Here is a 72,089-nt window from a genome sequence, read left to right on the forward strand (position 1 = left end):
CACACTGCCTTCATGCACGGAACCGTTACAGTTCCCAAACAAAGTATATGATAATAGAGATGATTTTGCTGGCAGAATGTGTTTTAGAACAGTTGATTTTATTAAAAGTAGTTGATAATTTGTTTGATGAGAATCAAACATTGAGAGTTGAATTGCAAGTCAGTTCTTTAATTTTTTTGAGAAGGAAAAACACAGCAATTCTTGTGATGCGTGGATGTTGTTTTTCATTCGTCGTCCATGTCTTAAGTTTGCTCCAATCCTCTTATGGCTTCAACATTAATGCTGATGGCATCACAGAGCACCTGTTTGTTCAAGCTACTCCAGAAACAACACCTACTACGTTTAGAAACAGAAAAGACGAGACCTTTTTTGGATATAAAATTTTCTTGGAGCTGATCAACAATGGAATAGAGAATACCATACAGTAAGTTAATGTGGAGTAAGTACGTGAGTTTTTAGGTGTCGCTCTACAGCAGAGGTTCTCAATCTGGGGCAGGGGGTACTTTATGAGGGGCATAACTTACGCGTGTGTCTGACTAATACCACTCTTTTATTGAGAAACTTTTTTACAACAAACAGGCACAGCCTTCACACTAACGTTCAGTATACACAGCTGAAATAAGCATAGTTATACTGTAATGTGCTAGGTACATTCGTGATCCTGCTGTGTAAATCATTGAATCATCAAATCATACGTCAATGTCCTTTGCGTTATCATTTGTTATGAGGTTGTCAATATATTGCCACTTTATTTGATGTCAGGGTGTTAAGAGTTCGGGCTTATTTTTTCACTACCTGGGGATACTTAATGAGAAAATGGTCGAAAACCTCTGCTCTACAATAACAAAGTTGTTCGTTTTAGCTGCATTTTGCCTTTCAATGTTGCATCATATTTACGACGTGAACCCATTATTACCTCACAACGAATGGTACTTTGTAGTTTTGGTATTGACCAGACTGGGAATCGAACATGCATCCATCATAGTTCGCCATAACCTCGTGCGTACAGTAGCTGCACAGTTGTTGTAATGTGCAAGGAATGAGATCACCTTCTCGTTCTTTCAGTTAATGTTGATCAAACGCAAGCACTTCCTGTATAGTTGAATGCTTTGCCTAACCAACAGAATTCCCCTTTTTACATTCAACGTCAACCTTTGTAAACGTTAAATCAGCGTAAAAGACGGATATACTACCTGAGTGATTGATAATAGGATTTTAAATGCAAATTAACGTTAAAACTTTAAGCAATTCTTCGATTAAGTGATAAACATAATGAAAAATACCTGCTTTGAAAAGCATTAAGGAAACCAAGTGGAAGCAATGTTTTGGAACATTCTCTTTGCTATGATTCTATGACTAGTTTAATTGTGAAAAACAAACAGACAGACGGAAAACAAATTACACTAGGAAAAGGTAACTACGTAACTACAAAAGAATTTGCACCACAGGGGACGCGATACATCAAGTAAATGTTGAGGAGATTAAACAAACATATATTTGCTGGAGGCGCGTCCATTTCCTGAACATTTACTAGATGTATCACGTACCCTGTGGTGCAAATTTTTTTGTAGTTATGTAGTTGCCTTTTCCTAATGTAATTTGTTTTCCCTCTGTTAGTCTAATTGATTCACAAATGTTACTGCCATAGTCGAAGGTTTTAAAAACAATCTTAGCTTTTTTTAACCACCTTTTAGATTGGCGGTAAGTGCTCCGTCGGAGCTAGTTCAAGTGTACACAGATAGCAGCCAAGAACAAGGAGGTATAATAAAAGAGCCCAATCCTAAATCCAGAGCTGCTGTTTCAGCCACTAAAGCAACAGGATCAACGTATTATTGCCGTAAGTAAATTAGTTGTGGGTGCACAACTGCACATCTCAGATAAAGTGATTGATGCACTACATCCATATTGCTGAAATCAACTAAACATACAAAGTAAAATTTCAACTTCAAACAAAAAATATCGTGCGAAAAACTTTGAAACTAGAAAAAAGGGGTTTAAATGTTAACGATCAACAAGAAACTTAAAAAACAGCCCAGCACTTTCTTCACTGTGTGTTTGTGTTTTGTCATGCTGGACAGGTAGTCACTGCCTGGTCTAGCCGCCCGAAGAAGTCAGTCGTGTCTGATTGACAAAACGTCGGAATAAAAAATAAAACTGCTGAAATCAACATGGTTCAGAATATATAATAAACATGCTGAAATCAAAATGGTCCTGTGTTTTGCCATGCTAGACAGGTAGTCACTACCAGGTCTAGCCCCCTGAAAAAGTCAGTGGTGTCTGAGTGACGAAACGTCGGAATAAAAGCAGATTGTCACTTTATACATCTTGTGATAGTTTAGCTTAATTTACACCAGTAAATAAAAAAAGTAGTTGCAATTGAGTTAACATAACCAGTGGCGTAAGTAGGGAAGGGGGGCATTGGGCTATGCCACCGTTTTAAATAAATGTTTCCGTAACGTAACGAAGTAGAGTACGAAATTTGATATGTTTTGGATAGAAGCGTCGTCGTCGTCGTCGTCGTCGTCGTCGTGTGAGCATCTGGGGCCGAGGGTCTATCTTTTTACCACACCAGATTCACGATGTTATAGTGATAGAAGTGATAGTCATCGTGATAATCATCGTGATAATGAAGTGATAATCATCGTGATAGAAGCGTCAAAGCAAATGACTGTGTTGTTCTAAACTAAACTAAGCAAAAACTGAATCCATGACTCAATGTCACCACCATGCGTACACCACTGAACATAACAGAGAAATTATCGTTTCCGATCAACTTTTTTTTATATCTTTTGACAGAAATCACTCAAAATCAGTTTCTGAACCGCAGTGCCGAGAAAGTTCATGACTGCTCTCAACGAGCATACATAGACAGGGACTTGAGTGGATACGAAATCGGTGACCACGACAGCTTGGGAATGTCCCTCTCAACTTCACCTCTGCCGGAAGATGGCACTACAGTAACACAAAAGAATACATTAGTGGTAAAGTATTGCAGTGAAATTCAGCAACTCCATTTTGGTATGGTTGGTTGGTTTGGTATGTTTATACTCGGACTGACAAAGCCTTGATTGGTTGTTCCTGGTAGTTTCGCATACTTGTATAGAGGCTCTTGACGCAGTCCGGTCACTGAGATTGACCAAATGAAGGTTTCCGATTGTTGAAGTCTTGTTGACGGATATCATTGATATTGCCTGCAAGTACAATATTAAACAGTAATACGTAGTAATGCGGTGGGATGTCGCAGCGGGTAAGGCGCTCGCTTTCTAATCATGCAATCCTGGTTCGACTCCCGGCTTAAGCTGGTTGTTGACAAACACCGCTCACCTCTACCCAGGGTGTAATAAATTTGGTGGGCGTAGTTGCTGAAGGAAAGATGGCCGAGAGAAAGGAACTGGCCACCCTACTCTCGTTAGTGCTGTAGTCTTAGTATAATGAGAACTTTATCTTCTCATCCCCCGATGCTTGGATCAAGTATGGAACTCAACTTTACCTTTACGTATAGTAAGTTGTTGTTATTCCCAGATGTAGCTTATACTTATAACAATGTATAGATATACCATGTCTGCCTAGAGCAGGAAGCCATCTACCAACTCGCGCTGTTGTATTTGATACTTTTCTGACTGTCTTCGATGTTTTTTTATTCAATGTGGTTCCTTGATTGTGACGTCATAATAACAGTATAAATCAATGACAATAAAATGTACCACTAATAATAACCATTATAACAATGATAATAGCATCAGTACACTAATAGTAGTAATAATAATACCACAGGTTTGTGCTCCCTTACACCTGCACGATTGCAACACCAATTACAAAGCAGAAGGAGCTTGTTACATTTCTGAAGTTGCACCAGGGCGTGGTGATTCCCAGAAAACCGTTAGGTGGCACAAAAGAATACCTTGTAGAGACAGTGAGTGGTTATTTAGCTTTGATTGGTTTGAATCTTTATCGTCGGACAGACAAAGCCTCTGATAGGTTATATTTGGCAGTTTTGCATTCTAGTAGAGGCAACACTGACGCAGGGCCGGAAGATTGACAGTAAAATTTTCGCTTGTTATTGTATGCAAATTATTTGCGAACAAACACCACATAATGAATGACCGTCTGCTCGTAATTGCTAGAAATATAATTATTCACAGTTTAAATTTTAGCAATTTTTTTTTGGAGGGAGACATGGCTCATTTGACCCCCCACTGGGACTTGAGTGGATGCGAAATTGTCACATGGAGGTAGTTGGATTTCTTGGTTTTGCGCATTATTACAAGAAGAGAGACGTGTTTGTTCAAACAATAAAATGTTTAGTTATGAAACGCAATATTATGTTTGCTTTGCTGGAAAGCGTCTGTCACACAACCAGATCAATCATCACTTGTCTCTGCCCGACTTCAATTAAATTTTCATTTCGTGTTTGAAATCCATTAGTTTAACGATTCATTTGCTAAATATAACTTGATAGCGCAGACGTGAATTATTGCCTTGATTGGCCAGTGGTCTAATGGCCTTAAATGTTTTGCTGCTTGTAAGTGTAAAGGGTATATGCCACTACTATTGCGAACTAAATCAAATAGTCACTTTGCTGGTGAGTCGAATGACATACTGAGTACTGAGTTATGTATGTTATGAGTTATATTCCATATCTCAAATCGCAAAATATATGCAAACTTCAGTAGTTGCTAACGTTATGACTGATCGATTCCTACTCTGAAAATTAATTTTGACCAACTACCATTCTCTCAAGGCTGGTAGCCTAAACGATATAAACCATTGACCCTTGCAATAGTAAAGAAACTGACTTCAACACCATTCGTCACAGCACATGACTAGGGAACTCTGTTCCTAAAGCTGATCCAATTCGCTAGTACCACAGCGCACTCGCAGCATCACGCTAAAACAGATCGTTAGTATCTACATTGTGAAGTAAGCAACGATAGAATACATACATATTACATTACATATTACATACAATACATCATACATAGAAGAGTAGTCCACATTTTGTACACTAATTACAAACGATTTTAAACATGCAAATTTGGTTTGACTACCGGTTAAAGTGTATTCCTAAGCTAAACGTATAAAAGCAGCTGTTTTACTATTTTTTACGTTTCGTAGATAATTTCTATAAAAACTTAATTTCCAAAGATTTCGGTAAGATGGAATGAATGCATGTTTCTTGTAGTGGTGTCATTGGAATTGGAAAAGTTTTCTGCAGTAATTCCATTGCTTGCGCTTGCTGCTGCCTTACACCGACTTGTATATCGTTTTCCATGATTTAAATACTCTTCACGTATACAGTAGGCTATGTGGTATCTCACATGTCATCTGTTTGTGGTACAGTACAATACATGTTAATTTATAAATGCATGAAATTTAGTGTCAAAAGAATTTAATCATCTTGACCGACTTTGGGTGACTTTGTGAATCCTTGTAGCCGTTCATCTTTCTTCGTTGAATCTTTGCTTAGTTTGCAACATAGTTTCTAATTCAATATGACACATTATTCTCCGTTGTCACGTCACAAACGCAATATTATTATCATAAATAACTATTGTATGTAGTATAAACATCCCTTTGTTATGAATAAACAAAAGTAAGCAAGGTATCATGACGTAAAACTAAAGGAAATATTGTTTTAGGTTTGCAAAACGAAATTATAAAGTAACACGAAAGCATAGTAGTCTAAAAACGTTCGCTAGTTTTTCTATTCATTTTACGCTTTTATCAACAATTAGCGCTATATGTCAAAATTAATTAATGTTTTTTGACAGAGTGGTGTAAATTTCGGTATGAACAATTTTTCAGGTTGTTTTGAGAGAAATATTGATTTGATGTTTGTTCTGGATGGCTCCTTCTCTGTCGGCAACGAAAGCTTCAAAACCGTCAAAGAATGGGTCAAGGAAGTCAGCAACGGTTTTGATATCAAGGAGCAAGTCCAAATCGGAGTGGTAGGCCTACCATGCAATTTTTGCTATTCAGTGGCGCTGGGCGCAGCTAGGATTTCATCGATTTTTTAGACAATGACACTTTTTGCACCCACTCAAATGTTTGCTTGAATTATAAGAAATCAAATTTTCATATTGTCGAAAATCAAAACTTGCCTATTTTGTCACGCTTTTGCAGGTTCAATATTCGTACTTCTACCCAAACAAGAAAGATCAACAGTACATGAAAACGGAAATAAATCTTGGACAATTCAAAGACAAGAAACTATTTGACGAAGCCGTAGACAAAATAAAGGTTTGAAAAACCTTATGATTTTGGTGTCGGTTAAATAACCGAGTGGTGAGACGCTGTTACGACATTCGAAAGGGCGCCGGTTCGACACCGCTGAAGAGCATGCAACTGTGCGTTTGGCAGGACACTTAAATGCATGTTTCAAGAGGGACAAGAAAATTGGCTTCCTGGCCTTTCCATCAACTTCATCTAAACCTTCCACCAACGGGCGTGGATTCGACAAATTTATGCATGTGCTAATTGTGTCCTTACACGGCTTAGTTCAAACCATCTATCATGCAAATCACTGAGAGTGAAACCTACCTGCAATGGATGCAGCGTGATGGAAAATAGATATTGGTTACTTTAAAACCAACAACGCTCGAATGCGATTAAAAGCTGTAGGCTGCATTAATTAAAGAAAGTATAGGTCATGTGCTCAATTGTAATGCCACTTTTACGAATAATTACTGTGCACTAAAGTTGGAAATGTGTTGTGTTTGACAGTATCATGGGTATAGTACTTATACGGCTCACGCTATAAACAAGACAGTGAAGGAAGATTTTATGGGACAGGCCAACAGATACCCGGATGCAAGACGAGTGATGATTTTACTCACCGATGGAATTGCGGATGATTCGTAGTAAGCTTGTGTACAAGTAAAAATAAAAAAGTCAAAAAATCAGCTACTTCTAAAGAAATACCTTTTGCAGTTATTAATGCTTCCTGGTTAGAAGTCTTTTATCTTGATTGATTGAATCTTTGTCTTCAGACTGGGAAAGCTTCCTTGAGAGCATAATCTTGGCAGCTCCGCATACTTGCAGAGTCTTTGAATTACTGACGCAGGCCCAGCCACCGACTTTATAAAGTGAAGTTTCCGATTGTTGAAGTCTTGTTGCCGGGGAATTATTCCATTCACTAGGTGCCGCTGAATGGAGAGCAGTCCTTAACGTGCATTGCTCAAGCGCACACGCCGACAGTCGAACCAGCGCCACTTAAACTTAATGGTTCTTCAAGGTCACGCGCTAGCCAACTGAGCTATTTGATCGAGGCTAAATTTAACAATTGATCTAAAGTATGTTTTCGGTATGCGTGGAAGACCTTTATATGTCATAAAAAATTGCTAATTTTTGTTTTCACTGGTTGCCTTATGCAAATCAGCTTGCAACCTTTTCGGATTGTTTCTTGCATCACGGTCTATCCAACAGATGTCACCAGGCACAACCAATCTTTTTCTTACATTTAGTAAGATTATGTAGTTGATCTATTCTTTTTAAGTTGAATAAACTCTTCAAGTCATTAAGCTGTCGACGCCAAGTAAACTTGTGAATTTGCATTGATGTTATTGATGTTGCATCTCAAGACAGGAAGAGACCTTATAACCTGAGATGGTATCTTACTCACACCCTCAACTCGGAAGAAAATAATTTCTTTCGAACATTGGTATGATCTACAGTACAATAAATCTCCATTTGATCTTTCAATCGTTTTTCAAGGTTGGATCAACATTCAATTGAGTTCTACTGCTGCATTATTGACAACTCATTTTTCTTGCTAGTGATCTTGCTGGAGCTACACGTTTCGCTCTATCTTCTGGCGTGGAATCGTATGCTGTTGGTGTAAGCAATTACGAACCTGAACAGCTGGAGTTGATAGCTGGTTCTAAAGACCGAGTGATCACAGTGGAAGACTTTGATGACCTCAGCAACGTTGTTTCACAACTTCAAAGAGGAATTCAAATTATAGAAGGTTGTGATGATGATAGAAATAATTTTGTATAGAGCTGAATTCACCGCGGATGGATATTGTTTTTGGAACTTTATGAAAAAGATCACCCTGTTTTATTGTTTGAAGTTGTGCTGAAATTTATTTCTTGTAATGGTAGGTTTTAGCAATGGCTCAGCACGACCTATTCTACTGTATGGCTTTGCTTTACAACTTACTCCAGTGCAATTGGGGAAGGACCTTTACCTTGTGTTAGATTATCAACAACAACTTAATTAAATTGTAGTGTAACCCAGAGTTAATATCAGCTCGATTCCAATTCGAAAGTGATTGCCTGAACTTTCAAATTTGTATTAGTTGTTATCAGAGATGCTACAATACTTGTTTCGGAACGTTTACATCAAGCCGGTTAATTGCAGTACCAATAACACTCTGCAACTGCTTTACATTTTGATCACAAAAGGTTGTGAATCTAGTTGAATAAAAAGTTATACGTTTAGAATTGGACGTAGATTACAAACAGCCGACCATCGACCGATTAAGTCGCATAATCCACTGATTATTTTTTTCTTTGTGCACCAATTAGAACCGTCGATCACTGATTCATCGAAAAACTTTGTACAAATTGATTTTCGATTACCAAATCAGAATTAATTCGATTAACTATTGTAACTACAATTTTGGTGGAGAGGTGACTTTCTTTAACCATAGACAGATAAAACCAAGCAACCACACGGCATTTAACATCATATATTAGAGTGAACAAAAACCATAAAACTACGAACGTTTTCGGCCATACTCAAGTTAGCCCTTATCAAGTAAGGAAAATAAATGTTTTCGTTACTTGATAAGGGCTAACTTGAGTATGGCCGAAAACGTTCGTAGTTTTATGGTTTATGTTCACTCTAATGTATGATGTTAAATGCCGTGTGGTTGCTTGGTTTTATCTGTCTATGGCTACTGTAACCAATTGATTAAATCTGCCACTTAACATGTTTGCTTTCGGTTCAAGGAGCACAGTTTGCAGTTGTGTCGACAGTCTGCTATTATCAATGTGTCTGAAACTTAAACGAAGATTTCTTTCAATTATATTAAAAGATTTTTATTAAAAAAAAGTAAATTGAAATTAACGAACTCTTTAGGTAATTATAATTTCAATAAATTCTAATTCTTCATAGGTGGTGGGCAACCTAACGCAAGCAATGAACTGACGCAATGCCAGGCCGGAATTTCCGCCAAATTTGATAAGGTTGGCTATTGATGGTGACATCACAGTAGTAGCTATGTATCTCCAACGCTTGTTTCATGTGATGTTTGTGACGTGTTGTTGCAACTTACACCCACGACTCTTCTTTGTCCTCGTTTGAGGCTCACAAGTCACAATTAAGAGATTTCACTGCAAGCGAGGCTGATGCAATTTCTAAGCGTCCAACAGCGCTTTTCAAGCTGCCAACAATTAAAATTCTAGACACTCGAGCCTGTCACGATTCTCTGAAAGCTTAATCAATAATGATTGTTCGTGGACAAAAAACACTGTTCGCAAACAAAGAACACGGGCGTTCAGTTTTAGAGGTTTTGGGTGCGGTGTGGTAACAGCTTTCTTGAGACCAAAGGAATAAAATCAAAGTCAACAAACTGGATTGAGAAAGCAAGATCATACAAATGCTATCACTAAGTAAGTCTAACAATTATTTTACAATTTTAAAAATTCACTCATTTTTGATGTGGTATTAAATACTATATTAAGAATTATTGTTTTATTTGTTACAGTATATGAATTAGTGTTGTAGCCTATTTTGTTAAAGACTTTAAATTGAACACATTGTGAGCACTTTCATGTTGTAACTAGTAAATATGTCACATTTAACAAAAGTTTGAAATAATAACTTTAAGTAAGATGTGGATCATAAACGCAATAAGCTGTCCTTAAGTTGTAACAGGATAGTAGTCTAGGCCCTAGATTAACTTCGTACAACACAAATTATGGAAGATCCGTTTATTTTTGAAGTCCGTTGTAAGACACTCCATAGGATAGTCTCTTTTTTTTTTATCAAATGTTAATGAATGTTTTAAGTTTGTCCGATTAAAGTTTGAAACGCAAATACAAATTTGTGTTTTGATTGTTTGTGTTACATTTGGTACATTTTCTAAACTGTTGTTGATTTCGTAGTGAAGATAAACAAAGCCAGGCATGTGAAACGAAATAAAGTAACAAAAACTATGTACAGTTTATGACACAATTAATGTAATAGAACGTTTGAGGCGCACTTGCCTTTACTGATTAGTCTTTAAGGTCGAAACAGTGACTTCTTGTGTGCAGTTATACTGTATATCATATAGCTCATATTTAGCTTTTCCTACTCGATTTATCTCATATACATATAAAAAGCATACCCACCAAAATGCACATGTGTCAAACTATGCAGATCTTCCTTATTGATATGCATTTTATATAAAGTGACACGACGGTTAGTCAAATCGTTTGCGACGAACATGATGACGTAATATCAATTTAGCTGTAGCGGAACTAACCCCACAGAATTGTTTTATTGCGTTGTAACATAAGATTACGTGTTTTTGTAAGATACGACATAATGACTAATGCCGAATAACATATAATAGAAAATACTGTCACAAAAATATGAAAAGTTTAAAGTTTTTGTCGATTTTTCTAAACATAGTTTTGATAGACAGTAAATTGCATGTGTACAAAAAATCCAGTTTTATAGTTTTGGTATGCGAATAAACTCACTGTTTTAAGAGAAGTGTTTCTTCGAACTTTCCTCCATTCACGGCACTAGCTTCTCATTTAACAAAAGCTCTTCACATCCGTCAATCGTCATGCATTGATACGTCATGCATTGATACGTCATAATGGACATAAATCAAATTCGTCTCTTTAATGGTGACAGAATTATTTTTGTTTGAAATCTGTATCTTTTGGCATTTTATTACGTTACTTAAACACAACCACTTACAAACCTACGGGCGGATTTCGACACCTTTTTTGACACGATGGTGAAATCTTTTGACGTGCTAGAGTATGACGTAGAGCTATTGAAAAGCTGATTTTAGCTCACGACAGGCTGGCGCGACAGAAGCGTCTTTCTGACGTATCTCTTTCAAAACGTTGCAGATATTTCTATATAAAGCCTGGAAATTGCGCTTAATGTCCTGGAAAGGATTTGTTCATGTGATGTATGCGCTTTCGGTAACTTATCAAAAATAAATATTGCAACCAACGGCACCGTTTTGTAAACGCTATCTTGTCAAACACTACAGTGATATTATATTTTTCAAGGAAATTTTGCAATAATCTATTAAAACAATTTTGTCAATGAGTAAGTTTGAAGTGGTTCAGTTTTTAAAATACTTTATAAAAAAAAAACACAAAACTGCGCAGGTTTGGAACCTGAACTGTTTGGAGTAAAACAGAAATGTTTTAAAATATATGAATGCTTGGTTCATTAGAATGCCAATAAGTTATAAAAGCACTATCCAAGTAGAGACCAAAGTCTAATGCTTAGTTTGTGCCTTTTGTTTCAGGAACTCGAAGAAGCTGCAAAATGTTTCATTCAGACTGCGGGCCCAATGCAATGGTGGCATTGATTTGCTGTCTAAGTATGTTTACGTTGTTTTAACAAATTAGTATTATAACTATGTATACTGTATTCCAGACATTTTATATGATAATTTAAAACTGACAGGCCTTGTAGAAGCTACCGTGATTTTACTTTAGGTTAAGATTTAACTTTGTTTTGTTCAGTTGTATGTTTCAGAAAATCACCAACCCCCTGAGGAAGCTTTGATGAAGAACAGAAGCTCACGGGAGATACTTTGTTCACTTTTATATCTTGTTCTCTTTGACTACCCCTGCTTTCTTTTGCCCTTTTTATTTTTTACCTTTTCTTATACCTTTTTATATCCTTTTCTATTTTCTACACCTTTTTCATTTCTTAAACCCTTAAATTGTTCAATTTTCAAACCGTTTCACTTTTTTACTCCCAATATTCCGCAACATCTTTTTATTTTCCAAACCGTGTATTTTGTTTTTGCGCACTTTAAAAAAAATAAACTGAATTTGTTCGAGTGTGGCGTTTCTAGGGACTCGCATTCCGACTAGGGTTTTATGTTGGCCCCGATTTGGCTATTTATGTGTTATATGTTTGTCTTTGTGATTTTTGCATGCAATGTGTTCATCTCAGCACTTCATGTTTTATTATGTTTGACGTTAACTTACATAAGATTTTGATAAAAGCAACATCTTTGACAAACGTCTTCATATGCAAAGTTTAAAATTTCCGGTTTGTGTTTCCAGACGGGGGCGTTGTATTTGGGGGCGGTTGGGGCATACGACTGGAGCGGCACCATTGTCAAGTACGACTCTGCCGGAGATCAGGTTCCAGATATTCCCGACTTCACTCAAGTACAGAAGGTGTTGAAGGACTGGACCAAGGAGTCTTATCTTGGTAAGGCTTTGGTGTTAAAACTTAACAAGTTCTTGGAGCTTGGTGTTAAGCTTTAAAAATAAAAAGTGACTTGTGCTTCATAAAAGGACCGAGTTTAAATCAGCTACATTTTGTATCGCGCGTTCTTTGATTACCCATAAATTAATCACTCTTTCAAAGCGTTTAAAAAGAGTTTGGAAAAAGCGTTTAAATGTATGCCACTTTAAGAATGATGAAAAGAAAAAACGGTTTTTGTTGCGTTGGTTCTAACGTTGCATGGCTGCGTAGTCGAGTAATGAGAGCCCTGGTACAAAACTCGAAAGGGCGCCGGTTTGACGCCGCTCAGGAGCCTGAGGCTGAGTCTTTGGCAGGACACGTAAGGCGTAAGTTTGGGTGAGAAAAAAACTTTGTTTCTAAGAAGTTTTTTTTATTTTAAAGTTGTGTATTTTATAGGTTACTCAATAACAAGCGGCTTCTTCAATGGAGGGTCAATCAATGAATTCGTAGCCATCGGGGCACCTCGCTACCAATTAAAAGGAGCTGTAAGTATTTGTGTTCATTATATTTTGATGTTGTGACGCAATTTTTTAGTATTTATCGCTGCTTAAATTAACACACATGCCACATGAAGATACATATGTTCCGTTTGCTACAGAGTTGACAGAGGGCCCAGGGGGTACTTTGAATCCGGGCCCGGAATAAATTCAAGGGCCCATAACATTTCCAAAGGGCGGAGAGTTTGAACTAATCACTGTATATTCTTTTGACATGATGCGTTTTTCCTAAAAGTGTTTTTATTTGGGGACAGACAACCTCATAAGTACGGGCCCAAATTTTTCTCTCAACGGACCGTCTTCGATGTACTGGGTTAAAATCACTTAAACAATCTTGCAAAGCCTGAAAAAGTTTATAAAATACCAAAACAATTTAAACAAATTTTCATATCAAAAAGCAGCGAGCATAAACCAATAATACAGGGAAGACAAAGATAGGCAAATTGAGGGACTTTTTGTGCCATGTTTTGCAATAATCATAAATCTATACAAGGAAGTAAATTAAGCGATTACGCAAAACTTGAAAGTTAAAGGGAAGAAAAACTTGGCTATACTCCACTTGGCTGTAATGATTAAACAACGAATATTAAAGAGCCTTAAAATAAAAAGCAATGTCAAAAAACTGTTCCTACCAAGCGATCAATTAACGTTGTATCGAATTTACCCTTTTTCGGTGTGACAAACTTTGCAAAGAACCCAATGTCACCTATATTAACTAAAACTAATGAAATGCTTGCAGTAGGCTGGGCCAGCAAAATAACTATATATCCTTTATTACATACTGTGGAGTACTGTAGTAATATGGTTACTGTAAGCTTGAATTTTTGTGGCAATGGCATTTGTGACTCCACAGTGGCTGATAATAGCTATGTAGAGTAACTACTCTAATATGCATGTGCAAGTTTTAGTCATGAAGTAAAATTCTTTAGGTGGTGATATATCGACCAATACCTGGCAACGCCACTTTCACAAACGCCCGAACCATTTACCCGAACGACAAGAACAGCCAGTTGGGAAGTTATTTTGGTGGAACTCTGCTCTCGCTCGATTTGAACAACGACGGGAGAGATGATCTACTTGTTGGAGCGCCTTTGTTCATCGATGGAAGTTACGATGACGGAAGAGTATATGTCTACATAGCACCACCAACTGGTGTAAGCCACGTATTGTGGGTGAGTAGCACAATTATGTTTCCAAGGTTAAAAGTTAAGAGATTATTTAAAATTCATAAACGTGCAATCAAATACATTTTACAGTACATTGCCCTGCACCTGAATTAAACACTCTCAAAAAGATTGTTTTAGAATTTCTCTAGCTTTTGTCATACGCAGGATTGAAAAATATATCGTATCTACTCTATATAAGTTATATATCTACTGTGTATAGTGACTTATACAAAGTTAAAACCCAGGATTTCGTATCTACTGTGTATATCTTTTGGAGAGAAGTGATTTTACAATAACATAAACAAATGGCTTTTTTGTACATGTAGCCTATTAGGTATTTCCTGATAAGGGCAAACAGTTCTTGGCGAAAACATTTGAATTTATTATGTTATTTTTTAGTGTGTTGTATATTTGCTTTTGTTTCTGTCACAATTTCTTTCTGTCTCTTACCAGGAAAGAGACTTGGAAAGGTTCAATGACGTAGTTTAATGGGTTATAACCGAAAAGCAGTCAATTAAATGTCGAGTAGTTCTACTATTGAAATGATATATGAAAACGCTTGAAGGACTTTAACGAACGGCTTCTCAAATAACTCTAGTTTCGAACACAATTTATATCAGCACCAATTCTCATCTACTTGTATTCAATTACTTCAAATCTCAATCAACAATAATTTCTGCACCTTTTACCAATCCACAAGTCATAACACAACTCTCATAATACAACTCTCATAATAATAATGAAATCATCTCATAATTCACACCATTATTTATAGAAGGTTGCTCGGTCCAGTAACTTCGAGAAGGTTACGTAATATTATATCATAAAGACTCATTGTCTTGTCACGTTGCACTAAACGTAAACAAGCAAGCTTAAGAAGTTTCTAGATTGTCCCGTAGGAGTACAAGGTTCTAGAAAACACGTTACATAATAAAGATTTCGCAATCACAGATCTACTGGTAAACATCCTTATGACGTCATGACAAACTTCACTCGGCAATTGTGAAAAACAACAGAACATTCCAGATTTGTTCTGAATGAATGTCCCGAATGCTTTGGAAACACATTACATAATAGAGATCTCGCAATCAAAGGTTACTACCGGACAATGACCGATGATAACCTATAGCATAAGAATTTTACAATCAAAACAGCACGCTCGATCAAGATACAAAGCAGCCCGTCGCGAGACCTCGCACATTGATTGTGATAGTTTCGAATACTTCTATTCAATCCTATTACTTTGTATTTTCGGTTAGCGTTAAAAATTTACACTTTTTAGTCTAAAAATCCGTCAGAACAATACTTCAAAATCTTGTCCGGAGGCACAAGCGCTCAGGGGAGCAGGTTCGGAACCGCCATGGCATCAGCTGGCGATCTCAACGCTGATGGTTACAATGACGTCATAGTGGGTGCGCCATACGCCAACGACAATAAAGGAGCCGTGTTCGTATTCCATGGAAGTGCAGATGGTATCGACACTGCTGTTAGACAGGTCTGTTGCTCATGGTTATCGACTTTTCGACATTTAGATTATTATCATTAATCAATATTATCATTGATGATTCACTTTAAGTGACGTTTAACAAACGAACCAGTTATAAAGAAAAGACCAGTTGCCAAAATTGATTCTGAGCTGCCTTAAATCAATTGATATTGGTAAAAGTAGGCGATTCCTCACTGCTCTCATTGAGCTAATATGTTGGAAACCTGTTTGATCCACGCTCAGCGGTTGGGTTTGGGGTTTTCATATGATAACAATGTTAGCACCTTTTGTACACCATCAGGTCATAAGAGCTTCTGACTTGCCAAACTCCAATCTTCGGTACTTTGGCTTGTCCTTGCAAGGAGGAGAAGATTTGGACAATAACGGGTATCCTGATATTGCTGTTGGTGCCCCTAAAAGTGACACTGTGGTGATATTCAGGTGGGTCAAGCAAGATACCACTTTGTGTAAAAAACACGTCTCAGCATATTTTTTTTCAAGTAATAAGCAATTCTACAATAGTGCACTTACAACTTGCCTCATCCTTTTGTAAGATTATTGCTTGAGTTATCAGGTTCAAGCAATAGAAGTCTAAAGCTCTAAATAATTACAATAAAATCAAGAATACGTGAGTCCAATAGTGAATAATCGTAAGATTAACATCTTTCGATCAAACACTAAGAATTTTTAGTTTTTCCAACTTATGGCAATATTTTATTCTTATAACCACAAAAATTATGTTCAATATCTTTATGATACTGCTACATGTTACCTTCAAGTTGGTCATTTTCATTTTGGACATGGGATATTCTTTCAGTTTCCAATAAATTTCTACTTCATTTCACTAAAGTTGTTATCAACGATCGCGTTTTGTCGCTTCTACCTTTTTGTAGACCACTGCTATGTCTGGCATGTAATGTTTTTCGTTGTGATAGTCAAAAACCTAACTAAACTGATGCTTTTGAAACTCTTTCAGATCGCGGCCCATAGCAAAATTTACAGGAAGTTTAGATTTTGATTTACAAAGACTCGATGTTTTCGATTGTTTTGCAACTTCCGATCGCGATTGTCTTCGTCTGACAGCTTGTCTAACAATCGACGGAAACAATGTGGAGCCCTCTATCAGTAAGATTGCTTCTACATTTTATATGATGCAATCAGCACACATTAAAATTTGAATTTAGGAAATTCTTCAAATATCAATCTGTTTTCAATATCAGCGGTAAATCAATATTGTAACATTGAGGTTGGAAACAGTTCAGTTTGCAAAACGTGGTAAATCGTCAGTTTAGTTTTAACTCGGCTACTTTTCCGACCAAGTGTCTTATAAAATTAATAGTGTTTTTGTGAGAAGTTGGGTTAAAGCAGTAAGGAAACCGAAATAACCGGACAAACTGAGAACAAATAAGCGTAATGGGATAATGGGAGCAACAATGGTCTTCTACGTAGATGTGGACGTTCGATTGGATCTTGACAATGGCGTGAGTGGCGCTGATAACAAACGAGTCGAATTTCGCCAAGATGCATCCGGGATAGGATCTTACATTATCAGAGACAACATGAACTTCACCAAAGGCAGGAGGCAATGTTGGAACAACACGGTATACGTGAAGGTACGAATATGTCGTTTGCATAGCCGAGTGATAAAAGCTATGGTTCGATGTTCAATAGAGCGCCAATAGGCTCAATTTCAAAATTCGGAAAAAGCGTTTACTGTATGATCAAATTTATTCTCTCCCTCTAACAAACATGAATTTGTTTCATTAGCAAATTGTGTCCGACTATTCCGCTGAAATCGAAGCCGTTTTGACGTATCATCTCTCGGACAAACATCAAAGCGTATCCTTGTCTTCCGTGCGTGATCCGTAAGTGGAGATTTTTTTAAAACTTCAAGTAATACCGTTATTTTCATTGCAAAAAAAAAGTAACAAAAATGTTTCTATGTAAAAGTTTCAAAGCAAGAAGGAGGAACGATAATTGTCAAGGCTGGTACCTAAACTGCTAACACTGGGAATAAACAACAGTTTTCATAACATCACAGTTAGAATACATTCTTTTTTACACATTGAGCTTTTTTGAAGCGTGAAATTATTTATTAAAGCTTTCCGCTTTTCTAACTTCAAATGTTTTATAAATTGCATCATCAACATCAATTTACTCTAATTATGAGTAATAATGCAACAAAGCTTGCATTGACCAGTAATCGAAACATAGTTGTTTTAAACTGTTTTTACCAACTGATTTTATTGCACAGAACTATCTCTAATCAGAAGAAAGCGACAACGGTGTTTGCAAGAGATTGTGGCGGTGACAAAACTTGCAACTATGATCTGGCCATCGATGCCAGCATGCAGCTACCCAATTCTAACCTGTAAGTTAATCATCTAAAATTTAATTTCGTTTTCATGAAGATGAACAAGGAGTTGGTTTCGTTGTTTCTATTCTATCAACTTAAACTACCATCTAGGCATAACTCTTAGATGCGAAGACATTTTGTTGTTTGATGATCGCCTCATAAAGAACTCAATTTAAGTCAAGTCAGTTTTAATAATTCAGGAAAAAAGACAAGTATGAAAATCTGTAGCTAGTTCCGAAAAAAGGGTTCATCAGATTTGTTTGTTGTTGTTGTTTTTCATATATTTATCCTGCATTGCGGGAAAGCGGACTTGAGCGCTATGCATCGTTGTACGCCTTCCGACGTACACCTGACCCACGCTGCAGCCGACGGCAATGTCTGTTTCCGGTTATCTACTCTACTTATGACTTAAATTTTGTACTACCCATTACTCGAAATCGATCACTGGATAGAGGCAATTATCGTAAAGTTTCTTGCCCAGAGAAACAACAGAAAGTGCGGGTGGCTGGAGTCGAACATGCAGGCTCTCGACTGCGAGCCCAACGCGCTAACCACTCGGCCACTGTACAGTCCAAAAGCACTTCACGATCAATATTTATTTTTATATTTCAGTGTGGATATGTTTGATTTTTCGTACTATGAGTTGTTTTTGCCACACTTATAATTGTTATTATCAGGAGTATTCAAGAGCTCAGAGGTGGAGACGTTCTTATTGTATCGCAACAAACGTCCCTCACCCCCATAATTGTTCGAGTTAACCTGACCAATAAAGGAGAGAACGCGTTCGATGTGAAAGTCTTCGTGAACTACACGTCGCAGCTTAGCTGGAACAATGTAAGTGCGGAGTTTCAACAGACAAGGCACAATTTTTCACAGTCACATAAAAATTAATTTTTTGTTTTGTTTCAGGCTAAGTTTTTTTTCTCCCTTTTCAGTATTACATTTGGCAGTGAAGAATTTTGATTAATTTAAATGCAATTCGTTTCAAATGCCCAATCAATTAGGCAAAGTTTTAAATGCACTCGATTTTGGCTGCTTGCAACCGTATATTGGAAGCGTAATTCTAAAGCTGACAACAATAAAAAGTTGAGGTTTGCATTTATGAATTAATTTGATAAAAAAATTAGAAATATAACAATTTCAAACATGTGTATTAATTTGCATTTATAGAACACCAAACAAAATAAAATATGACATTGGAATTACCAGTAGCCTAACTAGTTGTGAATCACCAAAAAAAATTCTCCCAGAAAAACTAAAGTTGCTTTCGTGTTGCTCAATATCGTTTTTGTTTAAATGATATCTTCAATATTTGGCTAAGGACATCTTTTGGTCAACTAGCTGACTAGGTCACAAGAATTCTCAAAACTCACAAATAGCAAATCTATTCTCAGCAACTAAAAACACGTTAATGTATGGTTGGTGGTGTAACTACTAATGATCGGACAAAGTTTTTGTTCAAGATAAATGGAGCTTAAAGAGCGCTAACATTGATGTCACAAATCACATTTCAACGGTTTGTTTCTCTAGCTGGAGCAAAAGAAATGTAAACTCGACGCGTTCAATGGTTTGTTTGTTTTTATCCAGTTGCAAAACATCAAAAGTTCTAACAAACGGTCAAGTCTTCCTTGCATTGATGACTCACAAAGGGACTCAAGCACTCCGACAAAGAAGATGAAGATTCTGAATTACCGATACGACCGGAACCAGGGAAACATTCTTCCTGAGGAGAATTGGGTACGTACGTTCAATCAGAATGCAGGTAAAAATCCATACGGAAAGTGTTCTGAATGAAAAATATCCTACTTTTTAAGAAAAGGGATATTTTCCAGGTGGATATTTTCTGTATGAACTTTAACCAATTAATGTTCAATCACCAGTGGGCTACAGTAACTCTAAATTGTTTGCATTTTTTGCATCTTATGGCCTTAAATAAGTTTATATTTACTGTAGGTTACATATATTAAGCATGCAGAATTTAATTTTTTGCTTAACAAGTGTAATAAACAAATAGTTTTATATTCCCGATGAGGGCTTAGGCTAAGCCGAAAACGTTCGAATGTAATTTAAAACTAATAAAGTAACTAAAATTATTACTTGGACATTATATTTTTCTCAAACATTTTTGTTCGCATAGGAAATAAATGTTATTAAAGTTTTCTTGAACTCAACAAGATTCCATGAAGCAATGAATGTAGTACAGTAATTACGTTGATGCAGTGTTGCCAATTTGTTTTCACAAATGTTTTTACACTTGTATTTTTAGTGCTACTTTGAAATCGGCCTATCTTCCAGTAGTTTGCGTACAAGTGGAAGTATTCCTGAGATATTGGTGGAAGTGTCTGCTGGAACTGGGTAAGATAGAAAGAAATGCTTTTTCAAGTAAACGTTTCATATTAATTTGAAGTAAAACGGTTAAACCTAATGTACCAAAAAGAAAATGGTGGACTGCAATGAAAAGAATATTACTAATAAAATAGACAAACTGCGTCCGCTGCATTGCCGAGTACTGAGAGCCCTGGTTCTACATTGCATAGGACGCCGGTTCGACACCGCATAAGAGCACGTGACTGTGTCTTTGATAAGACACTAAAAAGCATGCCGTCGATTGCGGAGTAGCTTCCTTCGATCATAGCCCTTGATTTCTCTTGGTTATGAACAGTAGGCTACGCTGCACTACAAAGTCTTACGGCATATAGAGCTATGGGCTGGATGAAATAAACGAAGTCTATTGTTCATAATCACGAAAATCAATGGAACTTATAATGAAATAAATATGTATTTTTTTTTTACAAAACGTTAATCTTGCCATTTACCCTCATAGCAGCTTTTCCTACTGATCCAAACTCAGGCAGCAAAGTGGATTGCTGGATATTTTCTTCGGAAACTTAGTAGTAGGAGAGGCCCCAGCAAGTAGCCTTAAAGGGAAGGAGGGGGCAATTTCAACAAAACACAATAATGTGTAGTTTTACATTAACCGACCTTGCAAACCCATCGTGAAAGTTACTTTTTTGTTTTAAGAGTGGCGATCGCCCCATTCACCACCCCCGCCCCCAATAGATTTGCCACTGGTTGCTAGTTTACCATTTTGTTTGTAGAAGTAAGACGAAGATAACTAAAAAATTGTGCAACTTGGCAGATCGCTTGGAGGAAACGAAGACGACACGGACACAAGCAACAACAAATGGTCTGATACAGCTCCAGTGCTCTACATCTCTGACGCGACAGTTCAAGAGTAAGAGATGTTACTGTTGCCTCAAAAAAGTGTAAAAAAAACTTGCAATTCATTAAAGAAAAATGTAATGATTTATTGCGAAACAAAGCAGATGCCATGACCAAGCCATCTCACTGCATGGTAATGAAATATTTTGTAGGTATTACTTACCCTTGTAAAGAAAACTGAATATAACCACTACAACTAAAGAAACTTTAAGAAAAGAGAGTACCACACTAAAAATAAGTTTATTTAACAGCGGTCACCACACAAATTTGGCTTTGTATATCTACATGTATGCAACCAACAAATCAAATAACCAAATAACGAGATACAAAACTGTCTGTCTTCAGGAGAAGCCTTGATACACCGGTTCCATTTAACTTCACAGAAGATAACGGAACTATCAATACCGTGCAAGGGATTGGTACCAACACCTCCGACATTCAGTTTGTCTACTTGGTGAGTCAATCAACAATGCAGATTGCGAAGGAATTCATACGTCACAAGACGAACAATGTCAAACAACAATGTTATAAAAAATGAAAAAACTTGAATGCTTTGTAACAACAATTAATGGTGGGTGAAAAGTTCATTTTTGAAGAATGCCTTTGATGCTTGATCGTGACAACTTGACACACTTGTAGAGGCTTTGAACCACTGACTAGCCCGGTTGCCGAGGTTAACAACATAAACCCTCTGCTGGTTGAAGTTTGTTCATATTTTTTAACAATTTAGTTTACGACGTTTTTATGTCTCAGGTGAATGGACGAGGCCATTCTAACATCCCCAGTTCGACAATCAACTTATCTTTCCCTTACCGGCTACCAGGCACCACTAATAGCGATATGATGCACCTCCTTTATCTCACAAAGTACTCTTGCATGTCGACAGAGGTAAACAAACTTACATTTGCACTAGTTTGAGTTTCGTTTTTAGCAGCATAATCGTTGCTTACTTCACAATGTAGATTAGCCATGCCCATAACGCATGACTAGGGAAAACTGTGTTCGAAAGCTAGTGCAAACCGCTATTACCACAGCGCACTCGCAGTATCAGGCTAAAACAGGTCGTTTGTATCTACAATTGTGAAGTAACAGGCATGTGGTAGCCTACTCGAAGAAGGCTTATGCTTCGTACATAAATATTTATATATTAGTGGACGAAATAGAAGTTAATCTTTGTGTCCAACATCAAACATGTCTTACCAAGCACGGTTGCATGCAGTGGCGTAGCCAGAAATTTTTTTTGGGGGGGGCCAAATATTTGATGAATTGAAGAGAACGACAAAATGTTTGTTTTAAGACATCGCCACCTGATGTGCAGTGGCGCATCCTGGTGGGTTAAGCAAGGGAAGCAATAAAGCTGGTGGGGGTTAGAGCGTGCCGAAGGCACGCGTATTCTAGGGGGGTCCGGGGGCATGCTCCCCTAGAAAATTTTTGCAAAATTACACTTAAATAATGGATTATAACGCTTTCTGGAAACACTTTCAGGGTAATATTTGTATGAAACTTATTAGCAGATAAACAGCTATTAACTTATTAAAGGTAGCTCTTATCTACACACAAACGGGCAAAAACTGCGGCTAAAATTAGAGAACACAAAAAACTCAGCTACACAAAAACCCTACAGCAGCGTTTCTTAACCTTTTCTGATTTTAGCACCCCTGTAAACAGGCCCGACCAGTCTAGCACCCCCTAACTATTATTGACATTAGACTACTACAGTACCGACCAAAAGTTTAGTACAGGCCGAAATTTTAACATGCCTTCAGATCGCTGGAGATATATTTTGTAATGAAGTCTCTTGTTGTTTAACAAACTGAGCAGTTGTTTTAACGAAGTTGATTCAGGATTTGGTGTTTGGCTTTCATTCACCAACAGAAATTCAATTATAACCATATGTAGGTGAATCAACTCTCTTAAAACAACAGCACCGTTTGTTAGGCGACAAAAATATACAAAATATACCGCCAGTGATCAAATAGCATGTCAAAATTTCGACGCCGCCATTAAACTTTGGCCTGCACTATTGAAAGGAAAGCGAAGTACAAATTGATCATTTTGTTTATTCTTCAAAACTACTGTCGTCATTGGTGATAAAAGAAATAGGAAAACCCGAGAATAGTAAAAGAACATGGACAAACTTAAGCATATTTAAGTTACCCAGCTGGGTATCTAGTTACACATGTATAAATGTGATTTCTGTTGTTGCTTATGTGTGACCAATTTCTCTATTCGAGGCTTCGTGTTTGTCAAAGCCACTCTCATATCGTGGAGCAACCCATGTTGAAGGCGGCTCCGGCCAATTGTTTTCATTTGGAGCATGGTGCAGAACGCCTTTTCACACAGGTAGTTAGTCGGAAATGGGACGATCAATTCCATTGCTGCTCGTGCCAATGCAGGATGTGCTGTCAACTGGTCACACCAGAAATCAGCAAGCGGAAGGACGAAAGTTTGTCCCACAACTCGGATTCACCTGCATGTCAATCATAGCTCCTCCTTTAGTCTATTAGCCTATGATCACTCATGTCTGCCAAGATGGCTGCTGTATCCACTCTGGATACTTTGCCATGGTGGTTTCTAGAAGCGAGAGGTGAGCAACAATATTACAACAAAACACCCACCAGATAAGTTCGCACAATCTACTCAGGATCAATTTGAGTATTTGACTGGGAGATGACTACAATGACAGCAAATCATGTAGGCTACTTCGAAACAGCAATCATTGATATGACAACTGCTGATACTGGCAGAATAACAAAAAAATGCAGAAAATTAAAATGGCATTTTTTGATATTATACTGCATGCATTTAGCACCCCTTACAGTCTATTCCAGCACCCCCAAGGGGTGCTAGCACCCCCGGTTAAGAAACGCTGCCCTACAGAGTAAGCCATTCTGAAATTGCTTCCACAGATTTGCGCGATTTACGATTTGCAAAATTTATTGGTGTCTTTCTGTGTGTCTAAAACAAGTCCTGGGGGGTGTTAATAGCCAGATGTCTTGGAAAACAATATAAATTTATACAAATTATATTATATTTTCAACAAAGGGTTCAACTTCGGAATCCAAACTTTGAAAATTTGGGGGGGGCCATGGCCCCGTTCGCCCCCCCCTGGCTACGCCTATGGTTGCATGCTTTTGATAAGATCACGATAAGAGACAATATCTTGTTCTGAATGATGAGTTCATCGTCATCAACAGAACTTCGTTTGCGTGATCTTTAGTTAGTAGTCACAAACGAGAGCCCTTTTGAGCATCGTATACAAAGGTTCTCATTATTTGGCAACAGAGGGACTGTCCTGATCATACCACAACTGGATAAAGATTAATTTTAATGTTTTTCTTCAGGGTGAGGCTGATTGTGTCTGCGATGAATCAGTGGTGAATCCATACAACTTGCTGCTCACGTTCCCCACAGACAACGACACAGATTTGAACAACGTCATGCTCAAGCCTAATCCCAATACGATTAATGAATCGACTTTATTTGTAAGATAACTAAGTTACAGTATGTTTTAACACTAAAAATAATTTGATTTAATGATATCGTGATTTCCATGATAGTGTTGATATAAATAAAATAGTTGATTGACGAGAAACATTGTTAACGTTTAGTTTTGATTTCTCACTTGCAAAGTTTCAAAAACCTCGTGTTGCAATAAGCTATGCTATAAAGTAAATCTTATCGTTTGCAAAATAGAGTTTTATGACAATGATAGCAGGCAATTATTTTATCGAAATAAAACGTTGTGGTCCTAAAATCTGTAAAGTTAATCCTTTATACATCCCAGCTCTGTATTGTGATGATTGACAAGTGTTACAATTTTGCTCACAAATATCTAACTAAATTTTATCACTTGCAATTTTCTATTGTGTAATTAGGTGTAACGTGGTATGATTTATTTTACTGACAAACATTGGTATTTTTCTGTTAAACATGTTTCCATTTTGTTTGTCTTTTGATCAATAGGATTGTTCTGGAGACGAATCATCTGGAAACAAGGAATTCTGCGAAACACTTCGATGCACTGTCTCCGATCTGGCATTCACAGACACAATTACATTCAAAGCTACGTTTCGTCTTTGGACGCCATCTTTAAGGCTTGAGGTAAGTATCTTTTGAAATTTTAGGCTATGCTTAATTTAAAGGATTTCTTTAAAATGTCGTTTTGTATCCAACATGACATTGCAAACAGCTACGTATGAATAAAATAAATCTGCTAACAATTGGCACAGCTGAATGGATATTTTTAAGTAAAGTTGTGAAATTTGTTTTTTGCAAACGTACCAGCTACAAACTTTCGATTTATTAATAAAGCATGTCTATGTTTTACATAGATTAATACATCACCTACCTTTTTACATACATCAACTGTTTTAGATAGATTAATACATCACCTATCTTTTCAGAACGATACCCTAGTCACGCTGAGAACAGGATTTCGCTTCAGTGCAGAAGCTTCCCCTCTTATAGTCAACGAAAGAGGTGATCAAATCGTGATAGAGGAACAAGTAAGTATTCAAATCATTTTAATTATTTAAAAGAAAATACCCTTGTGCTGTCACATGCAAGATCAAATTACCTGATATTAACCTCTAGAAGTTATAGGCCTACTCACATCTGATTGACTAAACGTCTGAGTAAATGTAGATTTTATCACTTAGCCAATTGAACCAAACGAGGTAACCTAATTAACAGCGATGAATTGGCCGTTTTCAAATTAGATGCCCGAAGAGCAATCTTTATTTCTAATTTACTTAGCCTACTATGCGCTATAGTAAAACTACAACGTTTGGTTTGTCACAACAAGATTTAGTTCAAACTGAAAACTCAAATCTGCCCCAACCATTTCAGTACAACTTTTACTTGTATTATTATAATTATTGTCATATGTCATTATACCATCATAGATTGACTCTATTGCGAGATGGTACGTGGCCCCACTTCAAATTGACTCGGCTAATACATTATGGATCTATATCGTAGCTGCTATTGGAGGACTGCTTCTTCTTGCAATCATTGTGATCATTATGTGGAGGGTAAGTTGGATCATAAATCATGGGAGGAATAAGCAATTGTAGGACGAACAAAGACCCATTGTCTATCGCTGTCAATTCTTGCTACAAATCGGCTGCCGAGAAAGACCCATTGTGTTGATCACATTGCAACGTCATCTGCTGTAGCCAGACTGACAAGCGGAAGATTACCTTAGACACCTACATAAAAAAGCAAAACTGAATAATGATACCCTGTTAAGCAGGGTTAGAATTGGTTCGGTTTACACCGATTCTTAGAACCAGCAACGATGACGGGGGCCTGGAAGGTAGATTTGGACGCGGGCCCGAGATGATTTTATAGGCCCCGTAAAGAAACCGCCCCGTTTCAATTGAATAGTGCGTTTCTTAGCATTGTCTAGATTTAGGGATTTCATTACCATTGGGCCAAATTATCCTCAACAGCCTTGCTTAGAGCATTAGACTTGTATGCATTTACTGACGTCATAGAACCGGTTTGTTAACTGGCTGGATCCATTACTAGCTTAAAGGTGTTGAACACTGGATCAAACTCACTTGATAATTGTTTCATGCATTCAGTCACCAAACAATAGTAATTTTAGTTAAACTGAACCGTATTACAAACGAACTAGTGTTGCATTAACTGTTCCCATCCTGTACTCCAGTCTATTCCCTTGTGATCTATGCAGCCCCCAAACTTTGGAATATGCAACTGGTTGAAATCTTGTCTTAATGTTTGCAGAATTTTACAAAAAGGTTGACTTAGATTGTGCCATTTAGTACATTATTTTGTTGCAGGTTGGCTTCTTCAAAAGCAAGTATGCCGACAAGAAAGAGCAACTGGAATGGAACGAAGCCCACGACAACGCGGGAATGAACGGATCCTGATTCAACGAGATATTTAAATTATTGCACGACTCGTGCTTAAAAACTCTTGAACCAGGTATCTCTCCAGACCTCATCTGGTGAAGATCTGCGTCAAACGCCGCACTAATGATTCTCAGTGGTTGTCTAAGACTAACAATTACTAATGCTGTACCATCGTGATCTTACACACTATTTCCGTAAAATACTCCTTTAAATTTTATAACGTTTATTATATAACTGTAAAAGCACATTTATTATTCTGCAGTAGAAGGGTTTGTAAATTCCACAATCTCTTCAGGTCAAGCTATTAAATTGCTGCACTACCAACGTTTGCAAATATACGCTTCGCTACGATTAACATACAGGTACCACTAATAAAGACACAAATACAAGCAATAAGTTAAAAAGCTAGAAAAATATCGCAGCACCCGAACACACACTGCTGGAGCGTCCAACTGTGTTCTCATCACTCAGCATCAGTCAGAAGTTTCGCGTCCTTTTTCAGTTGTCTGCAATAAAATGAATTGTGACGCGATGTTCTAGAAATTTGCATCATAAGATTTCCAACAAACAGATCAAGTATGTTTAGTTGTTTACTCCTCTACAGTGCAAATGTCAACTTACTCTCGCAAGGCTGTTCTGGCCGCTTTTTGAAGAGATCTGGTATGTCCAGTGGAAAGGAATCTGGAGATTCTGCCAATAGAAACGTGTATTAGTGGTGCTGGTGCTTTGAATTCAGTACCAAGTCTGATTTGGTGTACAGCGCAGTGTGCCAACTATGCAGGCTAAAGTTTCGAAACTTGGATTTCAACTGAAACAGTGCGAAGCACGTTGACTTTCTGCCAATGGTATAGTTTTTATCAATTCAAATATTTGACCCACCTATGCAAGCCGATATCTCCATGTCTCTGACCGTTTCCAAAACTATCCGAGCGACATGGCTCAGATATGTAGCTGTTGGTGTGGAATACAACTTAAACAATTCTTCAAATCTGCAGCGTGTCGAAGCAGCTTGAAGAAACCACTCCTTGAAAGAACGGAACGCTCTATTTGAAGTTACAAATAGTGTGAGAACGATAAAACAATTACAAAACTCTCAAATTCATTCAACTCATTTGAAAATTCCTTCCAACATTAGACTGCAAACTTATAAACTTAAATTATTAAAATAGTAAATTACACTAAAAACTGTTATGAGAGTAAAAAAAAATAACGATTTTAACATCAAGTGTTAGCAGCAGCCACTATAACTCTATCTGGATACAATGACAGATCCACTTCAATGTCTCGCTTTAACTACATTTACGTACCTACAAATATCACTTTTGTTTCTCGCCCATACATATCTGTAATATAACGTCTTGATTCTGTCGAGAAAAGAGTCCACTACTCCCCGTGCGCATCCGGGAACGTTTCCCTGTACTCTGTGGGGGTAGGGTAGATTGAAGACGGAATGGAAACAAAATGCGTTGATTTCAAAATTCGGTTGAATCATCGATTGCATTGTGATGTTATACAAGGTTGATATCATGTTCTAAAATGTAGAAAGAAAATTTCAGCGATTCATTCAATTTTAATACTAGTTCTTAATCACAAACATGGTAATGGACAAAATATTTACCAAAAGTGTAACTTCGCAAAGAAATAGAAAATATTTTATTGTTTGAAGTCTAAATTGAAATTTCACGAAGCTCAGACTTGTTTAACATAAACTTGACAGAGAATTGTCAAAGTATGTCAATAAACCGTCAACCATAAATCAAACAAGCTCAGGATTGCATATTTTGAAAAAAAAACTTAAATTGGTTAATCTTATCAAAAAAAAGTCCAAAATGAAAAAAACTAAGCTCATGTTTAGCAAACAAACGTTTCAAAAACTATACTCTCTACATCTTCAGTATCAATGTGCTATAAAACATAAATGTTTGCCTCTGCTGAAAAGTAAAAAAATACAGTTCAGTAAATACGCATTTAACTGAATTGTATTACAACATCATTAGATTGAACATGCAAGGTAAACAAGCCTGAGCTTGTTTTTTAGACAACATTTTTAAAAGGTCCTTGCTGAACAGTTCAAGATGTTTCTACTCATATGCATTTAAAAACTATAATTTTTTAATACCTTGGAATTAAACATGGACAAGTTATGTTCATCCAATTCATTCCTACCCACTCCCATCCTGCAGGCAACCAATTGTTGACCAACGCAACGAATAGTTTCGTCAATTTTGTTCCTAGAAAACAAAAGTTCTAAAACTGTACTTCTACCAAAATTAAACTGATTTTTTAGTTAATGATGTATTTCAAACTACGCTCTATTTCTCACATCCATGGTAGCATGAAATATCAGTTGAATTGATCCACAGTAGAATAAATTTCAAATGTCTTTGAAGATTTAAAGAAGAATCAACAGCTATGTAGCAAATAGATAAGCGGATGCTGTTAAAGTTAATGTTGCCGCAGACATTTTTGTAAATTATTAAATATAATTGCATACCTGCAGGAAGTTGGCCCAGTGTACACAGAGCGTTGTTGAAACAATCTTTCACATCTAAACAGGCCAAGTATGGCTCCCTTGACTGTGCAAGATGGCAAGAAGTTCAAATCATCAATGCTCGTGTCTGTTGAAAATAGATGATAAATGGTTAAATAGGAATTTTTGGCCTTATCGCAAATATAAAAGTGCACTTGGCCATGCAAGTCCAATTATGTAATCACATACAGTAGTAACCTAGATGTAATATGAAACCGGGTTGTCAGATTCAAGCTAACCGTGTAATGTGGTTGAGGATTTTACTTTCTTACCAGGACACAGCCAAGCGCTCTCAATGGATTTCGAATGGTCGTCCATTGGAGCATCGCACAGAAGTGCAGCCAAAAGCATACATCAGATATGAATGTTGCTAGTATTGCCGCGCTGTTACCATTTACAGGCGTATGTTGGATTAATTTAAATTCTGGGTACCCTTACCTGAAGATACAGACGTCACTAAACTAGTTACGTCACTTGAAGTTGTTGTTTCTGATGCAATAAGCGGGCGTGAGGTTGCCCTGGTGATAACTGAAAAAAAAAATGGACATGACTAATGAGATAAAACATAGAAGACATAAGCTAGACCACAATAGAAAAAGTTGAATTATTGTTGGATAAAAAAGTCGCCGCATGCTTTGTAGCTGATGTGACTTTTGATGGAACATGCCAAGCTTAAAAATCTCGATAATGCTGAAGGAATGCTGCTGTGTCTCAAAGAGTTCTTGGTGAATCCATCAGGCTTCATTATCATCACGTGCCGTCTCCGATCCGAAGGTTGGCTGTCATTTGCTTCCACATGTCACGTTCTTCCGCTACTCCTTTTGCTTCTCCGATGCTTGACAAGGCTTATGGTAGACATCAGAAATTAGTCCGCTCCGTTTGCTCAGTGGTTACGCGCGTGGCTCAAGATCACGCGGCGCTGGTTCGACTCTCGGGGTGTGCGCTTGAGCAACGCATTTCAGGACTGCTCTCCATTTAGCGGCATATAATGGATGGAATAACTACCTGGCAACAAGACTTCAACAATCGGAAAACGTCACTCTGTCAATCTCGGCAACCGGCCCTACGTCAAAAGCCTCTACAAGTAGGCTTATGCGAAGCTACCAGGAATAACCAATCAAGGCTTTGTCAGTCCGAGAATAAAGATTCAAAACCATCCAACCAAACCAGGCTTAGGTAGTTAAATTGAATACAATTCTAAAATGATTTGCCTCTATAGAAAGCGGTCATCTAAACATAGATCCTAATGTTTGTTTTTTTCTAGTGATGTATTTGATGGAGGTAAGCTATTTGGGAAGTCTTGAAGTGCAAATTGTTCGTAATCTCCCAATTAAGTATTGTGTAGCAAGCAGTGTTGTACGCGTCAATGAAATAAATTGACAGCGTCAGCGCGAATTGCTTAAAAACTTTACGGCGTAAAGTACTGCGTCGACTCACAAAGAAATTGACGGCGTCAGCGTTAATTTCTAGCGCTATTTTAGCCAGGATCTCACAAGACGGAAGTATTTCAATCAAGTTTAGGCTAACAATGGCTATAAATAAAGAGAAGGTATTATGTTTTGAGATTGTATTGTAATTAGCTGCTTAGCTTATTAGCCTAGTTATTTCCTTGGTAGTCAAAGTGCCGGATAGAAACACAAGCATTTCAAAACGTTTGTCTGACAATCTGCTGCGTTTGGAACGCATAATGTCCTTTTCAAGTGAAAACATGCGTTTCACATCCAGCTCTGGATGGTATTGGTGTGTTGTATTTCAAAAACAAGCCTTCAAAACGTTTACTCGGAAAGGTATCACTGTTCCAAGCGTGCTGTGATGGCTTAGCATTAATCATATAAATCTTTTAACGAGGTCCACTGCACCAACATCGCTCTTTTCAGGGGCATAGAGCTCTTGAAATAAAGTATCTTCAACCTTCGCGATGACATTCATTGATTTTTCGCTTTCTCTCTCTGATCCCTCGTTCTCGATATTGCTCACGATATGAGTGATCACCATTTGGTGAACTTCTTCCGCTTGTATTCCAGGTAACCATTCCAACCAAAGCGAAAACCGGTAATTCAGATGAGTCGCGCTGGTCAGAATACATTGTGAAACAAGATTTTCCATGAAAACGAAAAATGACGCGTAGCGCATGACGCTTAAAATCGGAAAAATATTTGACGGCGCTATCACCTCCGTCAATTAAAAATAAACTGACGGCGCTAGCTTCAGCGTCAACGTACATCACTGGTAGCGAGCAGCTCATAAGTTTTACATTTGCAATATGGTGTGTGCATGGAAATAGATTAATTTTATTATTGTAATTTCTATTTTGTTTTTTTTTGCAAGTTTTTGCAGTTGATATTAATGTTTGACATGACCACAGAAAGAGTTTGAGCAGTGAGACTTCCATTAATTGGTCGTACACGATGAAATAGAATCTGGATGTAACCAACGAAATACGGAGCGAATTTGACAATCAGTGCCGAGCTGCATCGATCTTACTATAGTTACTGCTGATTCGGTTTAGTTCAGTGGTTCTCAACCTTTTTTCTTTCGTGGCCCATTTTTGTTTGCATAAAAGTTCTGTGGCCCATTCAGTTTTTATGTAAGAAAAAATTCCAAAAAAGGTTTATAAACAAAAAGCAACAGAACATTGCCTTTGGAATGTTGCTGGAATCCCCTTGTTGAATCCAGGCGCTGACGCTTCACACTATCTTCTTTTCGTCAAAAAAAGGTCACATCTTCATCCATGTCATTTGGATGAAAATTTTCCAGGTGAAGTCTCAGTTTTGATGGCCTCAATGAATAATGATTAAGAACTTTACAACATAATACACATTGTCCTTTTTCTTCTCTGTTATCAAAATTTGATGTACATACTGTTCAAATGTAATTTTCATCAAACTTAAAGCTTCAAGTATTGTCAATTCCTCCCCAAAATAATCCACAAAATACAATGCTGCACATACTAAAAAGCGGATCTGCAGAAGTTCAACAAGGCTACCGCTTATAAAGATGGCTTAATTGTAACTGCAAACTAGTCTATTACATCATGAAGTGTTGCTAAAAACTGAGTTGATGTAAAACTGTATGTTGTAATAATTAGAATGATGATTGCCACTTAGCTAAAAACAGCAGCATCATTCATTGTAACTAAACAAACACACAAGTGTAAAATTTACTATTAGTGACAAAAATGAAACAAAATGTTTCAATAAATCTTTCAATTTTTTAAATATGTCTGTGGCCCACCTCAAAATGCTTCTATGGCCCACCAGTGAGCCATGGCCCACTGGTTGAGAACCACTGGTTTAGTTAGTCCGTTTCGATTTCTGAACTAAAATGACTTGACTCCAAGATTGTTATTTAAGCGAACTCAGCAACTCTACAAGAACGAAACCCCACAATTTAATACCTTTGTTATCAGTAAATAAAATCAATTGTTTATTTTAACATATGGTTACCTTAAAATGTTTTCGAACGATTCAAACACATGCTTACCTTGGCTTGCTGGTGGCGGTTCGTGTGTGGTGTTATGGGATAGACGTTGAGTCTCTTCAGTTGCCCACTTTTCTACGGGCTGCTCAGTGGACAACTCTTCTGCAGGTTCTTCAGTTGCCCATTCTTCTACAGGCTGCTCAGTGGACAATTCTTCTGCAGGATGTTCAATGGAAGCAGGTCGTGTTGTAACCGCCAGTGTAGCTTTTTCCGAGATCGGAGTCGTAAATCCTTTTGAAGTAGTTTGTGTTGCTACCGACCGTGTCGTTGCAGCTTCAGTGGTTGTCGATGGTTCTATTGTTGACCTTTCTGTTGCGACGCGCGTAGTTGTTGGTTCTGTACTTGAAGTTGGGATGGCTGAAGAAATTAAAGTCACCAACGTTAAAAACATCCGTGAGAACAATTTTTAAAATATTTTCTACCAAGCACAACCTCGCACATTGGTGTTAAAGACCAACTTCAACAGTTACATGAAAGGTAATTTTTTAAATCTTTTGTATTTTCCTGTTCTTTATAGCTTCTGCGTTTTCCTCTGCGTTGTCAAAAGTAATAAGCTATCGCAAATGGAAAACATGCAGAAAATGGTTACAAACAAGTTTCTAATAAAGAAGAATTGCTTGTTTTTTGTTTTGTGATTTAACACTTATGATTGTGACCAATTTTAAATTTAAGTATTCTTTGCGATTTTCGGATAAACTTACAGCTCAAACTTTAACTGACAAAAGGTAATTTGTTTCTCGTGTCAGTTGTGATTCTTCCGAAGTCAGTTAATTATAATAATCGACGAGCTTTGACTGGTTGTCTAACATTATCATCATTTATAGCAAATTTAGGTTAGATTGTGGTCTTTTAAGACATTTATACGTTCAAGTGTAAACACATCAACTGTTTCAGACCTAACCTATACTCTGATGTACAGTAGGTTACGAAAAGCAATTCAATTCCAGCTGATGGTCAACACTGACTGGTCCGCAGCTGAACTAAAACGAACATGTAAAAAAAAGTTTTTCTACGTTTGTTGAAATTTCTACCAAATGTGCTGATTGGTTAAACAAACGTTTGCTGGTAGGTAAGTGCCTCTAGGGAACTTTGGATCGAGGATAAACTTTTAAAGGGATACAAAAGGAAAAACCTGACTTGGCGATTTTCCACGTTCTTTGTGTTTAACATGCTACCATAAAACGATTTTCAATAAAATTTTGCCCCATTGCGGTCTGACCATCATTGCGCACGTGCTTTTGTCAGAGCTTTCAAAGCGGGAATGGGCGTGAGCGGCTAAGCGTGCGACTGTACAGTCTACGTCACTATAGACTAGCAATCAGCTGATCGAGCAATAGTTGTTACTGCGGGCGATTTAACTGTAGGTTATGTATGTATGTACAATGTACATCAAAACATCAGATTTCAACATGAAAACATCAGAGAGTTTGCTCAAAACATCAGATGTGGTGAGGTAACTTTTGTTATTGCTGTCGATAGTGACGTATTCTCGAGCATTGTTTCCACTTTTTGGTCATTTTGTAAAAAATAAAAAATGAATGAAACATTAGACTTTGGGCCTTACCAGTGCCATTAAAAACAAATTTTTTTCGGTAATGTTTTTTTAAATGTATTCTTGAATGTTCAGTTTACGCATTTTAATGCTTAATTCCAGTTTAAAAATTTCATTTAGTAAGCTTTTAAAGTGCACAACGACCTTTCAAAGTTTAAAGATCGAATTAGGTTTAACTTGAAAACCTTGCACTGTAATTCAAGCTTTTTAAATGATTAGACATTTCAAAAACAGTCCAAACAACGTTTCCTAAAAATGTACTCAATCTCTATGATGAAACAGTAAGCGGACTTACTGATTGGAGCTTGATATTGAGGATCAAACGCAGATCTCAGCACACGACGAATCTCTTCATTTGTTATGGGACTGGAAGGGTGTCTAAACAACCATTAGGCCATTGTTAAGACGATTGTGAGGAAATAAAGGAAAGACAATATTGTTGCTACAAATCTGAATAAAAAAGGGCGATGCATGGGCGATGATATATTGAAGATATTAGCACTATGGAGCTACGGATCGGCGACTTCTAAATTGCAATTGCTTAAGACATTTAGTATACTGTATCTAGAAATGAAATATACCTTTCATATGTGTTTTGTTATTAAAAAATATCACACCTGGATAGTAGCATATATCCAATTAAGATCCGACTTGGCCTTCCAGTTACTGTCACGCTATTGTTCGTATGTGATGTTCCTCTTCTGGATTGAGTGAACTTAAACGTATCATAGGCATTGGCTTCAAAATCCTGTAAAACATATAAGCTTATTTTTGAAACAGTTATGTTATCAGAATCTAAACACAAAACTTCCTTAGCCACCCGGGCAATGCTTATTGTGGATACATGAGCAGAAGATACCTTAGAGTCTAGGGCCTCTAGGCCTTTGTGCCTAATGCTCTATTTTTGATGAGCCCAGCAATGTTCAAGTAGCCTACTATGAGAAGCAGTAAGCAGAAAAGTGGAAAAGTTAAAGTTAAGAAATGAAAGTTATAATACCAACGTAACAGAAAATTACAACCGATGCTTGAGGTTAAAATCACGTTATCATAGAAGATGTTGTGTTACAAAACAATGCAAGCAAAGATGGATGGTGTTCTGGCGTCCTAAGCGATTTAAAAATACACAACAACACAAGTTATATTTATACCTTAAATGTTATCAATACTTTTAAAGGAATGCTCAACGCCAAGTATAAAAAATCTAATCAAAAATCAAAGGTGAAACCGATTCTCTTTAATCTTTTTAGAATGTGGTAATTATATATTCTGAATTATATTAGTAAAGTTACCGATAAATTTTGTAGTGCAAAATAAAGTTCACATATAGTGGCATCCATAGCTTCCGTAATTTGGAACACGTGGTACTCAATATAAATGTCACCAAACGTCAAAATGTCATCAAATACTGTCACTGCACCAACGCCATCAGCACCGGTGTCGCTTTGCACCTAAAGTTTGTAATAAATGTTATTTTGTGCTTTTATTTTCTCTCATTATCTACCGTGCATTTAAAAATTTGCTCAAATGTTCACCATGGAACTTAGACATATAATAATTCCTGATATTATGCAACCAGTTATTGTACATTCAGTATATCGGGGTTAGTCTGGAATTAAAAAGGCATAATATTTTCTTCGAGAAGGAAATTTTTTAAATTATTGCCTTACTAGTGGTTAGTGGTTATAAAATGAAAGAGTGTTGCCATCTTCTCTTGTTCTCCTACCTGGATTGTATAAGAAAGCAACTGGAGTTGTTCGTTCCTCACCCAAAGCAAAGCCACGAAGGGTTTGCCAGTTTGTGTTTGGAAATCAAAATTTTCAAAGCTGAAAAATGACAAATCCATCTTTAATCAACAACATTACCATGTAGGTTGATGTAAATTTTATAAAATAGAAAATGACAACGCAGCATTTTTTTAATATTATACAGCTTACAGATGACACCAACCATGAATATGACTCAGCCTGTCCGCTTTGATAGCTCAGTTGGTTAGCGCACGACTTCGTGAACGAAGAAGTTTCAAGATCAAGGCCCGCTGGTGTCACTTTCAAGGTGTGCGCTTGAGCAACGCATTCTAAGGACTGCCCTCCATTCAGCGGCACCTAAACCAGATGGAATAATTCCCCGGCAACAATACTTCAACAATCGGAAACTTTACTCTGCCAATCTCGTTAACCGGCCCTGCGTCAAGTGCCTCTACAAGTATGCAAAACTACTAGGAATAACCTATCAAGGCTTTGTCAGTTCGAGGATAAAGATTCAAAATTAAACCAAGCGTAAGTAACAAACTTTATTACTTAGACTTAATATTTTTTAAAGTTGGTTTGTAGCAATTAATTGCATTTCAAATTGAAAGTCAGTTGTCCACCTGTATGACTGGTCGTACATCACATTAATTGTTCTTCGTCCGTTTTCATAAACATTGATCTGATTGAAAAAGATTAGATTGTTATATTCGCTAACCAACTTAATATGAACGTTGTTTATCAAATATAGTTATTACTTTCTAAAACCTCTACAGCATGTTTCCCCCTAAAAGGGGGATCAGCAGAAAGTCATTATTTAAATAGAAGTATTTAATTTCTATATTTGAATATAAATATTCTATTGAAATATTCTATTTGAATAAGAGCCTTCTGATGATCCCTCTTTTAGGGGGAAACAGGCTATAGAGGCTTTAAAAAGTAATAACTATATTTGATGTAATTTGCCCTACTTGGCTTTTCTTCTTGGCATTGAGCACTTTTTGTAGTATTAATAGTATTTATTATTTGGAAATTGTATATGTGCTTCAAGAAACCAACTGCCTTCACTGTCAAATGCAATATATTAAAAAGTATCATTAAAAACACAGCATAAAATTGGCTTGACAACTTGAATTGAGTTAACGTATAGCAAAACAAAGTTTATTTTTGCGGAAGCCTAATTTAAAATACTGTATAATTAAAAAGATTTTTATGATTTTAAACGTTTTTTTTTCGACCCAAAATCTTAATTATGCGACATGAATAAACGAATGCAATATTTCAAAGTATTTTTTATTATCAACTCTTACAATGTTTCCATTGTCAAACATGTCAAGACCTCCATCAGCTATCATCATTGCATTTCCGTCGTATAAGTAGGTATACCAGTCCGTATATGATGTCATAATGGCGGTACTGCGATTCGAAATTCTTTCCAATGTCAAAGGTACAACTGAAACATAAAAATTGTTACGTCAAATTTGTTGTACTTTTGTGGTATAGTCTCTCTCAACAGTCAGTTACACAAGGGAATTGAGAAACACCTCTCATGGTTGGAGACATCCCATTTCAGGACGCGCAACACCGCTTTTCGAGCCACATCAAGGGTTAAGTCTCAATTTGTTAAATTTTCACGCCTCACTAGAAGCTTATTTTTAACAAAAAACCTTAAAATTAGTTTAAAACTATTTTTACTACTCATATACACTATAACCGATAAAACGTACAATATTTTGCAAATTAGACAACAAAGTAGCTCTTCTAATTTTACGAATAAACCTAAAGCGGAGGATGTAGTTTCGCATCCCCTTGATCTAAAAATAACGCTCATGGCGCAGCAAGCAAATGAATTGTTGGAAATACTACCTTGGGATATCATGTCATTTCTTGGAGCAAAGTCAAAAGCAGAAATAAAAAAGCTTTCAATATCCAGTTTTCCTATCAATGTGCTTGGAAATCTAATATAGAAAATAGCTTGTGTCATACTTCTCGATGTAATTGTGCCATAAACAATGCAAACAATACATTAATCTGTATAGAGCTAATAAAAAAATGAATATAGTACAGTACGTAGTATGAAATAAACACTGTAGTTAGACAAATTTAACAGTAAACAAATTTAATATGACTGTTTATGATGAAATTATAGCCTATTTGGCAAATGCAAAAACTTTTAACAACGTTTTAGTTTAACAAAATCAATGTCCATGGCATTCTGTCATTTGCACATTTGATACTTTACCTTGAAAGAAGAGTATAACCAAATAGAATATTGAAGGAACGGCCGGATATTACTGCGGAGTTGTTCACAAACTCAAGGTCTGAATTAACAGTGAATAGATTGAATTCATCTGGCCTTCTTGACATTAATTGCTGTAAATTATATAATGAAATAATGTATTATATTTGAATAATATTAATTATTTGTTCATTTAAATAATTATTTGAATAATAATGATTTTATTTGAATAAGGACCTTCTGATGATCCCCCTTTTAGGGTGAAACAGGCTGTAGAGGTTTTAGAGAGTAATAACTATATTTGATGTAATACAATGATTCTGTAATTGGTTGGAAAAAGAACACAAACTTTTGTAAGTTCAAAGTTATGTATTTATGTATAGGCTATGCTGGGTAAAGTTTTTATAAACGAGAAATTAATCGTTACGTAGTGGTTTGCTTGTAAGCGCAAAGAACTGGTTGACTACTGGCTCAAAATATATTTTTCAACAACTTTTGTAAAGCTATTGTTATTGCTGTGATCATTATTGTAAAAATAGTAACAGTAGTTTATTCCCTTACGTCATAATCGGAAATGACGAAGTACACTTCACATAAGTTGCCATCCCCAGCACCATGGATTTGGAATGATTTGTAGTCAATGCGAAGGTTTCCGACCGATACTGTTCCATTTATGTGACTGATTGTGCCTAGGCCGTCTGAACCAGGGTTGCCAGTTACCTGAAGAAGCAAAATACATTCTTTTAAAGTTTATGCCATTAATATGAAACAAACCACGGACCATCTCATCAAGGATTGTATGTTATTGTATGCATGTATAGATTGTATGAAAAATATATATCTAGCGGAAGGTTGCGTACTTTGAAAGAATGTGCACAAAACCTGGCAGCTTTCTTGTAGTCTTTCGCTGTAGTTTAGCCAAACACTGACAAGCCGGTGTGGTGAAAAAATTGACCCTCGGTTCCATAAGCTCAAACAAAAAAATTTAATTTAAACATCAGTTACAAGAAAACAATGGCTAAATCAATACTATTTCTTTAACTGATTTGTTTAAATATGAGGTAGCCTATGTTTTTCACATTAAAGAAAGCTATTTCTTACCTGAATTGTGTAATTCAGAGATTGCATGTTCTCATTCTTGACCCATAACATTGCTATAAATGGGTCACTAGCAACACTTTCAAAGTCAAAATTTTGGAACCTGAAACATTTTTTTATTACAATTGTGTAATAAACTGTTGACATGTTTGGTTTGTGATATATGTCAATGTGGTCTTCCAGGCAAGCACACTGCTGCACTTTCAGCTGCAAATAGTTTTATTTTTACGGTTTAGTATGCAATTATTATTAAAGGATAGATTATTTAGATTTTTGCATTAACAATATCAAGGAAATCAAAATTTGAAAAAAAAAGGTAAAAATATTTTAAACTAATAAGAGTAAAATAAATTTGGTCATTTAAAAGTTTTTATCATTAACTTCCAGTTAGAAAAGTGTTGTGATAAAGTAACTTAACAGTTGCATAGGTGGCGTTGATTAATTGACCCTCCCCAACCTCAGGAGTTGTTGCAGAAGCAATTGCCGCCTAATGGGATTGCTACAGCATCCATTAATAACAATTAATTGATCCAACAACTTAAACAGGGACATGCTAATGGAAAACTTACTTGTAGGTTTTATTGTACTCGGCTTCAAATTTCTTGTTTGAATTTTGGAAAACTTTGATCTGCACAGCAATACTGGGTTAGACTTTTGGAAAGCGTGCTAGCCGGTAGGTCAATAAAATTTTATAGAGGAATGATTTCATGCAATGTGGAGATTGTCACGCTGCCTGTCCAGGTTCTAACTGTATCAATTTTCACAATGTACACGGTTATCACAACCGGGTTAAAGAAATAAACAAAAAACAAAAAAATTAAATGGTTTGCTTAAAGTTATAAACAAAAGTAACTTAGTTTTTCTTTTCTCTTCGATATACAATGTGAAACAGTGCTGATTTGTTGGAAGATTTCACGTGACAAAGGTTGACTGTTCAAATTCTCTGCCTTTTTGCAATTATAATAACAAATCTTTTTGATATCTTTTAAATATTTTTCACAGTCATAAATTGCATCAAAATCTACAAATGAATTACGTCTTACCACATTGCCAGTATCAAAGATGTCAAAACCACCGTCCTGTATAGTGCTATTGCTGTCACCATCGTAACGGTAGCTGTACCAGTCTGGGTAGGATTGGCTCAATCGTTTTCGGTTTTGCTCGATTATGTCAAATACCTGCTGAAGCTCTGCAAGTGTTTACAAAATTAATGTAAAGTTGCAAAAACTAAGATAATTGATTTTTAACAAATGGATATCGCAATCAATAATAATATGAAAATTTATCAGCGGTAAGTTTTGTGTGAAAAAATATTTTCAAATAAAAATTAAAAAGATTGTTTGTGAAATTTAAAAATGATAAAAACTATCTCTCTACTAGGGCACTTACGGCTCACTCCTTGAAAAGGCGATTCGTTTGAGTCTAGTAAATTCTCCTCCGTAGTAGTCGCTTTCTGAGATGACTGAGGGGTTGATTGAGAAGAGAATGTGGTTGCATTGTTGAAAGATATGTACTCGACTGATACCAAATTCGACGCAGTGGTTTGGGTTACATCAGTTGATGTTTCTTGCACGTTGATTTGACTTGTAACGGTTGGGGATGACGTCGTTTCATTTTTAACGCTTGCTGCTGACGTCATCTGCTCCTTGGGTGTTGATGACGACATAATCGTTTTTGTAGTGAAGAGTTTTTCGGAAGTGGTCGTGTCTGAAGCTGCAGAAAGTCGAATATTGCGGATTATGATGCAGCTGAAAATTGCTCACTGGTTGAAAATTACTTTAAAATTTATTAGTGGCACGAAAACACAAATCTATTGTTACATAACAAAACAATCCATTATGATCATTGTTACTCACAAAGCTTTGTTGTTGTGATTTCTGGTTGGTCTGTTGCAATGGGTCTTTCTAGAATGTCGGTTGCTTTAAAAAAACATAGAACTGGTAAATAAATGAACAAAGATGATTATTTTTCTTGAATGAATTAACAAAAGAAAAACTATCGAATCGCAATTTCTGCGACAAAATACACAATGTCAGATTGTTAAACTTATCACTTGAACTACTGCAGCAAGAGAAGCTGTTGTTCGCGGCTCGGGTTCCAAATAGCGACTGTCAGAACAGCGACTGTCAATAGAGCGACCACACGACAGCGATTAATTAAAAACAGCGACTGTCAATAGAGCGACTACACGACAGCGATTCATCAAGAACTCGATTAATTAAAAACAGCGACCTCGAAATTTGGCCTCCAAGTCAAAACCTGCTGACTGGCATGATATAAATCCAAAAATTATGAAGTCGCTATTATGAAGTCGCTATTATGAAGTCGCCATTATGACAGTCGCTGTTTTGACAGTCGCTATCCGGCCTGGATGCCGTTGTTCGCTAGCCTTGTTGCAATGAAATGACATGAATAAAACAGAGTACGGTTCTACCTCGCGGAGCACACGTGACAAAAGGAGCGAGTGGTATTTAAGAAGGCATGATAACTGCAGACATTTGTGCAGGAAACAACAAGTACACAAGGTGTTGATATCTCTATCATGTAAAGTGTGAATAATTAACATTAAACGTGGAGAAATGCAACGCAATGTGCTTTAAAAGTCTAAGTTAGAAAAAAATGCTTAAATTTACTATTGATCTGAATTAATAAATTTTTACGTTTTAATAACACGGATAAGTCTTCAACAAAACCTAAACTTTGTTGCCAACTTAAATGTCACTTACTCATTTCATCAATGAGCGTAGTTAGAAATTGTCGAATGCTTTCATCTTGCACCTGTTCACCACTGGGCCTGAAAGTGTAAATTGAAATTAAAATAATATCTTGTTTTTCATGAGATTTGAAGCCTCTATAGACCACATGTCAGCGTAGACAGTAGAGTCATTCCAAATTGTTAACAAAGTTGAACATTTATCTTTATGGAAAATGTCTATATATCAAGATGGAATCAATATTGAAGTATTTATACACCTCATCTTGTCTTGTCTAAAGATTAACCTTTACTCTTTTGGTTTAATAGGTAGAAAGTAATTTTTTTCCAATCAATATTGATTTTATTAATATTAATTTTTGTCAATGAGGTTATGCAATCGATTAGTCTTATGTCATTGAACAGTGTGAGTTTGTGTTTATGTCGACATATTTGATACTTAATTGCTGCAGTAAATCGCTTATTAGGCAACTAATATAGAGAAACAATTTTTTCTTGCCACTGTTAAAGCGATTCACGTAAATACGTGAGACAACCATAAAAGAAGACTTATTTAATTCACGTAGGCTATTATGTTCTTCAATCAAACAATTCTACATTGTTACTTACAGCGATAACAACGTATATCCCATCAGCATATTTTTGGGACTTCCCCTAAGTCGAACTCTAGTGGAAATGTCGTTTGTCATTCTAGCGGAGTTGATCATTTCAAATTCTGTATCATCAGAAGATTCCCATTCCTAGAAAAATAATAAGCAAAATGTCAATTGAGAGTGATTTTTACTGACATTTTCAAGCACAGTAGAATACAGTAATATGCTGCAAGGGGTTGTGGTGTTATTGGTAAGACAGTGCGTCATAGTACAGTAGAGTACAATTCTGACACTTGAAGCATATTTACGAAAACTGCTGGAAAATGTAAAAGAAAAATTAGATGATAGAGCAATAATTGTATGTATTGTTGTATATTATGATGCTGTCGATGCCTGGTTCTAGCAAACAGTTGAAAAAGATATGACATGATCGTATCATTCTTTAGCAGTACACATTTGTATCTACTCGCGTAAAATGCAATAAGATTTTATTTATAGCTTATTGTAAAATATTTGTTTACTGTTGAAGCAAAATGGTCCGTTGCAGATGCTTACCTCCCTTGTTATTGTAAAATAAACTTCGCAGACGCTTGGATCTCGCGTTCCAAAGACTTGGAATACGGAATATCGTATTAGTCCTTTGGAATGCTGTACCCGTCCTTTACTAGTGACATATTCACCGGATCCATCAGCCCCTAGGTTGCCATCGACCTAGACGAAGCATTCGGTAAATCTCAACCATGTTCCTAAAAGTTGTTTTCTTGTTCTAGTTACATTATAAGCAGAGATAAATGACAAAATACGTCACGGCAATGATTAAGCTGAGATAATTACAAATTTTCCAGAATATAGTATTGGCATCTAAACTTTACTTCAGAAAGATCATTTTGTTTTCTAGAAACTTGACACAGACACACCCTTGCATTTTAGTGAACTGTGCAAGATTGAATTGAATTTTATACAATAAATCTTCAAAGTTCAAACCATGATTTCTTTCTGTTATAAAATAGTTAATCTAAGTTGCCACCGATGTGACCGTACCTTGATAGAATACGAAGAACGAAATCGATCTTTGTTCTTAATCCAGGCCAACGCCATAAACGGATAACCGCTCCCGCCCACAATTACATCATACGTAGAAAACCTGGATGCTTGATTTAGTTAATTAAAGTTTTGTTGCGCCTATAACTAGATTATAAGTGTTTAATTGTATAAACAATAGCGACAGTGTTTGGTGGTTTTTACTTTTGTGGTGTGCTTTGTGGTTAAATCTTAGTTATCAATCTTCAGATGAAACTCTGTAAGCCATTGTAAGGGTCAAGGGACTTTGCATTTTACTGCTCTTTACACAGTGGCGTTGATTCGATTGATTGGCCATTCTCTTGCACAGACCGTGCACCGTTTGATGCATTCTACGATTATAACTTAGTCATTAGCACAAGGGTCACTAGTCATCATCCTAGTAATCGTGTTGCAGCAATTAAGTAAGAACAATTTGGCATTTATGAAGCTCATTAACCTGAAACAGCAGTTTGTCAATTCTTTTTATTTGTCAACTTCTAAAAACTTCTACTGTATTTGAGTGATTGAATCTTTATCCTCGGACTGAGAAAGCTTCTTGCAGAGCTTAATCCTGGCAGTTTCGCATACTTGTAGAGGCTTTGAATCACTGACGCAGGCCCGGTCACCGAGATTGACAGAGTGAAGTTTCCGATTGTTAAAGTCTTGTTGCCGGGGAATTATTCCATCCATTAGGTGCCGCTGAATGGAGAGCAGTCCTTAACTTGCGTTGCTCAAGTGCACACCCCGAGAGCCAAACCAGCGCCGCTTAATCTTGAAGCTTTTTCGTTCCAGAAGTCACGCGCAAACCAACTGAGCCATCGGGACATTCGCAAGCCTCATAGCCTTATATTTGTTACCTTCAAGTCAATACTCAAAGTATAAATTAGTTTTTACTTATATCAAGTTTAGTAGAAAAAAGTACTTCGAGGAGGATGTAATTAAAACAATCATATTAAATGCAAATTAATCGTGAAAGGAAGCAAACTTTTTAAGCCATCCTTTTGTGATATATTGGCTGTGTGAAGTTTTGACAAAGGTTAATTGACTTCAGTAAACACAGTTATACAAGGAAAGAAAGCATAGAACCAATTTATTCCTTACTCAAAAGCGGTGTTGTATTCCAGTGGTTCAAATGGTTCTTCATCTTCGGGAAAGATCTTTACCTGAAATATTAAATTTTGATTTAAAAGTTGTGTTCTGCAACTGAGAGTGCATAAATTGTTGCAAGAACAAAGCTTTCCCAAACACAAATCCTGTATAAATGCAAAAAATATTTCTAATACACATTTTTACCATAGTCTTAGCGGACAATCGTCAGTACAAATGTAAGCTACCTAACATGTAGTTACCATGTTGCCAATATCATACATATCCAAACCGCCATCTTCTATCGAATCGTTAGGAGGGATCTGATCATCGTAAGCGTAATAGAAGAAAGAAGGGAAGATGCTGGGAAAGGAAATTTGAACGTTGTTTGCTCTCTCCCATATCTCAGCCAAAGTAATCTTGGTTGAAGCTTTAAAAAAAGAAGATAAATCAGTCTTGATTTGTTTTGCTTAATTTTTGAGCATGAATACATATCATTTGCACAACTTGACAACCAAAAGCAATATCTTCTTTTGTAAAGTTTAAAAATTTAAATTATTACTTTGACGTTTGAAGTAAACCGATGAGCGTTTTTGTCTTTTTGCAAATTTCGCTTTTGTTTGTTACCTTTTGTTTGTGATGGAATAGTGGAAGATTCAGTACCACTTCTTGCTGCCCTTGTACCGTTGGGTAATGTTGGAATATTGATTGCAGATGGAACGGTTTCGGATGTTTCTATAATAGCCGGATTTGTCGAAACAGCTAGACATATTTAAACATAAATTACAGTCAACTGCTAAAAGATACAGTTATGCTGCTCATATGCAACACTTTAACAACAATAACAAGCGGTAATTAACTAGGTCAGTCGACAATCTCAGTGGCCGGCCTTTGTCAATGGTTTCTACAAGTATTCGAAACTGCCAGAAATAAGTTTTCAAAGAATCTTTCAAAGTCCGACGATAAAGAGTACTACATGCAATCAAGTACAGTAGCTGTGCGGTGTCCACTTGGCTAGTTATTTGATGACTTTGACATATCATAGCACATATGCAATCTATACAAAGCTATTAAGTTGCAAACGAAAAGTAAAAAAAAATTGACCAACCTTTGAAGAATATGTAGCTCCACACAAGGTAAAAACTACATGACTTTCATACTTTATTTTATAATTAGAAAAACATTTGCCTGAAGCACTTTGGCATTTTTATTGAAAGAACAAAAATCACAAAGACACAAAAATTTACAAAAGTTGTTTTATGTTTAATGCAAAGAATTTCTTTTCCTCTGCTGATCTAGTACTCTTGTTATATTTGACATAGAGCTTGTATTAAAATACAATGCCTAGACTTATTTTTGGAGATTTGTTTCGTTTTATACTTACGATATATGGTGGTCGAAAGCGTGGAGTGCAAAATGATCTTCATCGCCGCAATAATTTCAGCCTCGGTGATAAATGCACTGTTGGCTCTGAATAGGAAATAATGTAATATTACGTTGCAACAACGTAAGAAGAACTAAATACGTCAGACATTTGCCAATAAACACAATGCCCTTGATATATTCATCAAGTCTAAACACAACAACAGCTGTCCATGAAGACAGAGGCTGCTTACATTTAGAAAACTCAACAAGCAATTTACAGCAGTTGCCAATCAGTAGATTGAAATAGTTCATTTGAAATAACTTACTTGGCGAAGAGAGTATATCCAAACACAACGTTCTTTGGTCTTCCACCGAGCTTGACTTCGTTGTTCAGAAAACGCGGTTGTTTTGAAAACATCGTGACCGCGAAAGTGTTTTCTGAAATCGACCCCCATTCCTGAACCAAAATAATTTGAAATTAAGGAAAAAGTGTTTTCGTGTTATGTGCTGTAAATTAACACGTGGTTTGCTACTTATTTTAAATTGTGGTTTTATGCTTCAAACATTACACATTTTAAAACTGTACTAACGATGCCGTTATACATACTAGATTTAATTGTAGAAACTTCTTTTATTTTTATGAAACTCTGCATAAGGACGACACATATCAAGGGCGATTTACCGTGTTTGAAATTGTAAAGTAAACTTCACAGATAGTAGGATCTCCTGAGCCGTAAACTTGGAATGAATAGAATTTGAGAAAACCGTTTCCTTCAGCGAGTTTTCCTTCAATTTGACTGATTCTGCCTTCCCCATCGGCCCCGATGTCACCGGTAACCTACAAGGGAATTAGACGATCAAGTGAGTTGAGTAAATGCAGATGTTAAATGCGGACAAGAGAAAATGGTGCAACATCTTCTTGAATGCCCTGGTCCGAAAACAAGGTGCTTCACACTAGATTTGGCCGAGTTCAACGATAGAACAAGAGCTTCTGTGATGCTCTGGGCTACAGTAGTAAAGAAAAAGAAGTTGACTAAGTTAACCCTATTTCCTATGACCTTTTTTTACAAGATGACTTGCGGACGGGTGAGGGCTGGTTAGACCCAAACACTTTAAAACAAATTTGTGCTATTATTGATTGTAGGTTTTGTCGCTCTTTACAGTTCGAGACAATTTCTTTATTTCTAAACAACTGTTTAAGAAAGTTTATAACCCTTTAAGTTTTTTAACCCCAGATTACTTTTGTTGACGTGCTGGTCTATCGCTTATTGTAGCTGATACTATTTTTGCAATATGTTATAACAATGTTCATTGATGTGATTTTTACCCGAATTCTGTAATCATGTTCTTCTTCGTCGAGATTTTTAATGAAGGCCATAGTAACAAACGGATGAATGGAACTGGTGGAGATACTGAAACGTTCAGTGCTGAAAAATAATAATTTATTGTTTTTACAATAATATGATAATACGAAACCAAGGAAGTTTCCAGAAATATTTAATAAAACTACCATTTAACGTTTTATAGGCAGAGAAAACTTTTTTTTTCTAAACTTTTTTAATTTAGAGACAATAATATGATTAGTATAGCTTTGGTAGAGAGGTAATTTTTAAAAACCATAGACAGACAATCGATAACAACTTAATAACATTGAATTGCATAATTCAAAATTAATACAGAAATGAAATAGATACATAATTTCGAACGTTTTCGGCAAAACTTTCTGCCCTCTTCAGGAAAATATCTTGTATAATTGTTTTGTTGTTTTGTTGTTTTGTTTTGTTTATAATTGTTTTGTTTGTTGTTATAATTGTTTTGTTTTGTCGAATAATTGTTTTGTTTAGATGAATTAAGATATTTTCCTGAAGAGGGCAGAAAGTTTTGCCGAAAACGTTCGAAATTATGTATCTATTTCATTTCTGTATTAATTTTCAATTATGCAATTCAATGTTATTAAATAATATGATTGTCTGTTGCGTATGTGACGTCATATAGACGGGCTAGTTTTTTGTGGTGTCTAAGCTTACGCCCGGTAGTTGAAGATTTGGATAAAGCAGGGAAGCCAATTTTCGTGTCCACCTTCAGGCATACATTTTAGTGCCCTACCAAAGACCGAGCTACATGCTTTTGAGCGGTATCGAACCTGCGGTCTTACAAACGCCGAACCAAGGCCCGCCGATATATGATATGCTTTGCAGACGACACGCCAGTTAAGAAATGCAGTTGTCCTTGCTTTCATTGCCTGTAGTCGTATTCCAATATACACATTGTCAGGTCATAATTAAGTAGAATACTTTAAATTCTAAAACTCACCTGACAGTGCGATTGTACATAAGATGCAGAATTTTGTCATCCTCGACAAATTTCACCTTCAACATAAAATTTTGTCAGTTCAAAACATCTTCAAACTTATATTTTTGTGTCAGTTCAACATGATCTTTAAGTCTTATTTGTCCATAACCTTTTGGTTTCTTTGCTAAGATAAGAAAATAGTAAATAAAAAGATAGTTTCTTATATACTGTATATTGTACGTGTACGACGTACGTCTATAGCATGTTGTACGTGTATACGTGTATAGCATGTTGTACGTGTATAGCATGTTGTATGTATGCGTGTATAGCATGTTGTACGTGCATACGATACCCTTTTGAAAACATCAGCAAAAGATAATACGAAAAACAAATCACTTTGAATGTACGATAATTCTGGCATACGGTGTTGCATAAAAACTTTATGTACATTTGTTATGAGTAGATGTTTATTTACTACGACACATAAACAAAGTTTTGCATACTTAAAAAAAGAAAATGTTAAGATAATTAGATTCTCTAGTTAGGACGTATGGAATTATTAGCATTGAAATATTAGTATTTGTTTGAGGTAATAATTTAAAAGCATTAAAACATAAGTTGTACTCTCTATTTATATTTGAATAAGCTCAACTGAAAATGATCTAGCTGCTAGCTGATCGAAATCAATTTTTAGCTATTTATGATTGACTCGTGTGAAAATAAATTCCTATGCAACATAAGTTGTATTTTCTTTGTGAGTTTACATATCAATGACATGAATGACATAGGGTAGTTACAAAAAGCAAATTGAGATTGGCAAATGTGTATGAACGCACTAACAAACGGTTAGATCTTATAATTTACAAAATAAATGTGCACTATTATGTACTTGATGAATGAATAAAACGTAAAAGGGTTGCAATTATTTGATGTAATTGTTTGATAAAGAAAAAATTGTTTGAGATATGGCCCACTTATTTCAGAATATTTACAATTGAAGCATTCCATTATAGCAGATCAACTGATCTTTTTTATTAATTCAACTTGTAACTTTGAAAAATGAAGTTGAAGATACCGTTTGGAAGTACTTTAAAGTCACGGTTGAAACTATCGACGTCACACTAACAATTTGTTATAATCATGTATGTTTACATTACGTTTTATCAACATGTTATTTGCAGAAAGTTTGGTTTATCTTTTTGTTTCAATGTTGTAAACAAGAATTTAGATTGAAACTAAGACTTGATGTATAAGTTATAAATCTAAAATGTTAAAACCGATATCAAAAATGCACAGATCAAAATACAACATCTTTCTACTGTAGTTCACTGTTTGATTCAATCTTAAAACTGAGAAAGTTTTGAAACAACTGAATGGCGCAATTAATGGAAGCAAGTTTGTGACAACGACCAAGCCTTGATTGAGGCAATAGTTCTGTGAACCAGAGAATTAAAAAAATTCAAATGTAAACAGTGACATCATAATCTGTTGATTCTCATGTGTTGCGCTATAATTGTCAGTCTATGACGTAATAAATCACAATCACCTGGTTCCCTGTATCGAACATATCGCTTCCACCGTCCCTTATGAAGTTCATGGGGTCTCGAAAGGTGTCGTACGCATAGAAGTAGAAGCTGTCGATGGCATTCACGATGCTGGCAGAAGCCTGCTGGAATCGCCAAATCAATTCTTCGATTGTGATGGCCACTCCTGCTTCTAAAAGTTAAAAAAAATTTTAATCGCCAATAGAAGTAAAACCCAAAATACTTTAGCTAGAAATTTACTTTTGACGTAAATCGTTATGAAAAGGAGTAAAGAGTAATATCCTGAGAAAGTGGAAAAAAATAACTCAATATAACAAATAATATTTAATTTGTTGAGTAAGTCAACTCAGCATTTCGTCAATCTGTTGAAAAACTTACAAGATACTAACTTGTTAGCAACCGAAATTAGAAATAATAGTTATTCATGGTAGCATACACAGAGCTGGTACCAATCTGAAATAGCTTGGAAAATATGGATGGATTGGATACTAACATTGAATAACACCAACAAGCTGTTTGTTTTAGTAACTGAGTCAAACTTAGAGGAAAAAAAACTGAAAAGTTAAAGGAGGTGAATGGTGAATAAAACTAAAATATTTCTCTTAGATAAGCTTGATAGAAACTTATTGCCTTAATATTTGCATTGGGATGCACATTAAGTAACAATTTACAAGCAAAAATAAAAGTATGTTTTAGAAATTGAAAAATAATTAAACGTAGCTTAACACACAAGAATAAAATATAAAATATTAAGGACGGTATGGGCGCTGACTTGAGGTTTATAATATTTGGATGAATGTGGCTTCATAAATGACTGTGTGTTTTGCGCATTATAAAATTCACAGCTGTAATTATTTTCACTTATGAGCGAAAATAATCTATCATTATGAGATTATAATATAATTAAGACAATTAGGTTTTAATTTTTTTGGAAAGAATTATTGGAAAGCAAAATATTGCACCCAAAACATGAAATTAGTTTCAACTGTAGCCGTTATGTTCAGTGAGGTCACAAATGATTACATTGTTAGTAAACAACGGCAATGTCATGGATTTGTAGGCCAGATGTGGACAAAACAGAGTTGATCAGCTAATGCCTTGAAGCAATTGGTAAATATTTAGATCCCACTACAAACTTATAAATATCCAGATTATTTTGATAACCGAAATTACGTCATTTTTCTCATGTTCTTAAAATTATAACGAAAGTTTCTACCACGTGTGGAAACTCAAACCCAGTTTTCAGAACCTTGAAAACAATATTTTCAAACTTCAAAAACACAAGTCATCTCTGCATAATTTTGATGACACTGATGCATTTAAATCATAAATGAGAAGATTTTTATATGATTTAAAGTTTAACCACTTTCAAAACGGCAATTAGGTAATTTAGAATGCATTTATGTTCAATTAATCATGTTATAAGCGTAAAGATAGCTATAAAATCTTTCGTTTTGACATGATTGTTATGAAAAGGTGCGGAGTTCATTCTCTGATGCAACTAGGCCACAAGGCTGGTGGGTGTGGTACTATTGTTTGCAACACACCACATCTCTAACGGATATTGCTTGAAGGTTCGTTTGACTCGCCTTTGGATCAGTAGCTTCCAAACAAATGTTACAAACAATGACAGCTTTTCACTGACTTTGTATTATCACCGATATAATTATTTGAGTGTATATGGAATATTTGTAGATGTTTCAAAACTATTTTTGGTTGAAAATGTGAAAAACTTCAGCGCCGGTAATATGTAAGTGCTGAACTTATGTGATAAATGTGGAGGACATATGTGGTGAACGTATAGACTAATCCAGTTTAGGCTAATACCTTTTTCGTACGACTTTTTTGCGGAGTTTGAAGCAAATCAAACCAATAAACAATCTGATTGTCAGGTAAACAATCATGTCTGTCCTCAAACCATTGTTTGACGTCAGTGTTTAATCTAAAATACAAACATACCAGAAGATGTTACATTTGTGCTTTGAGTGTTTGACGGGATAATCACTTCTTCAAAAGTCTTCTCTCTCATCGCCGAAGAGTCTCTAGGCGCTTGCTCTTGCAAACTCCACTTTGTGTCAATCTCAACTTCCAGATAGGATGCTTCCAAAACCCACTTCATCACATCTTCAATTTCATTCTTAGGAACTTTTCCGCTATCTCCTCTGCAACCACATGAAAATATCTGTTTCTGTACATTTATTGAAAATCTTATCATATGCCGACATTTTCTCTTCAATATCATGAATATAGTTCATGATCAACGTCATTATTTTAATATAAAAAGCGCTAGACTAGCAACACTCGTTCTTTTTACATTGATTCAACGTGTGTACATGTTGAATCAATGTAAAGAAACAACTTTTACTCCATGAGTGAAAGGAATAAAGGCTGAATGCATTGAATGCAATCAACAAGTGCACTTTCAATTGCTAAACGATTTTAAACTTCGACTTTTATTGCCTTTACTGGACGTTTCAGGAAGATGCTTTAAAACAAAAACTGTTTTTCAGTTTTTAAATTTACGTCACAAGTATTTACACTTTCAACATGCGAACATCATAGTTCTAGTAACAATGTTAAATCTGTGATTATTTTGCACAGTAGATCTCACCGTGAAAGAAGAATGTATCCAAAATAAATGTTTTGTGGGCTTCCCGTCACACGTACAACGTTGGCAGAAACTCTAGAAGACTTTGAGAATTGGATCACTTTAAAAGCCGACGGAGGAGCTGAATCAAAGTCCTAGAAAACCATGAATTGGTCAAGAAAACTGTCCACCACGTTTAACTTACAGTATCATGAAATGCGAAAGGGAAAATTAGAACATCTTTCTCTCACAGGCAAAATTGAATGGAAGCGTGCCCAAGGCAGACAAAGATTAACATACTTAAACCAACAAACCAACAAAACCAACATACACCTAATACACAAAGCAAACAACAGAGAATCTTGGAAACTTTTCATGCAAGAGGCAGTCAATGCTTAGAATCAAGTGCGACAATGAAGAGATTCCATATAATTTACTCAAAAGGAGAACAGAATGCGACGTATTTGACCTGAAGTTAAACTCAGTTTTAAAACTAGTCTGAACTAAATATAGTTAACGCTACAGTAAAACCGGTTACACAAATTTACCTCGCTTGAGATCGTGAAGTACACTTCGCACAAGCTTTGGTCGCCAGTGTTGTAAGCTTGAAATGTGTGATAATTAAGAATTCTATTCACATCAATTATTTCACCACTATCGGTTTCAATTGTCCCTTTGCCATCAGCGCCTAAGTCTCCGTAGACCTAAAAAAATCACCAAGTTAGTTTGGAGGGGAACAACTTATTTTTTTACGTTGCTGTTAAGTTAAGTTCAATTAAATTAATAGCATTTTGTAAAATAATGTTAGCATATCGAAATATATAGAGAAGTAAGTAGAAAGCATTTAGCAAACACATTTTGTTTTGATTGATGCGGTAAGATTTTTATGATTGCAACAAATGGTCGCTCGAAATTGCGTAACAACATTCAGTGGATGTTTATTACCTAATCAATATCTTAAAGTTTTGAATAATAATAATAACATTTATATCGCGTCACATCCACGGTGCTAACCATGCTCCTGAGCGCTGTACATCACGATAGTGATAAAATAATACGATTAAATATTTCAATGAAATACTAATGTAATCTGATTTGTGAGCAAAAATTCTCACAAGTTTATGAAATTATCAAAATTATTTTTGTGATCATCTTACCCTGAACGTATAAAAAATGCCTTCTCTTTCATGATTGGATATGGCTGCGAGGGCTATGAAAGGATTGATCGCCAAAGTTGTGACGTTGTATCGTTCTGTGCTGGGAAAGAAAAAATGTGTTAGTTGTAGTGTAGTCAGTAGCGTTGGCAGGGGGTCTAAGGGGTACTTTTAAACCCGGATTCGGGATAATTTTAAGGGCCGGGAACTTGAAGAAAGCACCACACAATCTTTGCTTATGACGTTTTGCTACAAAGTATCTTGGTTTGGGCCCGATGATTTTATTGTAGTAGGGCCCAAATTACTCACTTAACAGCTTTGTGTGCAGGATGCTGAATGACAATTCGCAGGAAACAATCAAAATTGTAACTTTAGTAAAATTTGGTTTCTTTACCACTATTATTTTCTGCTTCTTTCCGTAAAAACATATTTTTAGTTTCAGCAAATTTGAACTACAGGAGCTGAAACTCGTATATCACAAGTCTGGTCAACCTTGGCATTCTTTAAATTATTACACAAGTCAAAAAAAAAAATTGATACAAATCATAAAAGACATGTTCATATTTGAATTTGGGCTCTGGTCGTAAATCTGAAGCCCAATACTCTCTATCATGTCAAGTTTTAGTTACCGGCAAACACCAAATTTGGATGTTTTAAACACAAACAAAAACTTTCGCAAGCCAAGAACAGTTATAAAAAGTCAAAAAAAATTCATTAATAATAACTATAAGTTAGTTAGTTAATTAAAGCTTACTTTATTGTGGCGTTGTATTCTAGATTGTGACGTTTCCTGTTTTCCACAAATCTTACCTAAAGGAAAAATAGAAAATTATCCTTGTTCAATACATTACTGCGGTTTTGCTTTGGAAAACACTTTTATGTAGCGGATGTACTGTAGATGTTTTAGAAAAGGATTGTGTTGTAAGTCAAAGACAGTGGATAATCATAGAAACATTTTTATTTGCTCAAAGCTTGGACTTACAAGCTGCTGTTGTAGGTGTTCCGATAATTATTGTGTTATAACAGCAGAAAAATAATTGGGTAACCATCTTTGATGATGGGATAGACGATGAACCGGTTTCTTTCTTTTTTAAATCCATCCAAACCATGACGTTAAACATTATATTTACTCGAAATATCCCGTTCAAATATTGTTTTTTGGCTAATACGATCGTATTAATTTGATTTTAAACTAGATAATTAATAATGTATTTGTTTTATTGATTTCTTCAAAGAATGGTCTATTTATAATTATAAGTATCCACAACATTATCACCCAAAAGAGACTGGAATAAACGTTGAGAGAGCACAAGAGCAGAGCAGTGTGCCATTTACGGTACTCGAAATGGAAATGCTAAACTCACAGCGGTTCATATCAATAAAGTCCAATAGGTTGCCTTAATAGGGATGGAATGATGTGACTACTGCCACCTTACACGCAAGTAGATCAACTCGTTCATGATAGGACTCACCATGTTTCCATTGTCGAACAGATCGTTGCCTCCATCCCTAATAAACCTCATCGGAAATCGAAATGAGTCGTAAATATAAGGCTGATATGACGTCACAGAGCCAGTGAGGTTAGAAGAAATTTGCTCCAGTCTTGAGATCATGTGATCCAAGTTAAAGTCTTTGGATGCATGAGCTGAAATGCAAAATGTTTACTACAAGTTGTTCAGAGCTTTTAGAAGTCAGAATAAGTCGAATCAACGCTATGGCTAAAGCAAGAAGAACGATTTGTTCGCAATTTTCCTTAGGGGAAAATATATTTGATTATTTGCATTGCAAAAAATATTCGACAGACTGATATCAATGTAAATAACAGTTTTTAATAACATTGTGTTGGTTAGTTTTACTCAGCCAGAGTTTTGTGCTCAAGGAAAGTAGATGGCATTTCATGAACTATAAATCGCTTCATTTCTTAACTGAACTTTGTTTTACTTCTCTCAGTTAACTTACATACATCGTCACAGTATTAAACAATAAATAGCCTACTATTAATACTACAAAAAGTGCTCAATGCCAAGCAAAAAGCGAAGCAGAGCGAATTAAATCGGGTTTAGAGGTTTAGAGTTTAGAGTTAAAAGGGTTGAGACCAATAAGTATATTTGATTTTTCACAGTATTACATATAAAAAAGATTAAGGTTTTGATAAGTGAATAACTGCGTACTTACTGTGTGCACACCAAAATGACAATACCAATATTGAAAGAAGTAATATTTTTTTCATATCTATTAATATATTTCTGTACCAAAACTTATATTTTTAGACGTTGTAAAACCACCTAAAACACACGAAATCGCTTAATATCGCAATGAGAAAAAATTGTTTTAATGAAAGCAAATTTAACTTTTAAAATACACCGGCTAATGTTTGAAAAAATTTATGCTTAAGATATACGTAAGTTAGAACACCGCATATGCATTTTTGCTAAATTGCTATTCAATGATACGCATGAAAACGAACCTCCTTGCTTTTATGCTCGCTTTGTAAAGCTTGGACTATCTCGAGGAAGGCTGACTACTCAATAAACCTCTCTATGTTACTCTCTGTCCACTGATTTATGTTTCATTGCTTTGACCGATCTGCTGGTCTTTATTGTGCTTTTATAAATAAATGACTCGAGAATACCGATGTTATGCTGTCCGAGTAGACGCGAATGGCGAAGATACTTCTTGATTTACGAAGTTTCAGATTGAAATAAGATTGATTGCTAAATATAATTTTCTTAAAAAGTCTCAAAACGTAATTTTTGACCAATCCTTTGACTCATACAGTTTTTAAGAACATTGTAGGCTACGGTGACATTTGTTTACAGTCAATAACACAAAAATAGTTTTAACCAATCTTTCATACTCTTTCGTAACAATCACACAAATCGATATTTCAGCCAAACTTTCACCAACTAAGTAATCTGCGTTTCATCTTTTGGTTTAAAAGACTTTTATCGACAAGTGTTGCCAAGCTTTGAGAACTATGGTCGTCTTTAAGTTTGGTATTCTTACACATGGCTTTCAGTCCACTGGTGAGATTTATTGAATAGCGATTAATTCAATGGCTTTGATTAGAAATAAAAACTTTTGTAGTATACGCTATAACCCAAACTAAACCTAAGTGTGAACCAAGGGCTGTCTAGAAAAGCCTTAAATATGAACAGCTAATTACAGGTCATAGCAATAAGTGATGCCCACACCTACAGAAAACCAGCCACTTTTGTTGAACTTCGCGTGTTTCCTCGCTGATCAATTAAAGGATAAATTACCAAATATCCAAAAATAATTAATTGAATATTGAAAACCACGTCGCTGACCATTTGTTGTGTTGGTACGTCACAAAAAAGAAGTTTTCTTCCATGATGTCATAAACACATAACATAGAAGCGGAACGAATCTTTAGTTTGTCCAAATACAAAGCGAAGAGAAGAAATTATTATCATATCAAGTTAATTAAAGTGAGTTTAATAAAAATATTTGCTATAGACTCAAAATATTTGCAAACATTTTTATGTTGTGCTGTAAAATTGTTTCTTTCTATTATGACTAAGTTCCTTTCATACATAATTGTTTGATACTTCAATCACTTTTAACCTCTTTTGATACCGAGCGCCGCGTATTGAAAGCAATGCATTTTAAGCTTTTCCTATAATGCAGGCACGTAATAAATGGACGCGTCTGCGGTTTAGCCTACCTACTTTGTAAGGTCGAACAATCTATCTTTGGAAAATATAGAAATTAAAGCTTTTTGAAACCAGGCATGTGTTCGGTTGCAATGAATATTGCTTTCCTATTTCCATAAATATATTTTGAATTTACCCTCTAACATCTTTGTGGTTTGAATATTATTGCTGATCTGCCACTTAATTCAACATAATTTCAATTCTTTCAATCTAAGTGGCGTTTCGAGTACAACGTGGGTTTGAATTACAGTATGTCATGTTTATTAATTCCTACACAAATTTAATGAATATGTTTTGGAGATTTTTGACTTGATTATATCGTAGGCAGCTGTAGCCTATGCTTAGTTGTAAATTTTAGATCCAGCTAACTGGAAGACAAGAAACCTCATCTTTGTCTATTTTCAAAAGAGTCATTGGAAGCCTTGCAAAGACATATCAGTATACTCAAGTGGGGCGTGGAACTAGTACCCTGTCGATCGTCGAACAAATATTCATCATTTGTCTGGACTTGGTTGATTCTTAGCTTAACGTTCTAGTATTTAGTAAGGTTTGCAGTGATTTTTGAGTTGAAAGTGTTCGTAAAAATCTTTAGATTTCATCGAAAAAGGCATAAAACTCTCTTTAGCCTTCAATGTGGTATTTTTAAATTGGAAACAGGTGAATTGTTTTCCATGCAATACAAAACCTCACAAGTAATTACAAAATTATGAATAAAACATGAAATTTGAAGGATGTTCACTCAATGTTGATAAATCCAATCTTTAGTGACATGTACAAAACACAAAATCTGCTGCTAAGATTTACGAAAGAAACAAAACTCAGTTTGTTTTGCGAAACGTTTTCGCATGTGGCGGTTACGGTTCTTAATCAGTAATCATTGCAATATTAAATCGGTTGCGACTTTACAGTAGCGATCATTGTAAACACTTGATTACTGTAAACATATCCAAATATTTATCAATTTAGTAATCCTTACTTAGGGGTAATTAAACTCATATTGTTATTTACTTATAAAGAAAGCTGTTTTTTTAAATGGAATCATTTCTCCATTGTTCTGTTTTAATATTCCTTCAATATTGACATGCCGAGAGTTAGCTTTGTCAAACTTAATACACTGACAGATTAACAACCTCCCCTTAAAAACCGCAGCTTGATCAAATCGATTTGTCTTTGTCCTGGCATAGTACAATTAATCGAATCCATAAGAATTTTAAATTTCTATAGCTCAGTGGTAGAAGTGTACGCCACTGAATCCTTAGACGTAGGTGTATTAGGCAACTCTATCAGGTCATATGAAGAACTTTTTAATGGTAGGATCTTATTTCAGTTTGTCACTTAGCATTAGATTTAAATGGTTTCTTGTTTTTGACTGATTATTCTTTCTAGAAATATTATTTATATCAAATTAAATTACTAAAAATCGTAAACAGCGGATACCAACCACTGCCTCGGTTATTAAATACAAAATTGTGCTGATATACTTTTTAGAATACAAACTTTGATTAATTGTGCTGATGAATTAAAAATTAAACTCTTCTATGACTGTCCTGACGCGTCCAAACAAGCCCATGTCCTGCTATTAAAATATAATACTACGTTAGCGCCTTCGTCTTATTTTTGGCAATTTTATAAGACAGATTGCCCGATGGCAAGTTTGTCGGATATAGACACTGCAGTAGCCTAGATATACAAGCTTGGCGATATTCCAAAGATCATCTGGTGTGGTGATAAGATCTTATCGAACATTCTGATCTATAAAAGCAACCACAAGATGAAGTTGGGAAAGTGTATTGAAAAGATTTTTTTTAAAGAATGTACCGGCTTGTACTAAAAATTTGATTTTGATTAGTGTTGTGTAGATAAAAATCATATTCATTTGTTAAAACTTAACGTGGAATACCACATAGGCAACTATTTAACCAGGTTTTTGGTAACCATAAACAAAAGAAGCTGACTTACGCATGTTAATATTAACAAAAACTACAATTCCATACAGTTTAAAATGTTTTCATCTACTACAACCCTGTAGGTGAAAAAAAAGTGAAATCGTTATTTTTTTGTAACCACGGCGGCATCGGGATGCGACGGCAACCCTCCATAAGTTCATATCAAGTTCAAACTCTCACAGCTGCTTTCACTATTTAATGGTAAACAATGCAATCAACAATTGTCAACTTCAAAAAATTTTTTTTGCCTGTTAACGTTCGTTTGCTTAGTTGCTGTGCAAGACAAATAAGATATGTACCTCTAACACCCCTCTAGTACATATCAATTACACAAACAAAGACATGTTGTACCTAATGTATAAGTCTATTTAAACGATAAAAACAAGCTTTGTTATAAATATCTTGACTGTGAGAACCTTTTTTGCTTGATCTCATGCATTTTAACTTTAGGTCATACAAATTTAAGTGCAAGATCAAGAACTTGATATAAAATAAACGATGTTTAGCTTTCGATTTCTAAAAAGTTTCAACTCTGGCTACAATTCAAATAGAGTTTACTTTTATTCATTTGTGCACTGTGCAGTCAGCTGAGTTTTCATTTCAACATCACAGTATAGTAGCAAGAAGTTTACTTGTGCACTAAACATAAGAGATTTAAATATAGCTTGCAAAAATTTTTGCTTGAGGAAAATTTTTTGACAAAATGAGAAATCTGAGAAACACTCATTGATTTGTCCACAGTTTTAATCTGAATTGATTGACAGTGATACTTATAATGCAATGCATGACTCTGCAAAAATAAATCGACGAAAAACCGGTTTAGAATTGTGTACGATATGTCACAACTCACAACAGATAAATGTCAAAATGTCACCATTGTTAGTCAATTAACTTTTATGTTGATATTGTTGGAACCTTTATCAGAATCATAACGATGGCATTTCTGCTTTTTTCGTCTCGGACAAACTGCAAATCTTCGACAAAGTTCTAAAATAAAAAAATGTCGCTAGACGGTGTAGTATGTTGTATAATAAATACAATTTTGTCGCACCATTGCTGGCCTGGTCCTGACAGGCCTACTGTAGGTCCGCAGATAGCCATCTGTTTACTGAATAAAACCCACCAAACAACAGCAAATGCATCCTTGACGAAATAACACTATTAAATTTCATCAAAAAGTTAAAAATTGATAAAATCTCTTCTTAACGCTGTGCCTTAATAATTGCGGTATATATTATGCCTTATAAGTAGCGTTCACAATATTTTATTTTCGGAAGGTTAAGATTTTGAATTCGTCCTTTGTTCTTGTGTACAGACTTACACATGTAGTTGGAAGTTAGATTAAGTGGACTGAAAGGCAACGAAGCCAATCTTCGCGTTCACCTTCAGACATGATTGTAATTGCCTTGCCAGTTGCCAGAGACACAATCGCATGCTCATGGACGGTGTCGAACCGACACCCTTTCGAGTGTCGTAGCGGGGCTCTCACCACTTGATTATGCAGCTATTGGGTTAAGATTATGCTTTAAATTGCAGGTTTTGACCAAGGCTAGAACTAACATGCTAAATATAATGCACGTAAGGGCGTTTCTGCTCCTTGCATGTATAAACGTTCGGCGTGGGAACCTTTCAAGCATATTTTGCAAACCGAGACAATCATTTAGGTACCGGTACCCACTGGTTTTTGGCAATATTGCTTTAAGCAAACACACAACACAACTACAAACGGGCTTTGCATTACCTACCCTAAAATCTGAACAATCCTGTGTTACATAAAAAAAGAAGCACGATAAACTTACTTACTGGGCTACATGGACTCCATGTTTTGCAATATTTTCTTTTAAAGCAAACTCTGCTTGATTTCTTACCATGAGACAATCAAATAGCTAAACCTCTTATCAGATGTGTTCGGTATGGGCTCAATGCATGCTTCGGTCATGCCGAAGATCTTGCAAAACATTTTTACAGTTAAAACGGCAAACCTAATCCTTACTCTTCGCTGCAATATGTTCACACATCTAAGATATTTCTAGTCGTCAAATTTATCCAAGAATAATTGAATATCATTACTTTGAGTGAATTATGCCACTATTTAATTGCACTTGATAAAACAAAATTATCTCACGCAAGTTATGATTCCATGTAAGAAAAATCTTCTTTCATCATAAAACAGTTAATGCTAAAAGATTTGAACGTAAATAATATCCTATTTATCAAATTTCTGTTACATTTTTGGCTTTATTTTTGACCTCTGCTATTAAACTATTTTTTTTTTTTTTTTTTAGAAAAAGTCACCAATTTCGTTGTTGAGTTTATCTGCAGTGGCTTGCAATGTTCTAAAAAACTCTTGTTACACTCCAAAAACAAAGCGTTTTTTAGTGATTGCTTTTTTAATTTATGCCCAATAATATGCGTTAGTCCCCTGCAGCTAAATTTAAATCTGTTTCTTCCCACAAGGGTTTAATCGCGTCATCTTGCAAAAGCACTTTTTGTGGCATTCTTGCTTCAACTCTGCAATAAATCTGAGAAGCATCAGCTTTACTGAAGGTTTGCGGAATGATGTAGCAAAATCCACTGCGATAGAATGCGCTTGCATAAAGGAAAGGTTGTATCTTGTTAAAGTTGTAGGCTAACATAAAACCAGTGGCTCTGTAGCCTACGCCCTACAGTATAGTGCAAGCGTAGAAGTGAAGTACTGTAAAATTACATTGAGGCAGTCGCGAAAAATTGCCATCAATACTAACCTCAAAACTGACGCAGCTGATAGTAAAAATGCATAGTTGTTATCGCTTGACAAAATACACAAAAATCATGCTGTATCAGGCCATTTAGAGAGGAACTAGGTCACTGAAGAATATTGAAAACGGGATGCAATGCATTTATATAAACTAAATTTAAAAACATTTTTGAGCCACCGGTTGGTTCGAAAATTTCACCACGAAATTTCACTAATTATATTTTGGCTATTTCAGATTATTTTTGTTATTTTTGTTGTAAGTTGAAATTTGTTTTATATTTTTTATCCATGGCCAGTTGGCAACCCAGCTTTGAAGAAAGACAAAACATGAAAAGGAAGTTGCGGAAGAGAAGGGATTTATCAAAAACCTCGAATAAAAGAAGCGCTTCGTGGCAATCGCGCCTTCGCAGTCAATCGACTCCCGACGATGTGACACCGGCAAATACATTTAACATGGAATGCGATTCCAAAGCTTTTGATTTGTCTAAGGAAGAACAAGACAAACTATTTGCATGTGAATTTTGTTCCAAAAGATTTTCCGTATTTCAAGAGCATCAAGAACATGTTTTGGATAATCTCAGAGAACATGAAATCAAGAAAAAAAAACAAAAATGTGATTACGACGACGATTATGACGTGAGAATGATCTACAAAGTTCAATTCAAAAAATCAACAACTGGTAAATTTTCATCGGAGTCGTTTCTAAATTCTCTTGAGAAAATTTCTCCACAAAATGATTCTTACGAACATCATTCCGCGAATAGTGCAGCAAGTGATACATCCACTGAAAAAATGGAAGAAGAAAAACTACCTGATGGAGTGAGGCAATCAGACATTGATGCTCCTAGTACTGCTTGTAACTTGGACGACGTAGATTTGTATACTGACTTTCTGCATGAGGAAGAGTCAGAAGAACATCTCTATGAAATCAAATGCAATTATAAAAAGCAACCCCAGTGAAGGGAAATGCCCAAGGAGGAAACTGAACTGCACCTGCCCACCACATTTTTGAATGCTGTATATTTCATGTACTTGAACCACACATAAGTTATGCAGACAAAATTATTCCTGTTGGTAATGTTAAAGTTATCCTAACTCACAACGGGAAATTTTTTCATTTTTTTACCTCATAATTTGTGTCTAAAAAGCTATAAGTTTTGTAGCGGCTTGGGAACATTCTCAAGGCTGTTATGTTATTTTATAAAAGACAGTAAACTGCATAAAGTGCTTACATTTCGAAAACCGAAATCTCTGTAACTTTGGCTTAGTTGTGCCTACTGACATGGTTCAAGATAATGCTCTGTAAGAAATACTCTTTCGTTTGGATTCAATATTGGTAAAAATATTTAATGACTAATGCTAATAACTTTAAAGACGTTTTGATGATGCGGTGAAATGTGTAAACTAATATCGTACTAAAAACTAATTTATCTATTTTAAATTGAAGCATAGTAAATTTATTGTTATATTCAAAGAAGTTTTGCGCTAAATGAAGAAACTGTCATTGTTAAAATACAGCAGCACAATTGAAAAAACTGCATAATGCTCAATAAGAAATCTCAATATGCTCAATAAAAACTCAAATCTCATAATGCCCAATAAAAAAAAATAACACAAATATTTAACAGTAATTTTAAAGATTATTTTATTGTGGTGGTAGGCCTATATATGCATATATACATGTATACTAATATCGTACTGTAGATTATTTTATCTGCTTTTGACGTTTTGTTGATTTTAATGCAAAGTAAAGTGATTGTTATATTCAAAGAAGTTTGATGTTCCTTCAAACGGTGACGTCACTATCACCTGTTTTGCGCCAAGTTATTAAACTCCCACTGACAAAATACAGCAGCATAACTGAAGTTTATGCACAATGTGCAATATAAGAAAACCATTTCCACGGATGATATGTATCAGTGCCGTGTTACCTGCCCCCTGTACTCTGTGGTCCGGGGGGCCCACGGCTGATTACGAGCCCACTCATTTCAGTTTGTTCAATGTTTTTTGACGATTCAAAAAAAGCTGTTACAAATGCTGGATAATATAATCAATACCTTAAATCATGTAAGGTCGCATTTTTTGCTTCCCAAACCCCGACTGGGGGCCTACTTCTGTCTAGCTATAGAGGCTCATTCATATTTAGTTTGTGCAGTGTTTTTCAGGTTGTTATTTTACATGTACAGGTAACATTCAATATGCATTTTTTTTTTGTAAAATTTTCTCGCTCGCTCAACTACATTTTGTTCACCTCGGCGATATTGAGGATGTATAGTTTGGGATTAAGAGAGTGAAAAGTTTTTTTGTGTCTCAAAAACCAACAAAATAATGTAGTATTCCAAAGTAAACACTGCTCACTCAAATAGTCCAGCTAAATTGGTAAATTTCGGCGTCAATCGAGATGGGTTATGAAGTGAAAATGCTTTTGGGAAAGGTGCGATAACTCAGATAAATTTTCAAAGTTCTAGTCTGCTGTAAGGCCACACAAACTTTCAAGGCTATACAAACTTTCAAGAAATAAATTAATGAAATCCCTCTGTTGATGTGAATAATGTTTTTCTACATGGCAGGCTAACTTAAATTTTCAACCCAAACTTCTACTCTATTTTAATGTGATGACATACAAAGTGTGCATCTTGATAAAAAAAACATTATTGCTCATAAAAATGCCTAAACGTGAGTCAAATATAATCCAGATAAACGATGAAGTTCTTTTAAAGAGATTGTTCGGTTGGTCAATATAATTTCTCGGTGATTTGATACTTTGTTTGGTCATTTGGTTTGTCGATTATTTATGAACATAAGTCTTTGGTTGCTTTCTCCAATAGTTTATTTCGGAAAGGTTGTTGAGTGACTCCTCGTCCTGTAAAAAAGACGTTAAATCAAAACTACGGCACTGTATAGTGTATAACCAACTTTATAAACTAGGTAAAAATTCAAAATAGGCTAATTAAAAAACAAACTTTTCCAACAAATTTTAGTACAAATTTTACCAGTTTACAAGGAAGAACAAGGTAACTTCGCGCGTCTTAGTTGCTGTTGTTGTCTCGGCTGAAGCACTTTAAAGTTTTCCTCCATTCTATTTCTTCCAAGCTGAGCATCAAAATCTTGCATCATATCTTCAACGAATGTAAATTTTTCTGAAGATAAAAAAGTTGCATGTACAGTAACTATTAGAAAATACAGGAAAACAAGCTTTAATTTCTCAAATGATTAAGAATTGAATTTAAATGTGACGAGGAGAAAGTTTTCCATAGGTGGAAGCTGCAATTCTTTTTGTTGGACTCCGTTCAGGAGCTGATTAGTTGTGAACTGTTGACTTTAAAACTGAAAAAATTAAAAACCTTTACTAGCTTTTATTTAATTGCACTAACCAATCACTTATCGTTGATGTTTGATTGGTGAAGATTTTGATCAAGTGGATGGTAAGGCAAGGAAGTTAACCTTTGTAGCTGCTTTCAAGCAGGTTATTAGGTGTTTTGCTAAGACACATCCGTGCACCTTGAAGGAGTGGAACCGGCGCCCTTTGAATGTCATAACATCGCTGCATGCAGCATCACTGAGACTCACAGATAGAGTTTCCATTAGTGGGTGGTCTATTAGAAAATGTTATTTACTAACACTAGATAGAGATTGGTCTTTTGGAGTGGCTTTGTTATATACATGCCTAGAGTTTAACCATCGTTGTTTAATTTCTCCAACTAATTTGCCAGAGTATTTTTCGTTAAAGCTGTTCAGGGCAGCCCAAAGGTCTACCACTCTATCTTAACCTATTATCATCAGTACGGCGTCCCACAGGGCTCTGTCCTGGCTCCCCTCCTCTTTAACACTTACATCTATGACCTGCCTGACACCATCTCCAGGAAGTATGCTTATGCAGACGATCTGGCTCTCCTGCATCCAGCCGGAGATTGGCAGTCAATGGAGAGGAACCTAAGCCAGGACATGTCAACTATATCAACATATCTCCAGAAATGGAAGCTACAGCTCAGCAAGGCAAAGACAGTGTCGGCGGCCTTCCACCTAAACAACAAGGAAGCAAAACGTGAGATCAACATTACCACCGATGACGAACACCTCCCCTACTGCGCCGAACCCACCTACCTCGGCGTAACCCTGGACAGGTCACTCACGTACCGACGACACCTGGAGTCACTGCGCAAAAAACTATCTGCGCGCGTTGCACTTTTGAGGCGGCTGGCGGGTTCCGGCTGGGGAGCTGATGCGAAAACCCTTCGCACAGCTACCTTGGCCCTTGTCCATTCTACCGCTGAGTACTGCGCACCAGTGTGGTGCCGCAGCTCTCACACCCGCCACATTGACACCGCCATCAATGACGCACTACGCACTGTGACTGGATGCCTGCGTCCCACTCCAACGGACTGCCCTCCCATCCTTGCAGGCATCCAACCTGCTGAGCTTCGCCGTAAAGGAGCCATGATTTCCCTTGCTCGTCGCGCACTGGACCCCGACCACCTCCTCCACAGTACATTCCAGCGCCTACCTGGAGGACAGCAGCGACTGAAATCAAGACGCCCATTTGTGCCCGCCGCACGACAGCTTCTGAACAACGTTGAAGACCTTGGAATAAGTGCGGCACACTGGACGAACTACACATGGAACATGGAGTGGCAAAACAACACCTCCCGACTCCGTGATTTCCTACCCGACGTCGATCCCCACCCTCCGGGAATGTCCCTCGCAAGACTTGCGTGGGTCCGGCTTAACCGCCTACGAACCGGCGTCGGTCGCTTTCGTTCAGACATGTGCAAATGGGGCCTGGCTCCCTCACCGGGATGCGAGTGTGGCGCCACAGACCAGACAGTAGATCATGTCGTCCATGACTGCCCAATCCATCAACCACCACATGGAGCGCTTGGACTGAAGGCCCTGGATGACGAGACTGTCGAGTGGCTGATGACATCATGCCCAAACATATAGTCCAGAAGAACAGCTCATACGACGAAGAAGATCATCAGTAAATCTGCAAATGAATTGTTTCAAAATAAGCATCATCAATGCAGCAGAGATATTGAAAAAATATGTAGAACAGCAACGTACCTTTAATGATGTTCAATTTTTGTGATTTTTTTCTTTTGCACTGATGAGCATCTTCTTCATTATTGTCAAAACACGATTCAATTGTTTGCCACAATACCTAACTATTTTTATAACATTATGGGTTGCACGCGTTAAAATCACAAATGCAACAATTGGTGTTGCATGGCATAACATCGATTCACTTACATTGCAATTCTATGTACCGTTGTTGGCGACATCGGCTTCGAGTGCGTTGCCTTAATCATATTTGAAACATAATTTTGAAAAAAATTAAAAGAAAATTTTCTTACCCTTGGTTTGTCTCCTGAATTATTCTTGTTAAAGATGAGACGTGTCCAGTGCAATACCAAAGTCTTGAAATTGGGAGATAAGAGTGTTTCTCAGCAAACAACATGTCCTGAGTGGGATTCGAACCCACGCGCACAAAGCGATTGTATGTTGATTTAGTCGCGTTTGTTACAAGTTCGGACGGCAGTTTCGGCGCGATAGGACAAACAGACATTGAACAAAGACAACAGTGACGGAACTACAGCAGTTACGTCGTAAACAGATTGAAACGATGCGACAAGATGTATGTTTAAAATTAAGAAAAAGAAACCAAAGAAACAAAAATCAAATCAATTTTCAAAGGATTGAAAGGTGGAATTGTTTCGCTTTCCTCTTTACAGTCTTACCTGTCTCTTGCTAGCTTGTATAGAAATTCCATACTCAGCGTACAAAAGTCTGTTTCCTGTTTGATTTGCGGCGAGCGATCCTGGTTAGGAATAATTTAAAATAAAATACGTTGCAATATATTGAGTGAATATAATTTTGACTGCCGAGTGATCATGAATTATAGAAATACTGTATGCATCATCGACTGAAAGAATTTTAAGCTTAATACAGTATATAAAGTCCAAGATTTACTAAGCTTTGTGGAAGACTACAGGAAGATTTGACATGGAGTGATCCTAAACTTTGGCATAAAATTAGATTTATTTTGACCGTTAATATTTCTCAAAGAGCAAATTCGTTATCTTTACATTGAGTCAACATCTACAGACGTTGTAAAAATGACGGATTTTAGCTGTCTGGGTAGCTAAAGGTAGGCTAAAAGAAATAAAAATAACAAGAGTCCTATTCTGTCTGTCATTATTCCATAGTAGTGATTACGACAGATTTTAAGTGAGGTCAAGTTAGCGAGCTGTTTTCGCTTTAGACAAAACTGTTTCACGGTATCAGAATCACTCATTAAGTGGTCCTAACACTTTAAATGACAGACTCGCAACGTTTAAAGTCTTGGCATTTACAGCTGATTGGGTTGTTTCAAGAATGAATGTTCGTGAAATACAGTTTAGTAACAGAATTAAGAGAAATCTTTCACATTAAATTCAGTGGAAATCTTGTATTGTGAGTGTGGTGACTACACAAAATTTGTAGTTTAAGCCCTGTACAAGAATCAAATTAAAATGTTTATTATAAAATAAACCAGCAGGTTTTCAACTAAAGGATAAGTAGTCACTTGATTACCTTCAACAAAAGATTGTGAAATTGTTGTGCTTAGCTGGTCAACTATTCCATTAAGGTCATCAAAGTTCTTAACGTAATAAACTCTTTCATCTGTTTCTTCTCCTGTTGCTATTATCTTAAAAAAAAACAAGAGTTTCATAAATAACAAAAATAATGAAAAGGACAATATAACGCAAGAGAACAACTGCACGCCCAGCAAGCTGGTGCAAGAGAGAAGCCCAATTACGGATCCGTAGGATGCACTGCCTAATAATAATAAATTCAAGAAAAATATTTCATAAAATACATACTTCATAAATAAGTTGGATAAATACTTGAGTCAGACAGTTCCCACAGTGTTTTTGAAGCTGGAGGCTTCAAACAGCACATTCAGTTAAAAAAGACGCAAAACTTAGTTGTTTTATTTCCTACTGTTGTTATATATATAGGTATTTGATGTAGGTCATATTAACAGACATGGAGATATTGAAAAATTACCACTATTAGGCATGGATAGAAGGAAAAAGAAACAGTGACCGACAAAAATTGACATATTTAAACAACTTGAATCAATGGAACACAAACACAACAAGCAGAACTTTGGAAGTTTGGAAAACGTGATTGCTAACATCTGTATCAGATCAAGCACTGATGGAGCTCGGAGTGGAAGACGAACTCCTTAAGACTCCAAAGTTTCATCTTCGACGCCGGCCCCCACCCAACCGGAATGCTTCTACCAGGGAAGGCCTGGGTGTGGTTTAACCGCTTGCGTACTGGCATCGGACTATTCTGCTCCAACATGCAGAAATGGGGGATGACTCCATCCGCGATCTGTGAGCGTGGTAAGGAGAAACAAATCGCAGACCGCACCATCTGCAACTGCGCCATCTATCATGCGCCAAATGGTGTGCGTAGTCTACGTGAACCGGATGACGAATCAATTCAGTGACTGCTCGACAGCACCTGCCCAAACATCTAGCCAGTGGTTCCCAACCTTTTTTACCCAGTGGACCCTTTTTGTCGATATTCAAATTTAAATTCCCCCCCTTTAAATTTAGTTTGGTAAAAACTCGTTTACATTAATATTGTAATCTAAGTCTTGGAAAATAAACTAAACTTTCACTAGTAATAAGCTTTTTAGCCTGTAGGCCTAATATTCCTTTTCATACTAAAATAATTTAATTAATGAAGAACGTTGCTGAAAAGTATTTCATTCAAAGAATACATTCAAAAGTTATGAGTTATTGTATTTAACAGTCTGTGTGAAGCTTGTGCCTTTTCGACAACTCATGAATGCTGGAAGAGTATTGGAAAGAGCACAACGAATATCATTCTCCACGTCTAGTCTGTTTCTCTGTTTTGTTTTCATTTGCAAGAGTGGAAAAACCTGATTCGCATAGATAAGTGGAAGTAAATAGAAGGATATTTCTCTGCCACTTTGAAATAGGAATTACACATTAATGGCCCAAATCCAGTGATTGATTTTTCTCTGAATAAGTCTCTTGCAAGAATCCGTTTTGAGTTCTAAAAATTCATCCTGTAATTTATCGGGAAGTTTTTCCATCAACAATGGGAATGAATTTCATATTAAATCAAGATCATCGTCATAAATGTCAGAAAAACATCGAATGAATTCCACTACTAATGCTGCTGTGAGATGTTGCAAAATCAATTCTTTCTCCAACTTTGGAAGAATTTCTTTTTTGCCGTCAACAACCAGCACCGATGATAATTCTTTAAACATAGTAACAGCTAGAGCTCGACCGATATCACTTTTTCAGGCCGATGCCGATACCGATATTTATGAAATTTTTAGCCCGATACAGATATATTTCAACCGATATATATCAACTACGAAAAATTTGTTACCAACAAAGTTATTAAGCAACAAACCAGTCTAAGAAAGTTTATACATTGGTTGCTGTAATGGAAAAATCATTCTTAACACTAATCACAAAAAAACACCAAACAAAAAAGAAACAACCAAATGCAATGCTGTTTTGTGTTCAATTCAATAATCAAAGTTCAACAGTTTCGAATTGTAGTTCAAAAACATAGTTTCTCAGCATTCATGCCAGGAAGAGAACATCTTTTGTCATCGTAAATCAGTCCAACACGACATAAGTTTCTGCTAGGATTCGCACACAAAGACCGGTGTCACCGCCACTATCCCGATAAATAGAAGCACAACCACGCAGCACCAATTAAATAGGCAGTTAGAAGAGCGCCCTTCCACGTGCACAAAACAAGACATTTAAAAGCATACCCACGTGCTGCGTGCAAAAATGGATTGTGTGCAGCCGCTTGCACTTGCAGGTAATTAAAACGAGAGAGTTTAAATGCGCGTTTGAGCAACTTGTGTTTCTTCTAAAGGCATGTATGACTGGTTATGAGTGCTTTTGCTGGCCGATGTTTATCGGCGAAAAATAGCCGATACAATATATCGGCTGCTCCTGATATCGGCCGATAAATATCGGCTGACCGATATATCGTTCGAGCTCTAGTAACAGCATGTTCAATTGTTCATTCTAACTTTTCTCTTTCAATTATCAAGCTTGCTGGTGAAAGCTTCCAAAGCATCTTTAAATAATGCTGAGCGGTACTGGCATCTGCTCTTGGAAGGGCCACTCAAGCCAGGGTGGTCGAAAGGTAGAGGTCAGACAAAACATAGTCCCCCCGCGATCAGGACAGCAGAGCCTTCTAGTACCTTGACAACCTCCTAATGACAGTGACATAAATCAATTACTCTCTTCCAACCTGGCTTGAGCCAGAAGGAAGCAGTAACTTACAGTTTGTAAATTCACATGGTATCAATATGTCAATGACTCATGGATACAGATAACCCATGTTGAGGTGCAATCTGCTTTGAACAAAGATGGCGATTGAATAAACACAATATATTGGTGTTTTTCCCTTGCATTTTCAGATTTAGTTTATTCAATGGACTAAACATATCAACCAAATAAGTAAGGAATCTAATCCATCTGTCACAATTCAGCAATAAAAGAAATTCCAATTTTATTTAAAGGTCAAAAAATAATTTAAACTCGTCTCTGACCTCAAACACTCGCTTGTTTACGTTTC

General features: G+C 36.2%; 1 protein-coding gene across 1 annotated transcript; it reads left to right on the forward strand.

Annotated features, from left to right (window-relative positions):
* Window positions 1-206: 206 nt before the first annotated feature.
* On the forward strand, window positions 207-27,607 carry LOC145764436 (integrin alpha-11-like). Its single transcript, XM_082576051.1, has 29 exons — window positions 207-424; window positions 1,695-1,837; window positions 2,797-2,981; window positions 3,775-3,913; window positions 5,806-5,948; window positions 6,124-6,240; window positions 6,724-6,860; window positions 7,776-7,966; window positions 9,121-9,191; window positions 12,261-12,411; window positions 12,844-12,932; window positions 13,874-14,133; window positions 15,443-15,605; window positions 15,898-16,037; window positions 16,573-16,721; window positions 17,046-17,209; window positions 17,364-17,461; window positions 17,851-17,967; window positions 18,630-18,786; window positions 19,540-19,689; window positions 20,219-20,307; window positions 21,092-21,187; window positions 21,520-21,628; window positions 21,928-22,062; window positions 24,519-24,659; window positions 25,141-25,278; window positions 25,581-25,682; window positions 26,082-26,210; window positions 26,985-27,607. Exons 1-29 carry the CDS (start codon window positions 207-209, stop codon window positions 27,072-27,074), a joined length of 4,011 nt encoding a protein of 1,336 aa, XP_082432177.1. The 3' UTR covers window positions 27,075-27,607.
* Window positions 27,608-72,089: the final 44,482 nt, after the last annotated feature.

The sequence above is a fragment of the Aplidium turbinatum genome, chromosome 2, assembly GCF_918807975.1.
Source record: "Aplidium turbinatum chromosome 2, kaAplTurb1.1, whole genome shotgun sequence".
Classification (NCBI taxonomy): domain Eukaryota; kingdom Metazoa; phylum Chordata; class Ascidiacea; order Aplousobranchia; family Polyclinidae; genus Aplidium; species Aplidium turbinatum.

What these genes read in the sequence shown, in the direction of transcription:
- LOC145764436 (XM_082576051.1), top strand. Translation starts at nt 207, where the DNA reads ATGCGTGGATGTTGTTTTTCATTCGTCGTCCATGTCTTAAGTTTGCTC. An exon ending in CAGCTACCCAATTCTAACCT is followed by an intron (nt 17,968 to 18,629) that starts GTAAGTTAATCA and finishes TGTTATTATCAG; the next exon opens with GAGTATTCAAGAGCTCAGAG. An exon ending in TTCTTCCTGAGGAGAATTGG is followed by an intron (nt 19,690 to 20,218) that starts GTACGTACGTTC and finishes TTGTATTTTTAG; the next exon opens with TGCTACTTTGAAATCGGCCT.